The sequence below is a fragment of the Arachis ipaensis genome, chromosome B3, assembly GCF_059453495.1.
Source record: "Arachis ipaensis isolate K30076 ecotype BB chromosome B3, ASM5945349v1, whole genome shotgun sequence".
NCBI lineage: Eukaryota > Viridiplantae > Streptophyta > Magnoliopsida > Fabales > Fabaceae > Arachis > Arachis ipaensis.
Window position 1 is genome coordinate 47,569,418 of NC_142438.1, and position 72,089 is coordinate 47,641,506.

At 34.8% G+C, this 72,089-nt stretch overlaps 3 protein-coding genes, 2 non-coding genes and 1 pseudogene across 5 annotated transcripts; 3 read left to right on the forward strand and 3 right to left on the reverse strand.

Moving 5' to 3' along the window:
* Positions 1-4,870: 4,870 nt before the first annotated feature.
* On the forward strand, positions 4,871-9,950 carry LOC107634441 (uncharacterized). Its single transcript, XM_088509479.1, has 6 exons — positions 4,871-5,031; positions 6,176-6,246; positions 8,300-8,416; positions 8,666-8,792; positions 8,889-9,006; positions 9,621-9,950. Exons 2-6 carry the CDS (start codon positions 6,237-6,239, stop codon positions 9,681-9,683), a joined length of 435 nt encoding a protein of 144 aa, XP_088365605.1. The 5' UTR covers positions 4,871-5,031; positions 6,176-6,236; the 3' UTR covers positions 9,684-9,950.
* Positions 9,951-12,769: 2,819 nt separating this feature from the next.
* On the reverse strand, positions 12,770-14,380 carry LOC148570526 (uncharacterized). Its single transcript, XM_088507073.1, has 4 exons — positions 14,347-14,380; positions 14,010-14,196; positions 13,588-13,880; positions 12,770-12,882 (listed from the first exon to the last, which is right to left on the reverse strand). Exons 1-4 carry the CDS (start codon positions 14,378-14,380, stop codon positions 12,770-12,772), a joined length of 627 nt encoding a protein of 208 aa, XP_088363199.1.
* A 5,142-nt stretch (positions 14,381-19,522) lies between these two features.
* LOC148570527 (small nucleolar RNA R71) lies at positions 19,523-19,631 on the reverse strand. The gene has a single exon (XR_015908341.1). It is a non-coding gene; the product is annotated as a small nucleolar RNA R71 (small nucleolar RNA).
* Positions 19,632-41,629: 21,998 nt separating this feature from the next.
* LOC148570528 (small nucleolar RNA R71) lies at positions 41,630-41,737 on the forward strand. The gene has a single exon (XR_015908113.1). It is a non-coding gene; the product is annotated as a small nucleolar RNA R71 (small nucleolar RNA).
* Positions 41,738-54,651: 12,914 nt separating this feature from the next.
* Positions 54,652-55,341, forward strand: LOC148570529 (uncharacterized). The gene has a single exon (XM_088507075.1). It carries the CDS (start codon positions 54,652-54,654, stop codon positions 55,339-55,341), a length of 690 nt encoding a protein of 229 aa, XP_088363201.1.
* A 339-nt stretch (positions 55,342-55,680) lies between these two features.
* On the reverse strand, positions 55,681-56,578 carry LOC148570530 (uncharacterized; annotated as a pseudogene).
* Positions 56,579-72,089: the final 15,511 nt, after the last annotated feature.

Here is a 72,089-nt window from a genome sequence, read left to right on the forward strand (position 1 = left end):
GGGACCACGCGTCCGCAGTGATGAGCTCTACAAAGTCCAGTATATTATAAGGTAGGAAACCCGATTCTTAGTTTTAATTCTCTCTTCTCAAATCCGAAAATTTCATGGTTTTGGGGATGTTGAGAACTTGGTTAATTTGATGTTTTAGGATCAAATTGACTTGAGGGATTAGTGGGCTTTTGCTTAATTGTGGCACATCTAAGATAAGGATTATTAACCCTAGTCAATTCCTTGATTACATGTGTTAGGTATTGAATCTTGTATATTGATATGTGATGTTATGTATTAGGTGATATATGTATAAGAACTGAAGCATATTTGTGGAAGTTGGAGGCTTGGAAATTGGTATTGGTTGTTGGATTTTTGGTGTGAGGGCTTGCAATCTTGCCTAGTGGGTTGTCTTGGGTGATACGAGAAAATCTGTCAAGGTATGGTTTAGGTTTCTCGTATTTAATATATAATATTCTATGAAAACTTAGGCTAGATGACCATAGGATAGGTTGGAACGTATTAGTATATTTAATGATTAGCACCCTTGATGTTGTTTGCTATTTTTGATGATGGAATGTTAAGTGATTGGTTGATGATGATTGAGATAATGATATGAATGCATGTGTATGTATATATTGAATTGGTGAGTGATAATCTTGATGTTGTATTCGGGAAATTGATGAAAGGGATTGTTAAGATTGAGAAATGGTAGGGTGTGTAGGTTATTGTGATGATGAAAAAGATATATATATATATATATATATATATATATATATATATATATTGTGTTGATGAGTTTAGTGTATAGCATGTTGAGTTTGAGTTGGGTTTTAAAGAAAATTGAGGTTTTGAGATTTTGTGTAAAGTTGGTTTTTGGCCGAACTTCGGCAAGTCATAACTTAGGCTTCCGGATTCCCAAATGATTTCAAAATTATTTTATATGAAAATAAGTGAGGGTTCAAATATATTTTTATAAAATATTGAAGTTAAAAATAGAATATTAAAAAGCTCGTGATTTAGAAAGTAATTAATAAAAGTTTTAAAAATAAGGTTTTATAAACTAAGTTTTAAAAGGAGATTATAAATATTATTTTAAATACTTCTTTAAAATTACTCATTTATATTAAAATAAATCATTATTATAATTAGTATTTATCAAAGATATTATTTTGTAAGAATATTATAATGTGTAATATTAATGAGTAAGCAAGCAAGCAAAGTAATCCTAAAAGCTTTAGAGAACGCAGACTTAATTAAAGAACTTTATAATTCTTTTCTATAAGACACTTAGAGAGAGGCAAGTGAATAATGTGAAGATAATTTATATTATAGAATGATAGGAAAGAAAAGAAGAAGAAAGAAAGAAAAGAAAAGAAAAGAAAAGAAAAGAAAAATATTAAAGAAACCTCTGTCATAGAAGAGCAAAGAGCAAAGATTAAAAGAATCTAAAGAACCTCTGCCATAGGAGAGTAGAGAGTAGGAATAAAAGAAACAAAAGAAAGAACGAAACGAAAAGGGGATAAGTAGAAGTATTGTTTGGCCTTGAGAACGAGCTGAGATGATTATATACCTGCTGAAAACGAGCAGAGATATGGTGGTGAGCCCACCGAGATTTGCTTCCAGAGATACATCGGTCAATCCAGGGGATGGTCGCACCTGTAAGACAGAGGTTGCTCATAGAGGTTATTAATACATACATTGGCCAGAGAGAGCCTCACCTGTAAGACCGAGGTTGCTTACAGAGGTTATGTTTGCATATATCGGCTCAAGAGAGTCGCACCTGTAAGACAGAGGTTGCTCACAGAGGTTATGGCACTGGAAACCAAACTCAGACAAAGGTTAATGAGTTGCGTCAGGCGCAGGTCGAAACTGACAGATGAGCTCATTACTTGCACTAGGGATAGACATGCATCATAATTATTTGTGCATAATTGTTTGTGAGTGTATTTTCTGTGATTGTGGGTGTGCTATTCCTTTGTTTGAATTCTGTATTCTTTAATTGTTGAACTAGATGGTACCTTGTTGATTGTTATTGCTGACCAAGTATATATAAAATGAACTTAACTTCTAACCCCGACCCTACTAAGAACTCTCCAGTTCTTACCCCCTATTTCCACCTCCTTTCAGCTACAGGTGCGAAGGTTTAGTCCGGAGCTACAGGAGCATAGAAGATTGTATTCACGAGTTGAGTTGTTAGAATTTATTTTCTCCCCGTCGGCTATTATTTTGGTTTTTAGAGGGGTAAGACTTGTAATTGAAATTATTTGAATAAGTCTATGTATATATTGCTATGTGAATATATATGTATTTTGTGATTAAGAGGTTTAAGTAAATACCCTTTTGTTTTCTTGATTAAAGTTTCGGTTCGTGTTCGCGAAGGCTCAATATTAAATAAAGATAGTATATAATTAAAAAGGTTTAGAGGTAAGTAGCACTCGAACTTTTAGTACGATCATGAGGTGCTAAAAGTTAGGGTGTCACACCATTCGATTCCTCCCTCCAATAGATGTGCTTCCAATGCTTCGATCACTGCTAATGCTTTTCCTTCTCTAGCACTTGGAGTTGACAAGCTTTCAACGGTTGCCATTCTATAATTTGGGGGAGGAAAGCAGTTCAATGTAAAGAGTTAGGGTTATGGGAAAGACGACCAAAATTTGGGGGAATATGACGTCGTTTTTGTACAAAAGAGATCAGAAACCATTTTGTCTTTTTTATCCACATGGCACTAATTGTGTGACGTAACAAGTTAACGTAATACGTAAGATATTTTCGGCTAGACTTGACGAAACAAATTGGAGTAGGAACTTAAGTGATTGACAAAATTAAATATTGGATACTAACCAAATAATTAATTTTTGTTGAGAACTAAAATGTCTAATTCAAAATTTTTTAAAACCTAAATGGGTAAATACTAAAAAATTTAATTGTCTTCTGATTTAAATTAGAAGGCATGCTCAAAATGATGGAGTTATGATTTATTCTTTTTAGCTTATTATCTTTATAAATATTGTAACATCCTAACTAATAAATTCAATATATTCGAGTTGTAATAAATTATTATTGAGAACATTACTGTATTTTTAAATATGCGACTCAACAACAACAACAATAATAATAATAATTTCTCATCCTCATCAGAAAACTTCCCTTTAAATTATTGGTCGTATTTGTATAAATTTCAATATATTATATTTCATGGATGAAATAAGTTTTGTTGTAAAGGGATGTTAGAAAGCACAAAACATCAAAGTTAATAAAATCAATTTATCTCCTACCCTTAATGATACACGATTATTATATAAATAATAGAAAACATTGTAAGAGAAAAAGAATGAACAAAATGACACACTATCTAAATTCTGTCATAAGAAACAATGGCATCAACGGACAATGCAGTATATGATGATGTCATATTATTGTTGTCTGTTTACTTTATTATAGATTATTAGGCACTAAGATGTTTGTTAGTTTTATTTAATAATAATAATAGTATGATTAGTTAAAATGATAAGTAGTTTGTTCTTTTAATAATAATAATAATAATAATAATAATAATAATAATATTATTATTATTATTATTATTATGAGTTGAAATTTTAAAAATAACAAAAAAGATTACATATATAAATTAGGCAAGACGGTTTAAGCCGTTTGTTTTAGTAGTTGTATATAAGGAATAACTTACACGGTAAGAAAGTATGATTTACCATATTATAATTAGTGAATTCAGAAAATTTAAAATTGAAAACTCTCTTGTTCTTGTCCATTCATTTTAATTTGCTGCAAGTTTCTCACATGGTAAAAGTGGCATAGGCAGATGATTTGGAGGTAGATAAAAGGCTATACTCCAAGTTGTGCTCATGAAAATGTCTCTGAAAAATGGTGACTCTTGGATCATTGATAAGTTCCACTATATCCATATAACCCATTCTCTAGTTGCATTTCATAAAGCCAATAAAAATAAAATTGCCTAATAAACAAGTTGTCGTTGCATCCATATTGGGACAAAATAATTATCTCAAAATACTTATGTCTCACAATTGTCTTATACTTCACAATGAGTGGGTGCATTTGATTGTCAATTTGGTTGTGAGATGCAGGACTTCCAAACTCCGAGAGAAAGTCCTCGACAAAATGGGATAATAGAGAGAAATATAGTCTTCTAAGGGAGTATTTCTATGAGTGTGTCTCAAAATGTAGTCTTCTATGAGGATCATTTGCCTTTTAATACAACAGTTCATGTCTTCAATTCTATATTCCCAAATTCTGTTGCTGCATCAAATCATATCTAATCATTTATATGAGAACTTGTTACATGCATATAAGGTGTTTTTCTTGGTTGTCTCTTCCATCACTGAACCCAAACACTATGATGAAGCTATTAGTCACTCTTGTTGGAGAGATGTCATTTGAGTCGAATTAAAGACTTGGGAGATGAACAAGACTTGGCAAATCATGTAATTTACTAGCTGATAGGAATTTGTTAAGAGATATCTATCATAGTTATTTCTATCAAGAGAAGATAGTTAGCAGCATGTTGTATATAAGAAATAACTTGCATTGTAAGAAAGCGTGATTTACCATATTAGTGAATTCAAAAAACTCAAAATCTCTCTCTTCTTTCTAGTAAGTTGTAACTGCTGAGACCAACCAAAAGGCAACTTAGTTTCTATGATTATTCATTCCCACGCAACTTTATATATTAAAAAAAGAAACTAAAGAGTATAATGGTTTTCACAGTTTCATTTTAAGACAACAAGAAGAGACAGAACAGAGTCAACTCTGTTTAGCTTCAGTTGTATAATGTTAAAATGAAGGTCAAGCACCAATTCAATGAAGAAACATAAATTGAACTTTTAGCCCAGTTTTTTATTTTTTTGGGTACAATACCTACCATTCAATACAAACTCTCTCTCTCTCTCTCTCTCTCTCTCTCTCTCTCTCTCTCTCTCTCTCTCTCTCTCTCTCTCTCTCTCTCTCTCTCTCTCTCTCTCTCTCTCTCTCCTGATCAGTGGAACTTCTTGTTATTGCTATTTCAAGGCGAGTTTTTCTTCTGATTTTGATCAGTTTTCTCATGTTTTGTTTTCTGTTTTAGCTTTTCTATAATTGGTAACTAATTTTCCTTCTTCTGAAGTTCTGATTCATAGTTCATAGAAATTTCTTTGTGTGTATGTTGCCCTAATTAATAAACTTTGATTCTTCCGACCATTATTTTCTGCAATTCTTGTTACTTCTTTATATAACTTAAATTCATCCATGTTTGTTTGCTCAAGTAATAGAATATCTATGAAAATTTGAGAGGTGTTCTTGCTAGTCTTATGCACATGTTCTTGACCTTTTTTGCTTTAGCATCTGATTCTTCTTTTTCTTAGGTGCCATGATTATTAGAGTTTTAGATGATCAACTACTTTTGGTCTCATGAATATCAAAATCTTAAAAGTCACATATTTCTCACCCTAAATGTTCATTCTTGGATCTCTTTGAATATTTCATTAATTCTCTTAAAGATTTTCTGAGTTCTATATGTTAGATATTAATATTATGGATTTACAATTATGCTACGTGTACACACAAATCAATCACCAAAGTCAATCACCAGTATAAAATACATGTTGGAATACAAATACACATTGAAAATAAATTAAACTACATGTATTTATACACAAATAGCATTTTTAAAGACTTAATACTAGGAATTTGAAATAACGAATGGAAGATAACTATATATATACTTCTGGAATTTCATGAGCCAAGTAGTTGGGGGATAATATTTGTGAGGATTCGGTACTTGACAACACACATCCTGTCGAATCTCTTTAGAGGTGGCAAGTAATGAATCCCTTAGCAAATTAGATAAAAGGGTGAATTTTTTACTTATAACATGTATATATAATGATCAGGTCTTAACCATAAAAAACTTAGATTACAAGAGATCCCAATAATACATGACATTTAAAACCTAAAATGGATCACTCCATCATTTTATAACTTACAAGAATATTAGGTTTAAGCATTTAAACTGTTTTTATAAAGTCAAAAGCCAACTATCAATAGAAGAAAATTCTAACATCATAGTCTCGGGGAATTTGATATGCAATATCTTGCAACTGTTGTGTATTCTTCTGCCATGCTGGACTCTCAACTTATGATTTTGTCTAACATTACATTGGATTGTGTCAAACAGGGATTTCCAGCAGTTGTTTGAACAGCTAAAAGGCTGAGTTTGCCAACTAGCTCCGATTTCTATGGATAAAGGTACTCAACACTTTCTAAAAGATTATTTAATGCATTAAAAACTTAAAAACGCAATGCTTTTTGCACTTAGAAGAAAAACCCTTAATATCATTAAGCAGATAACTCCTCTAAATAAATTGCATAAACATAGTTGGTAGGTTCTAATGAGAAAACAAATCATCAATTTGATGTAGTATTGACTGGTCTAACTCTGAGAATTATAAACAGTTTCTGATCCTAATTTTCCACACATAGTATTCATCCTTATCTGGATAATTTAATTAATAAATTATGCTATAATTTTCGAATGTTGCAATTTGAATAAGTGTGACTATTACAGTAGAGTCTTGATATACTAAAAAACCAAACTGCCAAAAGCATGAAAGAGTTTTGCTGTTATTTCACCAAGGGCGAAAAAATACGATTAGTTTCTTAGAGTAAAAAAAGTAGTTGTGTAAAAATTTTAAGTGAAAAAGACAAATAGGTCCTTAATCTTTTGTCTCACGGATATTTTGGTCTTTGAAAATTAGAAAATACATTTATATCTCCGACCTCCTCAAAATTAAGACATTTAGATCCTTCCTTCCAAGTATTAGAATATTTTTTTGGGAAGTATTTTTCGTATCATAAATTTATAATTATGTAATTATGGGAAGGATTTATTTTTTAAATCACGTTTTTAAATTAATTGGCTTCCAATATTAAAAAGATTGTCCTATTTTTAAATTGTTCATTCATTTTGTTTTATATATTATTATAATTTTTAAAAACTTTTATTGTAATTATTCATTTTATAACCAGGACAACTAAAATTTTAATAACAATTTTAAAGTAAGCATTTTTATAAAATTTTAAAATTTTTTATTGTAAATATTTTTTGTAATTATTGTAAATGACTTAGAAGATGTTATGAGTACTATAAAAATTTGTAATGTACTTGATTTACTTGTTCGTGTATCAAAATACAGTAAATCGAATTAAGTGGTTTTGATTCGAAACCAATGTATTTGATTTACTTTGAACATGGTTAGACTTTTAGTCATAGTTGTCAGAACCGAACCGGTGATCGAACCGGTCAGGTCACTGGATCACTGGATCACTGGTTCAACCGTTGGGTTACTGGTTGAACCGGTTGACTCGGTCTTATATAAATAAAAAATAAAAAATAAAAGTTTAAAATTAAAATTTAAAATACATATTTTTACTAACATTTTAAAATATCAAGTTATTTTAAAACAATATGGAACATGAACAATAAATATTTTATTATTTTTACTTTATCATAAATATTTTTATTTTGTTTTTATATTAAAATAACTATTATTTTTAAATTTTAATAATTTATTAATTAGTTTATATCTTTTATACTATTATATACTACAAGTATTTATTAAAAAATAATATTAATAGATATTATAAAATTATAAAAAAAAAGTGAGTTTATAATTAAAATTAAAATAAATTAAATAAAAGTAAACTATTTGATAGAAGATATCTATATGTATTATAATTTGCATAAATTTTAACAGAAATTATAATGGCCTGGTGGTTGTGGAGCTTTTTGGTTTCCTTGAGGGCAGGGATTCAAACCCTACTTCAAGCATTTTGGAAATATTTTCTTCCAAGTGGTTCGGTCAGACCACCTCACCGGTTCGCACCGGTTCAATTTCTTGTGCGGTTCAAACACTGGACCGGACCGATATAGGGTCCGGTTTTCCGGTCGAACCGGCCGGTCCGGTCCGATTTTTACAACTAAAAAAAACTAATTTCAGAACATGCATGTAACGTAGAACCATTAAGGACATTTAAGAAATATTATACTCCATTAGATTTCTTTTATGTCATTTACCCAAAATTTGATGTACAATTATGTAACATCTTTATTATTGGTGCACCTAAGTTAGATGCATAGCACTGTTCAAATATAGTACACTTGCACTAGCAGGTTTGGATTGCTGTATAGTGTTCACTACTTTTCACTGTAAAGCATTCATTTATAGGGAATTTAGAACTATGAAGAAATAACTTGATCCAACACACTTACCATGAATTGTGATTCACTTTGATGTCACAGGTCTTGCTAATGAAGAGACTGTTAATTTGCGAAACGGAGTCGAATTGGCCACATCAGTCTCTGATAAACATGTTAATCTTTTGAGGCCAAGTGTACCAAGTTATCCAATTTTTAGAGGTAATTCATTTCCATTTATTTGTATTCTATTTAGAGATATTGATCTGATAATGTACCAACTACCAAACAAAAAGTAAAGAGAGATGCTAGAAGCATTTGTAAGCATGATACTTGTGTATAAAAAATCAACTACTAAATCAATATAAAATATGTGTTAAAATACAAAATACACAAACATATAGTAGTTGATTTTTAGTATACAAACTCTTTGATCAAGTTCTTCTAAAACACTGTCAATTGTCGTGGCAGCTCAAGCGCCAGATGACACAGAGCAAGAAAAGGGAAAATATTATTTGATTAGAGATCCAGAGGACTTGCAAATTGGACTTTATGACAAACCCCTTCCATGTTTTGGCTGCGGAATTGGATGGTTCTCGTAAGTATTTTACATATCAATTTATAAATTCCTTTCTTCACTTTGTTCTTCTTGTTCTTGTCTTAGGCCTCTCATGACTTTTGCTTGTTATTTCAGATTCCTTTTAGGATTTGTATGTCCACCTCTGTGGTACTTTGCAACAATTCTCTATTTCAGAAATTACTATCGAAAGGATCCTAGGGAAAGGGCTGGTCTTGGAGCCTCCGCAATTACAGTAACTTCTTTCCCTCTATACATATATTTAACAATGTTACAACGAAATTTATGTCTTATTAGAACAATCAACAAATGTGTGTCCATCGTGTTTATGTCACTTGGTAACAATGTGCAAGTAAATCCTGAAAATCTAATCGGTTATTGGTTTAACCAAATTTTAATCAGAGTTGAATTAGATATAATAAAATAATATATTTATATATAAATATATAATTTCAAAAATAAAATATTATTTATTATTTTAAATCAGTTAATTACAAAAAAATCACATTATTCAACCAATTTTACCAATCTTTTCGATTTTTAATTGATTCGTTGTCAAAAGATTTTTACTTTGAACTAGATCGATCTGATGGCTGATTCGATCCCGTTCTCAAAACCGCAGTGTAACTATCTCTACGCGTTTAAATAGCCTAAAGGTACACTAAGATGTTTAGTGAAGCTATTAAAATCCATGCTTCCATTCTTGTTTTTTTCAACAGAGATAAAGTTTCATGGAAGACTTGAACCATTCATCACACAATCACATAGATAATAGTGTAGTTTTTGTCACTTAATTGCAACTCACTCTATCACTTCATAAATGCCAATGTGGTGTTGATCAACTTGCAGGCATTATTGTGCACCGTAGCATTGCTAATCATAGCAGCTATTCTTCTGTTGCGGTCCCTTTAATTCTTGGGCTGAAATTGAGAAGCAAAACAAGAAGTGGCATCACAAACAATTCCACTTGTATATATGAGTTTCCAAAAATCTGAAATGAAAATCACATCCTTATTATTAATCACATTTATGTATTAAATATCAAAGCATGTACATCAGAAATCACACGGTAACAGGGTGCATTTGAAAGCTAAATACCAGGATAGGAATGTTCGGAGTCAAATTCTGAAATGTATCACACATTATTAATCACAATTCTCTCTTATTCCTTTTGGACCACTGTTTTGATCTGACTTAGTTAGGAAATACTTTTGCAAAATAAAAATTTATGCTACTTTTTTGTACCAAACATGGTATCTCTTTTTTTCTTATAGTTATTTTTGTATTTATTCGGAGTTAAATTTTATTCTTTAATTATTGAATTATATTAATTAGCTGAATAGTCTTTGTCTTTTATTGGCCTTCTGTTATGAAATCATGGACTACTACACTACTGCTAAGAGGCTCTCAAAGAAATCTAGCGTCAGAGACCTCTGTTCGTACTTTTAGTTGTGGTTACAAGTTTATGAGATTAGGAGATCGGAGATCTTAATTTGAGTGACGTTAAAATTAGATTGGGAAGACTACCTGCAAGACACTTCGATACCTAAGTCAGAAATATTTATAGATGTTAGTATTTGTTAAAGTTTATCTGATGAGTTCCCTTTCTCTTTATTCATTTTTCCTAAGGTAATGATTTTCTAGGTATTTACCATCTTTAATGTCTGTTTTAATGTCATAGTTTGTTAGTTTTATGAGATCACGACTTTATTAGTCTTAATAATATACCCGTTAATTAGTAACATAATATTCTCATTTAACTATGATTTTGAACGGCTGATCTTGTCTAGAACAGTGCCCCAACTAACTCGGATTTCTCGATTTAATGATCTTGTCGAGGGTACCTAAGTTTACAAGAGCAGACTTAAATGATTTTTTCATTTATTAAATTTTAAGTGCGAAAAATCTTTGAAAAGCTTTTCACTTTCATGCTTGTTGTAACTTTTTTCGGTTTACGAACCGTGAGGTTATTACAACTTTTTTCTCCATCAATCAATGTCACATTAAGTTTTAATTAAATAACTCCATTTTAACTTTCACTTTTCATTTTCTCAAAATATTTTCTCTCTCCAAAGAACTTCCCCAAGGTTTCCCTCATCTTTTTTCTTGTTTTTTCTTCTCTGCTTCTATTTCAGTGCAGAGAGGCTAGCTTTTCGTGATCACCAACAATCAAATTATTCAATAATCTTCAAAAATCAAGTAAGGTTTTTTCCTTTTACTTTTTATCATTCAATCCATCAGTATTTGTATTTTATGTAAATTTTTTTCACTTTGCAACCTTCATTTTTCTTCATTGTCACATGCATTTCTTCCATGACTCTCGTTTTCATTTTCACAGATTAGGCTAACGTAGTAGGAGTACCACTATTTTAGTTTTTCCTAATTCTAGTAGTGTTGACTTAGGTTTTATTTATCCCATTTAATTTCTAGGTTTTCTCGCACCTTTCTGAGTATTCTAGAATTTGGTGGGTTTTTTTTGAATTTTCTAGGTAGATTTCGAAGTTTTCTCTTTGTAACATAGTGGTGGTACCCCTATAGATTTTTTCCTAAGATGCTGAGAAAAAAGGTTGTTGTAACTCGTGAGCGTGCTGGCACTTCCAAACTCCCGAGGACCCGACCTATTCCCGTGCCTCCAACCAATCCAGGTAGTGAGCTCGAGGTGTATATCTACTCTTGGATTTCTGAGTAAGTGAAATCGACACCTTCTTTCATTACCCAAGAGGAATTAGATAACTTACAAGAATCCGGGACCATCTTTAACTCTGACTTAGGTAATTTATATGTACTGTTGGTTCTGGGTCCAATGAACACTTATGCCATATAAATGAACATGCCGAAACGCCTCCGAAATGGCTGTGGATGTATGAGACCCTGTTTTTTCGATTTGGAGTCCGACTTCCATTTTCTGACTTTCAAATGAACGTTTTGAAGCACACTGGATGTGCTCCTTCTCAACTTCACCCGAATAGCTGGGCTATCATTCGCAGCTTTGAATTATTATGTTCATTCTTAGATCTCAAATTTTCTATTAGAGTCTTTTTTTATTTTTTATTTTTTACTTTAACCATGCCTTTTAGTTTCTAAGGCCACAGGTTTATCTCTTTCCGAGGTAATCCCAATAGAAGAATATTTAATTTTTTTCAGGAATCCTACAACGGATTTAAAGAAAAAAATTTTCAAAATTGAAAGGGTGGAGGGTACAACACCTTTTTTCATGACTTTAGAGGAATAAAAAAGGTAAAACCTCTATTAGAATTTTAATGCCTCATCCTCGAAGATCCGAGTTCATGGCATTACTGCTTCCAAACTCGTGAGCATTAACATGCTCATTAGTCTATGGAACGAATGCCCCCTTAGCTTGAGAGATATTATAGTTGATGAGCATGCTGCTCGAAACAACATTAGCAAATTTTATGTTCTCAGCGCTTGTTTTCGAAATTTTGAATTCCTTTCTTCCAACTTTATGAACTTATAAAAATCTTTTTCTTTGGCAGTCCCCATGGTTGAAGGAATTGTAGCTATTGCTGCTATGAAGAAGAGGTTACAATCTCAATCCAACCTCCCGATTAACCCTAGTGGCAACAGGGTGTCTTTGTCGACCACAATGAGCAATCTGCCACTGCCTCCCAGGTTTGAAGGAAGCAGAGAAAGACAGGGTTTTGAAGACCATAATTTGGAAGAAGATTTTCCTGCCAACTCTCTAGAGAAGCAGAGGCCAAAGAAAAAAAGTAAAGAGCCTTCTGATTTCCTTTCTTCGACTTCATTTGGTTGTGTGCTGGAGAAAGAATTTTGGGCTCTTGACTTTGTGGACATACTCCTGCTGACTGAGGATACCCGATTGGGACTTGCTAAGATGCCCTTGGAGGACACCTTTCCTCAAGTTTAGATGTTGCTCCTTTGCTCAGATGCCTATGTCTGAGACGCCGAGGTGGAGATCTTGAACTTTTGTGCTGAGTTTGCGGTGAAGGATAGAGAAACTTCCAATGTCAACTCGTAAGTTAAGAGCCTAAACACTTCATTTGCCATCCATCAAGAGGAGCAAACCACCCTTCAAGGTGATGTAACAAACTTGAAGGAGGCAAAGTCTTCTTTAGATTTGAAGGTGAAAAATCTGAAGAAACAAGTTTTTAAGCTTATGACTCAAATTGAAACCCTTGACACATTAGATAAGCGAGCTGAGCGCGTTGTTGTAGACAGGATATTTGATGCCGAGCAGAATATCCTTGACCAAATCAGACTCTTAGCTCCCGACTTGGACGTTTCCGAGGTTAGTGTTTTCAAAAAAATGGTAGATGAAAAAGATGTAGAAATTTTATAATTCCTTTTTTTGAAATTTGAAGTGTTTTGAACTAGGCAATTCGTATTACCTTTTATGGACAAACATTTTCTTGTTTATTCGGGACATCGTTATCTCTTCTGTAAACTTTTAAACAAAATTTGATTAGGTTAAGTCGTTACCACCTTTATTGCCTTTTAAATTTTGTGACTTGTGCTTTTACTGCTTTCTGATACTAGCATTTAATGCGCCTATTCATCGATGCTTTTTGATAAATGCGTTACTACTTGGCCGTTTGGCTTCAACATTCAATTAAGGATAGGTATTTGATATACCATTGTACCATTATTAACACTTACACATGAAAAATGAAATAACAACAAAATGCACGCAATTTAAATGACAATCATTCAAAAATTAGATCACGTTGTATTATTAATGAATTTTTTTAAAAAAAGTGATCAGGCCTCTTTGAAAACCTAAGGTATAGAAAAAGAGTTCATTTATTTTATTACAGGATGCTCCTAAGAATAATAATACCTTTCAAGTGAACAGCATTCCAACTTCTTGGGACGTTGGAACCATCTAGGTTCCCCTTTGCCCAGATTCTCTTTAACCCTAAAGGAACCTTCCTAGTTAGAGCCAACTTTCCCTGGGATGCCGAGGTCCTGGCATCAACTTGCTTCAATACCAAGGCTCCTGCTTGGAAGTTCTTTGATTTCACCTTGGTATTATACCTTTTAGCAACTCTTTGCTTCAAGGCTTGTTCTGCTAGGTTGGTTGCTGCCTTTACCTCGTCAATTAGGTCAAGACCTTCATGCTGTATCAAACTCCTAAGAAGAATTCATGGACTGGGCTCTCCAATGTCTACTAGGATCACTGCTTCTTCCCCATAGGTAAGTCAGAATAGTGTTTTTCCAGTAGAGAACTGAGTTGTAATACGATAGAACCATATCACTGACCATAGCTCATCAGCCCATGATCTTGGAATGTCGTCTAATCGCTTCTTCAACCCTTTTAGAATTACCTTGTTTGCAGTTTTAGTCTGTCCATTTTCTTGAGGGTACTCTACTGAGGCAAAGATTTGCTGAATTCCCAGTCTACTGAATAGTTCACAAAATTTGGAGTCCGTGAACTGCGTCCCGTTATCTATGACGATTGCCTTAGAAATTCCAAACCTAGCGAGAACTTCTCCCCAGACAAACTTCTGACATTAGTTTGAGGTGATGCTCGCTAGCGGCATATCTTCAATCCACTTTGTGAAATAGTCTATGGCCACTATTAGGTACTTTACTTTACCAGGCCCTTGAGGGAATAGACCTAATAAATCCATTTCCCACTTTGCAAATGGTCGTGTCAAAATTATAGAGATGAGTTTATAAGGTGGGGCTTGATGATAATTGCCATGGAGTTGGCACTTTTGACAGTTCTTTACATACTCCATAACATCTTTAATAATAGTGAGCCAATAATATTAAGCTCTAATGACCTTCTAACCTAATGATTTTCCGCCCAAGTGATGTCCATAACACCCTTTGTGGATCTCCTACAATATGTAAACCCCGTAAAAATCAGTGAATAGTTAATCAATAAATTAGTTTTTAATAAAAAAAATTAGAAATATGAATTTTATAGTTTAATGAGGTAGAGCTAATTAAAATAATAATTTTTGACACTAATTTTAAAAAATTTGGCCCAAGATTGGGCCGCACGGGCCAAACCAGACCCGTATTGGGCCAAAGGCCCAACCCACACTCCACTAACACCATGAGCTCAGCTCATTCCTTCCCAAACTCATGAGAAACACGCTGCTGAGGAAAGAACAAGGGAAGGAGAACAAAACCTTTGGCTTTGATTCAAACCACCATATCTTCTCACTTTAAGCTCCAATCGCCCTACCGGTTGTAGCCACGCGTCTGCAGCGTTGAGCTCTACAAAGCCCAGTGCCTAATTTGGTAAGAAAGTCTTAGTTTTAATCTCAGTTATTCCTTCTCCAAATTTTGAAATTGTATAAGTGGGTGTTGAGATTTTGATTTTTTTCTGTTATAGAATCTGATTAGCTTGAGAAAAATACTTAATCTTGCTTTATTGGTGCTTGAGTAAGGTGAGAATTTTAGAACCCTAGCTAATTCCTTGATTAAGTGTGTTGGGTATTGAATTTTGGATATTTATATGTGATAATATGTGTTAGGTGCGTATATATGTAAATTGGAGCTTAATTGTGGATGTTGAATGCTTGGTGAAAACTATGGAGGCTGGATTTTGGAAGTTGAACTTGTGGCTTGCTTAGTGGGTTGTCTTTGGGTTATAAGAGGAAATCGGCCAAGGTATGGTTTTGCTTTCTCGTATTTAATATATAATGTCTTGTGAAAACTTAGGTTAGATGACCATAGGATAGGTGGAAATGCATGAGTATGTGAATTGCTTAGTGCCTTGATGGTATTTGTTGAACTAGGTTGAGTATTGGTTTGTTATTTGATATTGAGAATGGAAATAGAATGATAAATGATGATTTAATGATCATTGGCAAGTTGATAATAATGAATATGTATAGATGATGGATTGTTGATAATTTTGTTGGTATAATTGTGAAGTTCATGTATGAGAATTATTTAAAATTGAGGTAGGATGGGTGATGGATGGGTGTAGAGTTGTGTTGCTATGATATTGTATGTGTTAATGCTGATTTTTGAGCATAGAAAGTTGATATTGAATGGTGAATTAATGAAAATAGAGGTTTGAGGATTTTTGTGAAAATTTGATTTTTGGCCAAACTTCAGCGAGCCATAACTCGGCTTCCGGACCCCAAATTATTTCAAATTTATTTCATATGAAAAGTGAAGTTTATGTCGTTCAAAGAACGAATGAAAAATATTTTAAAACAAAAAAGTTATACACGTTGGAAGTTCGGAGTGCAAAATTGAAATTCTGCAGCATTCAACATTTTTGCCACTCTGCATATCTTGCGTACACGACCACTGCACACGACATGACCAACCCTTCCGGGTTGGGCATCTCGCGTACACGAGCAAGAAAAAATGCGTATCCACGCATACGCGTGGGCCACGCGTACGCGGGACCCTTGTTTTCAGCAAAGTTAATTTGTGTTTTAAAACCTAATTTAGAACCTCTAAACCTCTATTTTTACTCTTTTAGCCCTATATTTTAGTAGTATGCCTAGTAATTAGATGAAGTTAGAAAAAAGTGATAACTTGGGGGTAAAGTAAAGTTGAAAATTGATGAATTATGTATGAAAAGTACAAAGAAGTAGAGTATATGTGATGCCATGACTATAATGAATGATTGTGTAATGATTATGAATGATTATAAATGTTTATGTGGCTTATGCACTCAATCTTATCTGAGTATGAGTTTCCTTGGGTAAAGAACAGTGGCTTGCCACCACGTGTTCCAGGTTGAGACTCGATACTCTGTTGACCCTACGTTGTAAGGGTGACCGAGCACGTATAAATCCCCGGGAAGGATACCCCCAATGAGAAAATTTTATATATGAGAAAAAGCTATGCATAGACTCTTGGGGATGCGCGATGGGGGACAGTCCAGGATTTAGCAGCCGGACTTGTCGGGTTGGCTTTATATATAAATATTCTCCGGCCAGCCTTAGCTTCGCAGGCTGAGTTAGCAGCTTGTTATTATGTACTCTTGACCTTCTAATCTTGCTTTCTATATATTTTTGTTTATGAACCTTAGCTTTCTTCATACGCAATTAATCCTTATTTCTAAGTGTTGCACTTTTAATTTTACGATTTTGTTTTACCTACTGATGAGTGGATATTTTATATGCTTTTTGACATCATTTTCATATAGTTTTTAGCATGTTTTGTTTAAGTTTTATTATGTTTTATGGATTAATAAAAGTACTACTGTTCTATTTCAATTCGTGTTTGATTCTCTTCTAAGATGTATCTTCGTTCTTCAACCTTATGAATGAGTTGAACCGTCACAAGTTATCTCTATTCTACATGGGTTCAGCGAGCGTCTTTCATCGGATATCAATGAATCACTAGCTTGATTATACATCTCTTAGACGGCTAATCCACGACTTCGTTGGGGACTTCTCGAGACATCAGTTCAGCCGAGGTATGGGGAGATTAGGATCTTTGTGGTAAAGGCTAGAACCAAGGCGCAATATTCTCTGATCCGGAAGATTCGACCTTGTCTGTGGCGTTTTGAGTAGGATCACCAAGGGAATGAACTGCAGGAGCTTTATCCTCATTCAGACTGGATGCGCACTAAACCTGGTGTTCAGCCTAGAGGAAGATTGGCAGCCTCTCAACCAGCATTGATCACATACGGCCTGTTATAGAAGAAATCATTCACAGTTGGAGTAGACAGTAAGAATGTATTGATCCAGAAGAACAAAGCATCTCCGAAGCCTTAACTATCTTCTTATCATTGAATTCACAACCACTGAGTAACGTTATCTTTATTTTACTTTTATGCGCTTAAACAACTACACAACTTTTTCTGTTTTCCTGACTAAGATTTACAAGATAACCACTTTTTGATCCAAGCCGACAATCCTCGTGGGATCGACCCTGACTCACCTCAGATATTACTTGGACGACCCAGTGCACTTGCTGGTTCAGTTGTGCAAAGTTAAATTCCACGCACCAAGTTTTTGGCGCCGTTGCCGGGGATTGTTCGAGTTTGAACAAACTAACGGATTATCTTGTTGCTTAGATTAGGTATTGTTTTTAATTTTGTTTGAGTCTTTTATTTTCTTTTTCGAAAAAAATAAAAAAATTTTCAAAACCTTTTCTTTTCTTTATTAATCTTTATCTTTTGTTTGAGTCTTTTGTTCTTGTTCTTGTTAGAGTTCGAACTTTCTTGAGTCTTTTTCAAAAAAAAAATTCAAAAATAGTATCTTTTGTTTGAGTCTAGTGTCAAATCTTATGTTTGGTGTCCATTGTATGTTCTTTAATTGCTTTGAATCTTTCGAGTTTGTTCTTGTTGTTCTTATTTTTCTTCTTGTTTTGATCTTTAAAAATTTTTAAGTTTGGTGTCTTTAGGTGATTTTCTTTAAAATTTTCGAAACTTAGTGTCTTTAGATCTAAAAATTTTAAGTTTGGTATCATTTAGTTGTTTTTCTCTTTCTTCATTAATTAAAAAATATCTTTTCTTTTATCTTAATTTTCAAACATTTCAAAAATATTTCAAATTTTAATTTCAAAATCATTATCTTATCTTATCTTAAAAATCAAATCTTTTCAAAAATCATATCTTTTTCAAATTACTATTTTATCTTTTTATCTTTCTTTAAATTTCAAAAATCTTATCTTATCTTATTTCAAATTCAATTTTTAAAACTCAATTTCAAAATTTCAAATCTTATCTCTTTCAAATCTTTTTCAAATCTTTTCAAATTCTTATCTTATCTTTTCTAATTTCAAATTTTAAAATCAAATCTTTTTCAACTCTTTTCAACTTCTATCTTATCTTTTCTAATTTTAAATTTTAAATTCAAATCTTTTTCTAATTTTCTATCTTATCTTAATTTCAAATCTTTCTTAATTAGTTACTTGTTTTCTCTTTCTTTTTTTTCAAAACCTCCTAACTAATTCCTTTCTCTTCTATTTTCGAAAAATTCCCTTCTATTTCTCTCTCTTCTTTTTCGAAAATCACACTTTAATTTTTAAATCTTTTTAATTAATTAGTTATATTAACTCTTAATTTGTTTCTTGTTTTCAAGTTTTAAGTAATAAACAAAAAGAGAAACTACAATTAAAATATCTTTGTTTCCTATTTCTCTTTCTACTTCTTAATTTTCGAAATCTCTACTCCTCATAGCCGAATTCTTCTTCTCCTTCTTCTATCATCATTCTTCTTTCTTCTTCACATCTCACAAGGAATTCTCTATACTGTGACATAGAGACTTCTTTTCTTTCTTTCTTTGCTTTCTTTTCTTGTTTATGAGCAGGAACAAAGATAAAGAACCTCTCTTTAATCTTGATCCTGAACCTGAGAGGACCTTAAGAAGTGTCTGCAATAAGCTAAAGCACAACACTCTGAAGGAAATCTCACAAAGATTTTCGAACAAGAAGCTGAAAGCATGGCAGCTGAGCCTAACAATGAAGGAGATGCAAGAAAGGTTCTTGGTGACTACACCATACCAACTTCTAATTTCTATAGAAGAAGTATCTCCATACCTGCCATTAGAGCAAATAACTTTGAGCTTAAGCCTCAGTTAGTCTCTCTTATGCAACAGAATTGCAAGTTCCATGGACTTCCACTGGAAGATCCACATCAGTTCTTATCTAAATTCTTACAAATCTATGACACTGTTAAGACTAATAGAGTAGATCTTGAGGTCTACAGACTTATGCTCTTTCCCTTTGCGATTAGAGACAGAGCTAGGATATGGTTGGACTCTTAACCTAAAGAAAGCCTAGAGTCTTGGAAAAAGTTGGTCAATGGTTTCTTGGCCAAGTTCATTCTAGATCAGAAGATGAGCAAAATTAGAGTGGAAGTTCAAACCTTTAGACAAAAAGAAGGTGAATCCCTCTATGAAGCTTGGGAAAGATACAAGCAACTGATCAGGAGATGTCCTCCTGACATGCTCTCAGAATGGTCTATCCTAGGTATATTCTATGATGGTTTGTCTGAGATGTCCAAAATATCATTGGACAGCTCTGCAGGTGGATCACTCCACTTGAAAAAAATGCTTGAAGAGGCAAAAGAACTCATTGAGATGGTTGTAAACAACCAATTCAGAAGAAAGGAGTTCTTAAAGTAGACACTCTGATTGCCATATTGGCTCAAAAAAGGAGGACAAGCCCATCACTAAAAGAAGGATGGAGCATACTAGAGAGCCGGCACATGAACCACAACATGAGCATGTGGAACCGCCTCAACATGAGATCCCTAAGATGTCTCAAGGGATGTATTTTTTTCCTCAAAGCTATTAGAATCAATGGCATACTTCTATGGGAGAATTAAGCTCTAACATGAATCAGCTGAGGATGGAGCATCAAGAGCATTCCACCATCCTCAATGAAATTAGAGAAGATCAAAGAGTTATGTGGGAAGAACAAGTTTAAGCACAACTTAAACTGAATAAACCTAACAAAAATTGAAAATTCAACTTATTACCAATATAAATAAAAGAGAAAATAGGAAGAATTTACCATGGTGGGGTGTCTCCCACCTAGCACTTTTAGTTAAAATCCTTAAGTTGGACATTTGGTGAGCTCCTTGTCATGATGGCTTGTGCTTGAACTCATCTTGAAAATTCCACCAACGCTTGGACTTCCAATAAGCTCCAACATTTTCAAGTGAATTCACCAAGCCTTGATGAAGTTCTTCACAAGCTTTGAGCTCCCAAAGTTGATCCTCTTGTATGCCGGGATCCCAAATCTTGTTTCTACACCCATCTTTAAGTTGATCATCATTGTTCCAACTGGGTGGCAAGCAATCCAAATTCTCAATGAAGTACCAAACTCTTCTCTTAGATCCAACCAATTGATTACTAGTCCAACCATTGCATCTAGCTCTTGAAATCTCAACCTTGATGAGTCTTGATTTACAACTCCAACCACTAAACATCCTTCTCTTATGCTTCATTCCGCAAAGCCTCCTAAGTTAGCCATTCATTTCAAGAATACCATACTCAAGTGGGACAATAAAGTTAAGAGAGATAAGTTTTGCCCACTCAATTGAAGGAGTAGACGACAACCTAGGTAGAGAAGTCTCCAACGATCTTGACAAAGCATATTCAACTCCCGTCCTTCCTTTTTGAAGGACGTCTACCTCTACATCATTCTTAAACTCAATCAGAAAAGGTTCTTCATACTCAAGGAGTTCACTTGTGGATGCAAATTCAGAACTAGGATGGCTTGATTCATGATTATCATCACCAAAAAAACTTGCCTCTTGATCTATTTCGTCCAATTCTTCATAGGGAACATGCCTTGGAGGTTGTGCACTATCCTCCTCAACATCAATTTCAAGCTTCTTGAAGGAATACTCTACAACTCTAGATTCCCATGGAGGTTCAGCATCTCCTAAGTCTTCAACCACTTCTTCCTCTTTAATAATTACGGCTTCCTCCAATTGTTCCAATACAAAGTCACATTTCTCATTTTCTACCAAAGTTTCTAATCTCTCCTTCATGCTATGCTCCTCATTAGATTCTCCACATGCGGCTATGGGGTACTTTGAGTGTCGAAGCGCAGGTAGGCTAAATTATCTACTACCTCGGTCAAGGTAGCTATGAACTCTAGTGTCGTCCATTGCATCTCTCTTTGCCCTTGAAGAACAAGACCAAGGGTGTCATCCATTGGAGAGTGGAGTGGATATGAGGGTTCATTTCTTGGGAGGAAGGGTTCATGATAGGAAGGTGGTTCATCTTGATAAGCATATGGAGATAGTGTATAGTGAGGTGGTTCTTGGGAGTAATTGTGTTGGAATTGGGGTGGTTCTATGTATGGTTCACATGGCTCATAAGGTGGTTGGTGTGGTGGATATGGGTTAGGGTCATACGGAAGTGTTTGATTGTAGGGGGCTTGTGAGTATGATGGTTCAAAACTATGTTGAAGAGGGGGTTCATAGGCATATGGTGGTGGTTGTTGGTAGTCACAAGGAGGTCCACCATATCCATTGTCTTGGTATGCATCATGGAATGGCTCTTGCTCGTAGTACATTGGAGAGAGTTGTTGCCATGGAGCTTGTCCATAAGCTTGAGGCTCCTCCCACCTTTGATTGTCCCATCCTTGATGCATGTTCTCATTGTAGCTTTCGTTCCCTATAACATAGTTTGAACCAAACTCATAGCCAAAAGGGTGAGAATTCATAGTAACAAGAGAAAATAAAAACAAAAACCAATAAGAAATAAGCAAACAAAGTCCTAAAACTAGCAAAAACTAACAAAGAAGTAAAAAGCAAACATATTCACAATATTCACAATAACCAATAATAAGGCACACATTTGTAATTCCCGGGCAACGGTGCCAAAAACTTGACGGAGGAAAATTGCTGGTAAAGAATTTCACAAAAATGTCGCGTTGCAAGTATAGTTCTAAACCAACAAATTATCCTCGGTTAACGTTTAAATTGTTTGTCACTTAAGCAAACCCAATAAAATTAACTGAAGTATTTAAACCTCGGGTCATCTCTCAAGGAATTTGCAGGGAAGTGTATTTATTATTGGTTATGAAAAAGCATATTTTTGGGTTTTGTAATAAGAAACAAGAAAGTAAAATGGCGAGAAAATAAATTAATAACTAAGAAAGCTCTTAGCAAGGAAAGAGAATTAGAAGTCCTATCTTCATTATCATCATCAATTGTGATGGTAAATGTGAATTGCCTTCACTTAGTTAACCTCTAGCCAATGGAGGAAGGTCAAGTACATACAATCAACTTGAGTTCACAAGTCCTAGTCAACTCAGAGTAAGAGACTAGCTTTGGTGAAGTTCAAGCTAACCGGCAATCATCAATCACCAATCAACAAAAGACTTTTGATAACTCAAGAGTCTCTAAATAATCAATCCAAGTCAAGAACATAAAAATCTAAATTAAAATCCAGCCAAGCATTTTATCAAACACTTGGAAGGCATTAAATAAAAGCAAAGAAAAGTAATAAGAGAACGTAAAATCTTAGACTAACAATTGCAAGGAATCAATAACAACAAATGAAGAAAGAAGCAATAAACATGAAATACCTCAAATTGCATTAAAAGAAAATTGAATCTAACAAAAAGAGTTCATAAACTAAATTGGAAAAATAAAGAAATCAACAGGATAAAATAAACTAAGATGCCAGAACAATAAAAGGTAGAGGAAAAACTAAATTAAAGAAAAATGGAGATCTGAATTTGAGAAGAAATAAAACTAAAAACCCTAAAACCTATAGAGAGGAAAGAGCCTCTCTCTCTCTAGAAATCTACATCTAAAATCTCAAATTGAATGAATGAAAAGTGTATTGAAATCCCTGATTCGTCCCACTCTGCAGCCTCTAATCTTCATTTTTGGTCTTCAAACAGGGCCAAAAATAGTCCAGAAATCGTCCCCAGTGTTTTCTGTTAATTGCAGCATGTGACGCTTGTTACACGTACGCGTCAACCACGCATATGCGTCGTTGAACCTTGCCTCTGGCCACGCGTAGGCGTCAGCCACGCGTGCGCATCACCACCAACTTCTCAAATCTTCAAATTCTTGTGTTCCTTCCACTTTTGCATGCTTCTTTTCCATCCTCTAAGCCATTTCTGCCCTATAAACCTTGAAAACACTTAACAAACATATCACGACATCAAATGGTAATAAGAGAGGATTAAAATTAGCAAATTTAAGGCCAAAGAAGCATGTTTTCAATCATAGCACAAAATTAGGAAGAAAACTTAAAAACATACAATTTATATGGATAAGTGTGAGAATAGTTGATAAAATCCACTCAATTCAGTACAAAATAAACCATAAAATAGTGGCTCATCACACTCCAATTGAGGAGGACAAGCCCATCACTAAAAGAAGGATGGAGCATACTAAAGAGCTGGCACATGAACCACAACATGAGCATGTGGAACCGCCTCAACATGAGATCCCTGAGATGCCTCAAGGGATGTATTTTTCTCCTCAAAGCTATTGGGATCAATGGCATACTTCTATGGGAGAATTAATCTCTAACATGAATAAGCTGAGGATGGAGCATCAGGAGCATTCCACCATCCTCAATGAAATTAGAGAAGATCAAAGATCTATGAGGGAAGAACAACAGAGACAAGGGCGTGACATTGAAGATATCAAGTGCTCTATTGGATTCTCTAGAGGAAGTGGTAGCCGTCGTCACTAAGGTGGTCCCGTTCCATCACCCCCTTGCTTTTATGTCATTTTTGTGTTTTACATTATGTTTTATTGTCTGTTCTCGTGTTCTTACTGCATGATCATTTTTATCTATGTCTTAAAGTTATAAAATATTCTATATATCCCTTACCTTGCTTAAAAGAAAATTTTATTTGAAAAAGAATTGAGAGATACATAAATTTTCGAGTTATATAATAAGAATAGTCAATTATGTTGATGTGGTGGCATTGCCTTTGTTTTCTGAATGTATGAATGAACAGTGCATATTAAAATTGGAATTAAGAATGTTGGCTTTTGAAAAAATGATGAAAAAGGAGAAGTATTATTGGTAATATGAAAAATCCAAAATTGATTCTTGAAGCAAGAAAAAGCAGCAAAAAGCAAGATGCAATAAAAAGAAAAACAAATGCATGCGAAAAAAAAGAGGCAAAAGCAAAAAGCCAGTAGCTCTTTAAATCAAAAGGCAAGAGCATGGGTCCAAGGCTTTGAGCATCAATGGTTAGGAGGGCCTAAAAGATGAAAAATCTTGGCCTAAGCACTCCAAAGGAACAGTGTCCCTAACTATATGCTTGTGGTGTGAAGGTGTCAAGTAAAAAACTTGAGACTGAGCAGTTAAAGTCATGATCCAAAGCAAAAGAGTGTGCTTAAGAACTCTGGACACCTCTATCTGGGGATCCTAGAAAAGTTGAATCACAATCCAAAGGGGTTCACCCAGTTAAGTGTCTGTGGCATTTATGTATCCGATGGTAACATTGAAAAACAAAGTGCTTAGGGCCACGGCCAATACTCTAAAATTTGTGTTCAAGAATCAAAAAGAACTAAACTAGAAGAGTCAATAATATCATCTGGATTCTAAGTTCCTAAGAATGCCAACACTTCTGAGCTTCCATGGATAGTGAGATGCCAAAACTGTTTAGAAACAAAAAGCTACTAATAAGTCCCGCTCATCTAATTAAAACTGAGCTTCATTGAAAACTCTAAGATTTATTGTATCTTACTCTTCTTTTTATCCTACTTTGTTTTTAGTTGCTTGGGGACAAGCAACAGTTTAAGTTTGGTGTTGTGATGAGCGGATATTTTATACGCTTTTTGACATCATTTTCATATAGTTTTTAGCATGTTTTGTTTAAGTTTTATTATGTTTTCATAGGTTTTAGTGTAAAATTCATATTTTTGGATTCTACTATGAGTTGTTGTATTTTATGGTGATTTTAGATATTTCCTGGCTGAAATCTGAGAGTTTTGACAAAATCTGATTCAAAGGCAAGGAAAGCATAGCAGATGCTGTCAGGATCTGACTTCCGTGCACTCAAGCAAGCATTTATGGAGCTACAGATATTCAAATGGAGTGTTATTAATAGATATGGAAAGCTAACATCTAGATCTTTCCAGAAATATATAATAGTCCATACTTGTCTTTAGAGATGAAGGCCCAAAACTAGCGTTCAACGCCAGCCATTTACCCCCTTTCTGGCGTTGGATGCCCAAAAAGGAGCAGCTGGCGCCCAATGCTCAAAAAGGTGTCCTAAGTAGGCGTTCAATTTCCAAGGAGCCTACCAGCATGTGGAGACACCCTTAGCTCATCCTAAACACTCATGAAGTGGGCCCTGGAAGTGGATTTTCGCACTACAAGCCTAAGCCTATCATATTTCTGTAATCCTTAGTTATTAGATTAGTATATATATGAGAAGATCACCCTTGTTTTAGATCTTCAACAACCATAGAACATTTTTCATATTTTCGAGTTTCATTGTACAGTATGAGCCACTAAACCTCCTAGGTTAAGGTTAGGAGCTCTGCTGAGTTTTATGGATTAATAAAAGTACTACTGTTCTATTTCAATTCGTGTTTGATTCTCTCCTAAGATGTATCTTCATTCTTCAACCTTATGAATGAGTTGAACCATCATAAGTTATCTCTATTCTACATGGGTTCAGCGAGTGTCTTTCATCGGATATCAATAAACCACTAGCTTGATTATACATCTCTTAGACGGCTAATTCACGACTTCGTTGGGGACTTCTCGAGACATCAGTTCAACCGAAGTATGGGGAGATTAGGGTCTTGTGGTAAAGGTTAGAACCAAGGCACAGTATTCTCTGATCCGAAAGATTCGACCTTGTCTGTGGCATTTTGAGTAGGATCACCAAGGGAATGAACTACAGGAGCTTCACCCTCATTCAGATTGGATGCACACTAAACCTGGTGTTCAGCCTAGAGGAAGATTGGAGGCTTCTCAACCGGCGTTGATCACATACAGCTTGCTATAGAAGAAATCATTCACAGTTGAAGTAGACAGTAAGAATGTATTGATCCAAAAGCACAAAGCATCTCCGAAACCTTAACCATCTTCTTATCATTGAATTCACAACCACTGAGTGACGTTATCTTTATTTTACTTTTATGCGCTTAAACAACTACACAACTTTTCTATCCGCCTAACTAAGATTTACAAGATAACCACTATTTGATCCAAGCCGACAATCCTCGTGGGATCGACCCTAACTCACCTCAAGTATTACTTGGATGACCCAGTGCACCTGCTGGTTCAATTGTGTGAAGTTAAATTCTGCGCACCACCTACTCTTTAAGGCTCCTAGTATACTACGTTCTTTCAATTATTATACATTTATATATTTTATTTTAGAGGTCGTAATACCACACCACCTCTGTTTTACAACTTAAGCGTAAAGCTTTGTTGGTAGGGTGTTACACAATACATGCACTGTTCGTTGAGGATTCAAACAATTCAGTAAGGGATGTGAGACCCCTTTTTTATATAACTGTCTATTTATTATGGTGTATTTAGTTGGTTTTAATCGCAACTTTTAGCTTCCTTAACATCACTAGGCGAAATTCCCTATTCAAAATACATGTATATAGGGTCCATCTAACTACTAAAGTCACTAGAATGTGAGATTGTAACTTTAGAAATACTAACAAAAGGCTCTGTGAGAACATCTTGTATTAAGCTTTGATTCCCACCTCTAGGTTTAGTACTTGCTAATTTGGATAATACATCAGCTCATGTGTTTTGTTCCCTTGGCACATTTTTAATGGAAAAGGAATCAAAGAATTGTAGCTCCTCTTGTACCCTTTTCAAGTATTGTTGTAACAGCAGATCTCTTACTTGATATTCACCATTAACCTAGGACGTTACAATCTGTGAATCACTAAATAGTGATTTCGTTGCTCCGACATCCCGAGCTAACAGTAAACTTACAAGCAAAGCTTCAGACTCAGCTTGATTGTTAGAAATAGGAAATTCAAATTTTATCACCATGTCATCCCCTTTAGTTAAGATAAGACCGGTACCTCCATTTTTTACATTAGAAACTCCATCCACATGAACTTCCCATTTCAGTACCTCAGAAACTGGGTGAGTCATCTCAGCTAAAAAAGCAACCATTGCCTAAACCTTAATGCAGAGCACGACTCGTATTGTACATCAAATTTAGATAGCTCTATAGACTAACTTATCATTCAACTTGCCAAGTTGGGTTTTGCAAAAAAAATTTAATCGATCGGTCAATTTGTACTATGATTAGGTAACTTTGAAAGTACTGACACAACTGACGTGCCGATGTTAGTAATGCAAAAGCCATCGTTTCTAATTTTGAGTATCTTAGTTCAGGACCTTGAAGAACCTTACTAACAAAATACAAGTCATTGTCGTTTACACTCATCCTCTAGTACTAAGGCTGAAGTCATAGTTTCCACAATTACGAATAAGTACAAATATAGAGGATTTTTAGGTTCTGATTTTGCTAGAACAGGGGGAGATGATAATAAATTTTTAAAGTGTTTGAAAGCTATCTCACACTTCTCTGTCTATGCAAAATCCACACCTTTCCTCATTAAATTAAAAAACGTCCTCGCTTTTTCAGCTGAAGATCCTAAAAATCTTGACAATGCAGCTAACCGACCTATGAGCCTTTGCACCTTTTTAAGCTTCTGAGGACTCATCATGTCTAGTAGTATAGCTTGACATTTCTCGGGATTAGCTTCTATTCCCGTTTGGGTTACTATAAAGCCTAAAAATTTATTTCCCCAAACTCTAAAATCACATTTTTACTGGATTCAACCTCATTTGATGAAGTCGGAGGTAGTTGAAAATCTCCTGCAGATCAGCAATCAAGTTAGTTTTTATCGATATATCATCAATGTAGACTTCCATATTTTTTTTATTTGCTGCTTAAATACTTTGGCCATCAACCTGGATAAGTGGCCCCTGTATTTTTCAAACCAAAAGGCATTACAGTATAATAATAAATCCCTTCAAGGGTAGTAAAAGCAGTTTTATCTTCATCGAGCTTATGCATAGGTATTTGATTATACCCACTATAAGATCTAAGAAACTCAGAACCTGATATCCTGAGGCCAAATGAATCATGTTATCAATGTTGGGTAAAGAAAAGCAATTTTTCGGGCAGGCTTTTATTCAAATTTTTGCAATCCACACACATACGTCACTTCCCATTAGATTTTTTCACCATTACAATATTAGATAGCCATGTCAAATATGTTAGCTCTCTAATGAACCCAGCATCCAATAATCGTTGAACTTGCTTTTTTATCTCGGTAGTTCGATCGGGTGACATCTTTCGACGTCACTACGCAATCGGCTTAAAGGTGGGGTCAATAGCAAGTTAGTGAGATACGAACATAGGGTTAATTCCATGCATATCAGAAGGTTTCCAAGCAAATGAATCTACATTATCTCTTAAGAAGTCCAAAAGTTCTGACTTCAGGGGGTAAGGCAGATCCTTGTTGTTCGTAGTATATTTTCGCAACATCGCCAATTTGGAATCTTTCTAAATTTTCATTAGGCTTTGGTCTTAGTTTCTCTTGAACTCGGGAATCCAAGTCGACCAAGAACACTCCAGTAGAATCTTTGGCTTTATCCCTCAAAGTCAAACTTGCGTTGTTGCACTTCAGAGAAGCTACCCTATCTCCACCGATAGTAGCTATCCGACCTTCAGAGGTCAAGAATTTCATAACTGAGAATTTAATTCATATGAATGCACAGAGGTCATTGATTGTCTTCCTTCCAATGATCACATTATAAGCTGTTGAATCCTTTAGGACAACAAACTCAACTTGTACCACTCGAATATCAGCACCTTCTCCCACTGTAAATAGGAGATCAACAGCCCCATCAAGCTTGATGTAGTGACCCCCGAACCGACTACTCCAAAAAGATGTGGTTTTAGGTGTTGATCCTTTAGCCCCAATGCATCAAAAGCATTCTTGAAAAGCAAATTTGAATATTTTCCAGTATCAATCAAGATTTCTTCACAATCCCATTCTCCAACCTTGCAGTGCTCACCAAAGGTTCATCATCCGATGTGATATGTTGGAAATCATCTACTGTAAATTGCACAGCTAGGATACTTGTCACTTTTCAGAACTTCTGAGTTTGCAACTTTAACATCTTTTTTATGGCGTTTCTGAACTTTGGAAATCCATTTTTATCCACAACCACGTTCACAACGACTTGAGTGATAACAGCTACTTGTGAAAGTTAATATCTCATATCAGTAGCTGACGTTAATGAGTAACAAAGAATCTTATTAATAACTACATTGGCTAACAAAAGTGAATATTAAAAATTATATTGTATATTAAATTTTTAAAATCTAAAATATCTACCTTTAAAATTTAAAAAATTGATTTTGGATAATTAGTCTCTATATTATTTCCCAAATTCGCTAACATACATACAAATACTCACATAATAACAAAGATAATTGTTACAAATCAACCGTGATAGAAACTTAAAAAAGAAATGCCAATTAAATACTTAAAAGCCGGAAATAAAAGAATCAACTTTATAAAACTAGAGTATATGATTAATATTTTTTCTTGCCCTACCATATTTAATTTTCATTGTATTTAGACTAGATTTGACTTTATCTATGGTATTGAAGGATAGGTAGTAGATTATTACTCCGAAATAAAAACTAAACCAATGATGTTCTTTCCTTATCTTTGATGAAAATACAAGGCAGTTCCTTAATCTTGGAATCTCCTCTAAGGAATTTATGTCTATGTAGAAAAGTTTCAAAAATCTATATTCTTTGTTCCGGGGGCCACAATGTGCACATATTTACTATAGCTTCTTAGTTCAGCTAAAAATTGGTGTAACTGAGAATATATATACACACTTAATTAATAAGTCAATATTTTTCAACTAATATCACCTAATTTTTCCAAAATTATTTTTTAAATTTTAAATTCTTTCAAAAAAATGAATAAAAAAGTAATTTTACAATAATAAATTAAAATAAATTGACTAATATTAAGTACTAACTAATTAAAAATTAATTTTCAATACTTAATATTATTTTATATATATATAGGTTGAGATTCTTGCAAGTAATTATAATGAGATCAATAATTAAGCTAGTAATAGCTATTAGCTAGCAATATAGTTTTCCATATGAAGAAGACAGGCTGTGTGGTGTGGAAGACTTGGACTGGCAAGTACTTGAGAGGGGTCACTTAATCACTTTGTTGGTACTTTGCCTGTAGGTGTAGCCATGCTTTCCCTTCTTCTATATTCCCCAACCTGTCCCTTTCTCTCTGCAATTTGAAATCCCACCTAAAAAGATAGATCAGAATGCCCCACCAGAACGCTTTCTTAGAAGCACAAAACTAGATGTGTTTGTATATATATATAGATGTAGATTTGTTCCACTCATCTTTGGTTGATTTTTCCACGTACTCAATTGAACCAATGAATGACTAATTTAGCTTGTACCAGGAAACTTGAAAATGGATGATTTTATGTCAAAAAATATTGCTGTAATTTGATTATGGATTTGAATCCTAAAAATACAATTCTTTCATTTGAATTAAATTGAGTTAATTCATTTTCTTATGATGAGATTTGAATATATATTGATAGTTCAATTGAAATAAAAAAGAATTTAGTGTTACATAATACATATTATTCATAATCATCATATTACATAAATACTAAAAGTCAATCATTCTATCAGTGATTCATATAAGATATATATTAAAATATAAAATATATATTAAAAATAAATTAAATAGTATAAATATAGTTTAATTATTCTATTGGTCCTTATAATTTTGCAAAATTTTTAATTAGGTCTCTATACTTTTTTTCCTTTTAATTAGGTCCCTACACCAAATTTTTTTTTCAATTGAGTCCCTACATTTTTTTTTCCTTTTGTTTGAGTCCCTCCACTAATTTGTTTTTTGGTTGAGTTCTTATACAATTAAACCAATTACTACCAAGAGGGACCTAATTGAAAAAAAATTTGGTGCAGAAACCCAATTAAAAGAAAAAAAGTATAGGGACCTAATTAAAAATTTCGTAAAAATATAGAGACCAACAGAGTAATTAAACTTATAAATATATAATACTTAGTTTAATGTCTGATTTTTTTTTTCTACAGGTAACATTTATTTATGAAAAAGTATAAGGAACCAATACTTTTATTAAAATTTGGTTAGTATTTAATTAATAAAAAAATGAATAATTTTATACTATTAGATATAATTTTATACCATTAAAAATACTAATAATAATTAATTAATAACTACAAATTATAAAATTTATTAGCTCCCAACACTCTCTTCTTTTATTCCTAATCAAGCAATATGAAAAATTCTCATTAGAGCAACTCCAATGGTAGAAGAATTTAGAGTCTCATTTACTGTGTGTCGGTAAAAGATGAGGACCTACCATTGAAGTAAATCAAAAGCAATAGAAGCCCTGTTTAGAGGGATTCTCTTTCTTTCAAAAAAATGATATTTTATTAATAAAATTAATACTTTATATACATAATACATATGTGAGTTGACCGTTAATGTATTAACGTTATATATATTATACTTTACATATATAATTAATTATTATAATTATTAAAAAAATAAAGTATGATTTAATTATTTTATATAATTATATATAAATAATTATATTAAATAATTAAATCATATTTAATTTATTAATAATTATAATAATTAATTAATTAAATGATTAAATTTTTATTTAATTAATGATTTATGTTATTATATATATTAGTTAGCCGTTGTAAAACTAGCCGTTGCAAAATTAGCCGTTGGAAACTAGTCGTTATTATGTTACCGTTATTATTAATAAATTAATATTTTGTTACTCTATGTATACCACTTAGATACATTTCTATTCTCACACTTTCTACTACTCTTCTTCATTTTCTTTCAAGTTTACGAAATCAAAGTTCTGCTAATATTATTTTTTGTTTGGAAAAATGGATCCAAACCAACTCAACTCTTTCTTCAATTTCTTACAAAACTTTTCTCAAATTCCAAATACCCAACAATCTCAAACCTCAAACTCTCAAGTCCCAAATCAAAACTTCACATTACCGAATACATTTCAAAATCCAAATCCATAAAATCTTTCTAATTTCAATTTTCAAACTCCTTATAATAATCAATTTCCTATATTCCAACCGCAAAATCAAAATTCACAAACACCACATTTTCCATTTTCATCTATATTTAACCCCGCTATCGGAAATGTTACTCCAACTTCTTTGCCGTTTCCAACTCAATTCAGTGCATCAAGACATAACTCATATGGTGTTGGTAGCTCTTCTAACCCATCCTCTCATACTCCTATACAATCTAGTCCAAATTCGCAATATTTAAATTTTGCCAACCCTCGTGAATTAGATGCTATCGACCTCAATGATGATGATATTGAAGATCGGAGGCAATATAGTATTCAACACTGGCATTGGGAAGAGGATGAGATGTTGATCAGTGCATGTTTAAATGTTTCAACTGACCCTATAGTTGGTACCGATCAAAAGGGGAAAACATTTTGGAATCGAATTCATAGCTACTGTGTAGAATTTTACTCCGACATGATAGGGGGTAATTGCATGTAAGAAACGATGGTATAAGTTCAACAAGGCTGTTGCACAATTTGCTGGTTGCTACGATCAAACTAGTCGAAACATAAGGAGTGGTTCGAACGCTGATGATATAAAGGAGTTGGCCTATAAACTTTATTCCACAAATTATCGTCAAAAATTCACTTTTGAGAGGCATTGGAACATGCTTAGGTTGGAGCAAAAATGGAGAAACCAACTACTTACACAGAGTGGCGGCTCAAAAAGAACCAAGGTTAGTGCAACTGGAGCATACTCATTCTTATCAAACTCAGAAACACCATTGCAGACACACTTATAAATATCAACTATCAATGACTCTGCAACTCCACTTCAACTCTTGTTTCTCACCTCGAAAAAAAATTAAAAATTACATTATTAAAAAAAATTAATTACATTAATTTCAGGTATTTTAATTAATTAATTAAGTGGGATAATAGTAGGGACCAAAGTTAGTTCCTCCTAATAGAAAAAAGAGAGATGCTTTAAGTTTTTATTTATTGTTTATGACGTAAAAATTGATATGAAATTATTTTTTATTGACAAATAGATCATAAATAAAAATTGGGATGAGTTTCCTGTCGGAGATGGTTTAAGAGCGGATGCACACTTTTCTTAATGGATTCAAAGAATGCTTTAATAATTTGAGGATGACTTGCTGGTGCTGCCTACAGTAGTAGTTGCATACATGATGAGGTCATGTGGTCTTCCCCAATCCCCTGTATATATATCGCGCACATAGGAATAGTGATTTTTTATTTTTGCTCTCAAGGCCCCAACAACGACATGGATAAAAGCTTTTGCTTCAATCAAACCTTAAAGCTAAGGTTGGCCGAAAAAACACTATTTATTTATAGTCTAATTTTATTATGATATTTGGTGCTACCTGCCATCATGTGTTAGAATTTTATTCTATTTATAGTCTAATTTATTAATATAGATATTAATTTGAATGATATTATAATTATTAAAAAATTTTATTCGTTAATTGTATTGACAATTAGTTTGTTCTTTAATAGAGAGAATATAACTGTTTACAAAAAATATAATTTAAATCTCGATTTTAATTATCATGATAGATATTTTAGTTTCATCCAAAATTAGTGGTTCAAGAAATTTTTTTTTTAAATTGAATTAAGAATATATATGACAATAGATAGAAATATGTAAATTAGTAGATTTATAAAATAACTACCATGTGGTATAAGTGAAAAAAATTTTCTGTCTAATCACTATTATCTGAAGAAGCACGAACAGTTTTTAAATCTCAAAAAGAAAATTCAAATTTGTTACTAAATTTTAAAATTACTTAATATCGTTAAGACAACTTATACTTATTTTAGAATTGTGAGTATTTAACATTTCTAATGCAAAAATAATTTTGAAATCTAATTAAGAAATTCAAATAAAGAGAAAAGAGAATAATGGTAAATATCCCTAAAAGACTTTCTCGAACTATTATGACTTGAATGTCGCCGATTTATTTCATTGGTAGTGTGGAGTAAGGGCTAGTCATAGCCTTGGCTTCCATTTTGCATTAATTCAAAAAAAGAAAAAGAAGAATAAGGTTGTATTATGTTTGGCCGATTTCTCTTTTTTGTTTTTAACTGGATTTCTGTTTTAAATATTGTTATTCATTTGTTTGAATTCAAAATTGCTACAAAATTACAAATTTTGTTTTGAGTGAGGGTTGAACTTGGATATTCTATTTTTTTAATAAAAAAGTTTAGCCTTTGGAACATATTCAATCTTAATACATTATTTGTTGCTATATCTATTTATGGGTAATAATGATTATATTTGCATGTAATATAAATTCTTTCAATCATATTGTAATTAATATATAATTTATTAAAGAGTAGTCATAACATTCTTGATAATAATTGTATTTAAAAAAATCACATAAAAATTAATATAGAGAATTTATTCACGAAAATTTATTATGTTATTCACATATAATTAGGTCAAAATAGAAAATAATTTTTACTTTTTAATTAACCCACAAGTATTAAGTATTATTTTATTTTTTAGTTTCAACATTTTAGTCAATATAGTGAATATTATGTGTTAAAATTTTTTTTCACAGGTAGGTTTTAAAGACACTGTGGTTTATATTTATGTTGATATAACTTGCATTGGTATGTATTATCATATGTTATAGATTTTGATGTGCTTATTTAAAGTTGAGTAATGTTAGCATAATTTATTATTTTCAGCAGTAATGATATTTGAAATTGTATCTGAAATTCATTTGTTAAGTGGTGACAATTATAATGAGTGGAAAGATAAGGTTTCTGTCACTTAGGGTATGCAGATCTTGACTATGTTTTTTGTAGGGAAGAGCCTGGTGCACGAAATTGTGATGTCCAGGCTCGAACAATCCCTGGTAATGGCTCCAAAGCTTGGTGCTTTGATCTTAATTCATAATTGTCACAACTTCGATACAACTAACCAGCAAGTGCACTGGGTCGTCCAAGTAATACCTTACGTGAGTAAGGGTCGAATCCCACGGAGATTGTTGGTATGAAGCAAGCTATGGTCACCTTGTAAATCTCAGTTAGGCAGATATAAAGTGATAATGTTGTTTTCGAATATTATATAATAAAATAGGGATAGAGATACTTATGTAAATCATTGGTAGGAATTTCAGATAAGCGAATGGAGATGCTTTTCGTTCCTCTGAACCTCTGCTTTCCTGCTATCTTCATCCAATCAGTCTTACTCCTTTCCATGGCTGGCTTTATGCAAGGGCATCACCGTTGTCAGTGGCTACATCCCCTCCTCTCAGTGAATAATATGCTCACGCACCCTATCACGGCACGGCTATTCATCTGTCGGTTCCCGATCATGCTGGAATAGGATTCACCCTCCTTTTGCGTCTGTCACTAACGCCCAGCACTCGCGAGTTTGAAGCTCGTCACAGTCATTCAATCATTGAATCCTACTCAGAATACCACAGACAAGGTTTAGACCTTCCGGATTCTCTTGAATGCCGCCATCATTCTAGCTTACGCCACGAAGATTTTGGTTAGGAGATCTAAGAGATACTCATTCTAGCTTAATTCATGTAGAACGGAAGTGTTTGTCAGGCACGTGTTCATAGGGGAGATGGTGATGAGCGTCACACATAATCATCACCTTCATCACGTTCTTGGGTGCGAATGGATATCTTAGAAGCGAAATAAGATGAATTGAATAGAAAACAGTAGTACTTGCATTAATCTTTGAGGAACAGCAGAGCTCCACACCTTAATCTATGGAGTGTAGAAACTCTACCGTTAAAAATACATAAGTGAAGGTCCAGGCATGGACGAGATGGCCAGCCCCTATGGTCTAAGAACAATGTGTTCCAAGATGGTCAAAAAGACGCCTAATACACTAGTAAGAGGTCCTATTTATAATAAACTAGCTACTAGGGTTTACATGAGTAAGTAATTGATGCATAAATCCACTTCCTGGGCCCACTTGGTGTGTGTTTGGGCTGAGCCTGAGTGTTGCACGTGCAAAGGCCATTTGTGGAGTTGAACGCCAGTTTCTGTGCCAGTTTGGGCGTTCAACTCTGGTTTTGGATCCTTTTCTGGCGCTGGACGCCAGATTTGGGCAGAAGGCTGGCATTGAACGCCATTTTACGTCGTCAATTCTTGGCCAAAGTATGGACTATTATATATTTCTGGAAAGCCCTGGATGTCTACTTTCCAACGCAATTAAAAGCGCTCCATTTTGAGTTCTGTAGCTCCAGAAAATCCACTTTAAGTGCAGGGAGGTCAGAATCTAACAGCATCAGCAGTCCTTTTTCAACCTCTGAATCTAATTTCTGCTCAAGTCCCTCAATTTCAGCCAGAAAATACCTGAAATCACAGAAAAATACACAAACTCATAGTAAAGTCCAAAAATGTGAATTTAACATAAAAACTAATAAAAACATCCCTAAAAGTAACTAGATCCTACTAAAAACATACTAAAAACAATGCCAAAAAGCGTATAAATTATCCGCTCATCACAACACCAAACTTAAATTGTTGCTTGTCCCCAAGCAACTAAAAATCAAATAGGATAAAAAGAAGAGAATATACTATAAATTCCAAACTATCAATGAAACATAGTTTCAATCATATGAGCGGGACTTATAGCTTTTTGCCTCTTGAATAGTTTTGGCATCTCACTTTATCCATTGAGGTTCAGAATGATTGGCATCTATAGGAACTCAGAGTTCAGATAGTGTTATTGATTCTCCTAGTTCAGTATGATGATTCTTGAACACAGCTATTTTATGAGTCTTGGCCGTGGCCCTAAGCACTTTGTTTTCCAGTATTACTACCGGATACATAAATGCCACAGACACATAATTGGGTAAACCTTTTCAGATTGTGACTCAGCTTTGCTAAAGTCCCTAATTAGAGGTGTCCAGGGTTCTTAAGCACACTCTTCTTTTACTTTGGACCTTGACTTTAACCGCTCAGTCTCAAGTTTTCACTTGACACCTACACGCCACAAGCACATGGTTAGGGACAGCTTGGGTTAGCCGCTTAGACCAGGATTTTATTCCTTTAGGTCCTCCTATCCACTGATGCTCAAAGCCTTGGGATCCTTTTTATTTGCCCTTGCCTTTTGGTTTTAAGGGTTATTGGCTTTTTCTGCTTGCTTTTTCTTTTTCTTTCTATTTTTTTCTATTTTTTTTTTCGCCCTTTTTTTTTTCTGCAAGCTTTGTTCTTTGCTGCTTTTTCTTGCTTCAAGAATCATTTTTATGATTTTTTAGATTATCGAATAACATGTCTCCTAGTCATCATTCTTTCAAGAGCCAACATATTTAACATTCTTAAACAACAACTTCAAAAGACATATGCACTGTTCAAGCATACATTCAGAAAACAAGAAGCATTGTCACCACATCAATATAATTAAGCTAAGTTCAAGGATAAATTCGAAACTCATGTACTTCTTGTTCTTTTGAATTAAAACATTTTTTCATTTAAGAGAGGTGATGGATTCATAGGACATTCATATCTTTAAGACAAAGTTACTAACTACTAATGATCATGTAATGAAGGCACAAACATAGATAAGCACATAATATAGAAAACGAAAAACAGAGAAAGCAAGAACAAGGAATGAATCCACCTTAGTGATGGTGGCGTTTCCTTCTTGAGGAACCAATGATGTCCTTGAGCTCTTCTATGTCTCTTCCTTGTCTTTGTTGCTCCTCCCTCATTGCTTTTTGATCTTCTCTTATTTCATGGAGCATGATGGAGTGCTCTTGATGTTCCACCCTTAGTTGTCCCATATTGGAACTCAATTCTCCTAGGGAGGTGTTGATTTGCTCCCAATAATTTTGTGGAGGAAAGTGCATTTGAGGCATCTCCGGGATCTCATGGAAATGAGGTTCTTGCGCCTCTTGAGCTCCATGATTGGGCTCTCTTGCTTGCTCCATCTTTTTCTTAGTGATGGGCTTGTCCTCTTTAATGAGGATATCTCCCTCTATGTCAATCCCAGCTGAATTGCATAGGTGGCAAATGAGGTGAGGAAAGGCTAACCTTGCCATGGTGGAGGACTTGTCAGCCACCTTGTAGAGTTCTTGAGGTATAATCTCATGAACTTCCACCTCTTCTCCAATCATGATGCTATGGATCATGATGGCCCGGTCTATAGTAACTTCAGACCGGTTGCTAGTGGGAATGATTGAGCATTGAATAAACTCCAATCATCCTCTAGCACTAGGCTTGAGGTCCAATCTTCTTAGTTGAACTGGCTTGCCTTTGGAGTCAATCTTCCATTGAGCTCCTTCTACACATATGTCCATAAGGACTTGGTCCAACCTTTGATCAAAGTTGACTCTCCTTGTGTAGGGGCGTGCGTTCTCTTCCATGTATGGCAAGTTGAACGCCAACCTCACATTCTCCGGACTAAAATCTAAGTATTTCCCCCGAACCATTGTAACATAGTTCTTTGGATCCGGGTTCTTACTTTGATCATGGTTCTTGGTGATCCATGCATTGGCATAGAACTCTTGAACCATTAGGATGCCGACTTGTTGGATGGGATTTGTTAGAACTTCCCAACCTCTTCTTTGAATTTCATGTCGGATCTCCGGATACTCATTTCTTTTGAGTTTAAAAGGGACCTCAGGGATCACCTTTTTCTTGGCCACAACATCATAGAAGTGGTCTTGATGGGCTTTGGAGATGAACCTTTCCATCTCCCATGACTCGGATGTGGAAGCTTTTATCTTCCCTTTCCCTCTTCTAGAGGATTCTCCGGTCTTAGATGCCATCAATGGTAATGGAAAAACAAAAAAAGCTATGCTTTTACCACACCAAACTTAGAATATTGCTCGCCCTCGAGCAATAAACAAAAGAAATAGAAGAAGAAGAAGAAGAAATATGGAGAGGGAGAGGGAGATGTGGTTTCGGCCAAGAGGAGTGTAGAGGGGTGTGTTGTGTGAATTTGATGAAGAATGGAGGTCTTTATATAGGGAAGGGAGGGGGGTAAAGGTTCGGCCATATGGGTGGGTTTGGGTGGGAAATTGGTTTTGAATTTTGATGGTAGGTGGAGTTTATGAGGTAGGTTTATGGGGAAGAGTGGGTGGATGTGAGTGGTGAAGGGTTAGTGGGGAAGAGAGATTGAGGTGATTGGTGAGGGGTTTTTAGGGAAGAGTGTTTGTGGGGTTGTGTGAAAGAGAGTGGTGAGAAGAAGTGAGTGGAGGTAGGTGGGGATCCTGTGGGGTCCACAGATCCTGAGTGGATCCTGTGGGGTCCACAGATCCTGAGTGGATCCTGTGGGGTCCACAGATCCTGAGGTGTTCAAGGATTTACATCCCTGCACCCATTAGGCATGTAAAAATGCCTTTGTACCCAACTCTGGGCGTTCAGCGCCAGGTTGGTGGCCATTTTGGGCGTTCAACGCCCATTTGTGTGCCATTTCTGGCGTTGAACGCCAGAACCATGCCTGTTCTGGCGTTCAGCGCCCAGAAGCTGCCCATTTTGGGCGTTCAGTGCCAGAACCATGCTCTGTTCTGGCGCTGAACGCCAGACAGATGCTCCTCCAGGGTGTGATTTTTCTTCTGCTGTTTTTGATTCCGTTTTCAATTTTTCTATTTATTTTGTGACTCCACATGATCATGAACCTAAGAAAACATGAAAAACAATAAAAATAAGAATTAGATAAACATTGGGTTGCCTCCCAACAAGCGCTTCTTTAATGTCAATAGCTTGACAGTGGGCTCTCATGGAGCCTCACAGATGTGCAGGGCTTTGTTGAGACTCTCCAACACCAAACTTAGAGTTTGACTGTGGGGGCTCTGGTTGACTCTGCTTTGAGAGAAGCTTTTCAAGCTTCCTCTCCATGGTTGCAGAGGGAGATCCTTGAGTTTTGAATACAAGGGAGTTCTCATTCCATTGAAGGAATATCTCACCTCTGTCAACATCAATCACAGCTCTTGATGTGGCCAGGAAAGGTCTTCCTAGGATGATAGATTCATCCTCTTCCTTTCCAGTGTCCAGGACTATGAAATCAGTAGGTATGTAAAGGCCCTCAACCTTTACTAATACATCTTCTACTTGTCCATAAGCCTGTCTTCTTGAGCTGTCTGCCATCTCCAGTGAGATTTTAGCAGCTTGCACCCCATAGATTCCCAGTTTCTCTATTACAGAGAGGGGCATGAGGTTTATCCCTGAACCAAGGTCACACAGAGCCTTAAAGATCATGGTGCCTATGGTACAAGGGATTATGAACTTTCCAGGATCCTGTCTCTTCTGAGGCAATGTCAGTTGATCCAGATCACTTAGTTCATTGATGAACAAGGGAGGTTCAACTTCCCAAGTATCAATGCCAAACAATTTGGCATTCAGCTTCATGATTGCACCAAGAAACTTGGCAGTTTGCTCTTCAGTAACATCCTCATTCTCTTCAGAAGAGGAATACTCATCAGAGCTCATGAAGGGCATAAGGAGGTTCAATGGAATCTCTATGGTCTCTAGATGAGTCTCAGATTCCTTTGGTTCCTCAGAGGGAAGCTCCTTATTAACCACTGGACGTCCCAGGAGGTCTTCCTCCTTGGGATTCATGTCCTCTCCTCTCCTCACAGGTTCGGCCATGGCGCTTATGTCAATGGCCTTGCACTCTCCTTTTGGGTTCTCTTCTGTATTGCTTGGGAGAGTACTAGGAGGGATTTCAGTGATCCTTTTACTCTGCTGGCCCACTTGTGCTTCCAAATTTCTAATGGAAGACCTTGTTTCATTCATGAAACTTACAGTGGCTTTAGATAGATCAGAGACTAGATTTGCTAAATTAGAAGCATTTTGTTCAGAGTTCTCTGTCTGTTGCTGAGTTGATGATGGAAAAGGTTTATTATTGTTAAACCTGTTTCTTCCACCATTATTAAAGCCTTGTTGAGGCTTTTGATCCTTCCATGAGAAATTTGGATGATTTCTCCATGTTGAGTTATAGGTGTTTCCATAAGGTTCACCTAAGTAATTTACCTCTGCTATTGAAGGGTTCTCAGGATCATAAGCTTCTTCTTCAGAAGATGCCTCTTGAGTACTGTTGGATGCAGCTTGCATTCCATGCAGACTCTGAGAGATCATATTGACTTGCTGAGTCAATATTTTGTTCTGAGCCAATATGGCATTCAGAGTATCAACTTCAAGAACTCCCTTCTTCATAGGCGTCCCATTATTCACAGGATTCCTTTCAGAAGTGTACATGAACTGGTTATTAGCAACCATGTCAATGAGTTCTTGAGCTTCTGCAGGCGTTTTCTTTAGGTGAATGGATCCACCTGCAGAGGTGTCCAGTGACATCTTTGATAGCTCAGATAAACCATCATAGAATATATCCAGGATGGTCCATTCTGAAAGCATGTCAGAAGGACACTTTTTGGTCAACTGTTTGTATCTTTCCCAAGCTTCATAGAGGGATTCACCTTCTTTCTGTCTGAAGGTTTGAACATCAGCTCTAAGCTTGCTCAGCTTTTGAGGAGGAAAGTACTTGGCTAAGAAAGCCGTGACCAGCTTATCCCAAGAGTTCAGGCTGTCTTTGGGTTGAGAATCCAACCATAATCTAGCTCTGTCTCTTACAGCAAAAGGGAAAAGCATGAGCCTGTAGACTTCAGGATCTACTCCATTAGTCTTAACAGTATCACATATCTGCAAGAATTCAGTTAAGAACTGAAAAGGATCTTCAGATGGAAGTCCATGAAACTTGCAGTTCTGCTGCATCAGAGAAACTAATTGAGGTTTCAGCTCAAAGTTGTTTGCTCCAATGGCAGGAATGGAGATGCTTCTTCCATGTAAATTGGAATTTGGTGCAGTAAAGTCACCAAGCATCTTCCTTACATTATCATTATTTTCGGCTGCCATCTCCTCTGCCTGTTCGAAAATTTCTGAAAGGTTATCTCTGGATTGTTGTATTTTAGCTTCTCTTAATTTTCTCTTCAGAGTCCTTTCAGGTTCTGGATCTGCTTCCACAAGAATGTTTTGGTCCTTGCTCCTGCTCATATGACAAAGAAGAAAGCACAAAAAAATAATAATAATAATAATAGAGATCCTTTATACCACAGTATAGGGATCCCTTTGTGAGTGGAAGAAAAGAGGGGGAGACAAAGAATGTGATGTAAAGGAAGAAACACAACTGTACGAATGGAAGAGATGTGAGATGAGATGTTAGGATATGAATGAATAAATAGAATGAGATGGGGGAGGGATAATTTTCGAAAATTATTTTGAAAAAGAGTTAGTGATTTTTGAAAAATGGTTTTTGAAAAAATGTTAGTAATTTTCGAAAATTTTTGAAATAAAAAATAAAAGATAAAAATAATTAGTTAATTAAAAAGAAATATTTGAAAAAGAGGGAAGATATTTTCGAAAATGAGAGAGAGAGAGAGTTAGTTAGGTAGTTTTGAAAAAGTTAAGAAACAAACAAAAAGTTAGTTAGTTAGTTGAAACAATTTTTGAAAAGATAGGAAGTTAGGAAGTTAGAGAAGATATTTTGAAATCACATTTTTGAAAAAGATAAGATAAGAAGATATTTTTGAAAAGATATGATAGAAATTAGTTTTTGAAAAAGATTTGATTTTTAAAATCTCAATTAATGACTTGATTCATAAGAAATCACAAGATATGATTCTAGAACTTAAAGTTTGAATCTTTCTTAACAAGCAAGTAACAAACTTCAAATTTTTGAATCAAAACATTAATTGATTATGTTATTTTCGAAAATTTGATTTAAAAATAAGAAAAACATTTTTGAAAAACATTTTTGGAATTTTCGAAAATAACTAAGAATTTTGAAAAAGATTTGATTTTTGAAAAAGATTTTGAAAAAGATAAAATTTTCAAATTGAAAATTTGATTTGACTTATGAGAAACAATTTGATTTTAAAATTTTTTGAAAAAGTCAATCCAAATTTTCGAATATGATGAGAGAAAAAAAAAGGGAAAGATAATTTTTTTTTATTTTTGAAATTTTTATGAAAAACATGAAAATTATGCAATGCATGAAATTTTTAGATCAAAACATGTAATGCATGCAAGAATACTATGAATGTCAAGATGAACACCAAGAACACCTTGAATGCCATGATGAACATCAAGAACATATTTTTGAAAAATTTTTAATGCAAAGAAAACATGCAAGACACCAAACTTAGAATTCTTTAATGCTTAGGCACTAAGAATTCAAGAATGCATATGATAAACATGAAAAGACACAAAACAAAAAATCATCAAGATCAAACAAGAAGACTTACCAAGAACAACTTGAAGATCATGAAGAACACCATGAATGCATGAAATTTTCGAAAAATGCAAGATGCACATGCAATTGAAATATTTTTTATTTTTGTGATTTTCTAAATTTTTTTGGATTTTTATTTTATATTTTTCGAAAAAATTTTTTGAAAAAGAAAAATAAGGATTCCAAAATTTTTAATATGAATTCCAGGAATCTTGCCATGTTAGTCTAAAGCTTCAGTCTAGGAATTAGACATGGCTCACTAGCCAGCCAAGCTTTCAAAGAAAGCTCCAGTCCAAAACACTAGACATGACCAATGGCCAGCCAAGCTTCAGCAGGTGATCATGGATCAGCAGCAGGTGGATGAGCAACAACTAAGTTGCTCTTGATAACAAATTGCAAGCCTCAGTCCAAATGAATTTAGACATGGCTTTACAGCCAGCCAGGCTTCACATGCTTCATGAAACACTAGAATTCATTCTTAAAAATTTTGAATAAATTTTTGAAAACATTTTTATTTTTTTTTTCGAAAACAAAAGAGAAATTTTTTTTTGAAAATATTTTTGAAAGATCTTTGAAAAGAAAACGAAAAAGAAAGTTACCCAATCTGAGCAACAAGATGAACCGTCAGTTGTCCAAACTCAAACAATCCCCGGCAACGGCGCCAAAAACTTGGTGCTGTTGCCGGATCAAAAGGGAATCTGGCACTGATGTTACCGGACCAAAAGCTTGCCGAAAACTCAAACAATCCCCGGCAACGGCGCCAAAAACTTGGTGTACGAAATTGTGATGTCCAGGCTCGAACAATCCCTGGTAATGGCTCCAAAGCTTGGTGCTTTGATCTTAATTCATAATTGTCACAACTTCGATACAACTAACCAGCAAGTGCACTGGGTCGTCCAAGTAATACCTTACGTGAGTAAGGGTCGAATCCCACGGAGATTGTTGGTATGAAGCAAGCTATGGTCACCTTGTAAATCTCAGTCAGGCAGATATAAAGTGATAATGTTGTTTTCGAATATTATATAATAAAATAGGGATAGAGATACTTACGTAAATCATTGGTAGGAATTTCAGATAAGCGAATGGAGATGCTTTTCGTTCCTCTGAACCTCTGCTTTCCTGCTATCTTCATCCAATCAGTCTTACTCCTTTCCATGGCTGGCTTTATGCAAGGGCATCACCGTTGTCAGTGGCTACATCCCCTCCTCTCAGTGAATAATATGCTCACGCACCCTGTCACGGCACGGCTATTCATCTGTCGGTTCCCGATCATGCTGGAATAGGATTCACCCTCCTTTTGCGTCTGTCACTAACGCCCAGCACTCGCGAGTTTGAAGCTCGTCACAGTCATTCAATCATTGAATCCTACTCAGAATACCACAGACAAGGTTTAGACCTTCCGGATTCTCTTGAATGCCGCCATCATTCTAGCTTACGCCACGAAGATTCTGGTTAGGAGATCTAAGAGATACTCATTCTAGCTTAATTCATGTAGAACGGAAGTGTTTGTCAGGCACGTGTTCATAGGGGAGATGGTGATGAGCGTCACACATAATCATCACCTTCATCACGTTCTTGGGTGCGAATGGATATCTTAGAAGCGAAATAAGATGAATTGAATAGAAAACAGTAGTACTTGCATTAATCTTTGAGGAACAGCAGAGCTCCACACCTTAATCTATGGAGTGTAGAAACTCTACCGTTAAAAATACATAAGTGAAGGTCCAGGCATGGACGAGATGGCCAGCCCCTATGGTCTAAGAACAATGTGTTCCAAGATGGTCAAAAAGACGCCTAATACACTAGTAAGAGGTCCTATTTATAATAAACTAGCTACTAGGGTTTACATGAGTAAGTAATTGATGCATAAATCCACTTCCTGGGCCCACTTGGTGTGTGTTTGGGCTGAGCCTGAGTGTTGCACGTGCAGAGGCCATTTGTGGAGTTGAACGCCAGTTTCTGTGCCAGTTTGGGCGTTCAACTCTGGTTTTGGATCCTTTTCTGGCGCTGGACGCCAGATTTGGGCAGAAGGCTGGCGTTGAACGCCAGTTTACATCGTCAATTCTGGGCCAAAGTATGGACTATTATATATTGCTAGAAAGCTCTGGATGTCTACTTTCCAACGCAATTGGAAGCGCTCCATTTCGAGTTCTGTAGCTCCAGAAAATCCACTTTAAGTGCAGGGAGGTCAGAATCTAACAGCATCAGCAGTCCTTTTTCAACCTCTGAATCTGATTTCTGCTCAAGTCCCTTAATTTCAGCCAGAAAATACCTGAAATCACAGAAAAACACACAAACTCATAGTAAAGTCCAGAAATGTGAATTTAACATAAAAACTAATGAAAACATCCCTAAAAGTAACTAGATCCTACTAAAAACATACTAAAAACAATGCCAAAAAGCGTATAAATTATCCGCTCATCAGAGCCTCCGACACCTATTGATGCTAGTACTCAAACCGAGGTAGTATTATACAAATGGTGGAAAAAATCTAACCATTTAAGTATCATGTTCATTATATTTCGTATCTCAGCTAGTATCTTTGGTTCAATTCCTGATTGCGAGAATGTCAAGAATTATATAAAGGCTATTGATGAACAATTTGATTCTTTTAGGGTGAAAGTATCATTTTTGTCCCTAACGTTTCAATCGTCTTATTTAAGTTCTTAACGTTTCAAAATTGACTCAATGTTGTCCTGTCGTTAGGGATCCGTTAACAGAATTGACGGCGGGACAAAATTGAGACGATTTTGAAACATTAGGGACTTAAATAGGACGAAAACGTTGGGGACAAAAACGATACATAGAAATAAATTTTAATTTTATCTTTCAATAATATCAATTTTTTACTGTACATAGTATTCAATTATTTTTTAATTACATCTAAATAAATTACACTTAATCACATTACTTTTCTTATAAATAAATTTATTTTTTTATAATTTGACACTTAAAGTAATGTAATCTTTTTATAAATAAATAAATTTTACACTTTCATTCTAAATAAATAATGTAATGATTAGAATGAAAGTGTAAAATTATAAAAAAAAATTATAAGTAATGTGATTAAGTAATGAAAGTAAAATTACATTATTTAGATTATAATAAAAGTATAAAATTTATTTATTTATAAAAAAATTATATTACTTTAAGTGTAAAATAATAAAAAATTAATTTATTTAGAATGAAAGTATAAAATTATAAAAAAATATAAGTAGTGTGATTAAGTAATGAAAGTAAAATTACATTATTTAGAATGAAAGTGTAAAAGTTATTTATTTATAAAAAAATACATTACTTTAAGGTAAAATTATAAAAAAATTAATTTATTTAGAATGAAAGTAATGTGATTAACTGTAATTTACTTAGATGTGATTAAAAAATAATTGAATACTATGTACAGTAAAAAATTGATATTATTGAAGGATAAAATAAAAATTTATTTCTATGTATCATTTTTGTCCCCAATGTTTTTGTCCTATTTAAGTCCCTAACGTTTTAAAATCGTCTCAATTTTGTCCCGCCGTCAATTCTGTTAACGGATCCCTAACGGTAGGACAATATTGAGTCAATTTTGAAACGTTAGGGACTTAAATAGGACATTGAAACGTTAGGGACAACTTTAGGACTTAACCCGAATGTTGGGGACAAAAACGATACTTTACTCTTCTTTTAGTAAGGCACTTTCAAGCACCTTAATGGCACAATTGTCATCCATGAAGTTTACCGACGTAAGGGGTGTGCGTGAGCATATCATGAGGTTGAGAAACATAGCAACACAACTAAAGACTTTATAGGTTGAGATCTTTGACTCATTTCTAATGCATCTTATTCTGAATTCTCTTCTTATCTAGTACGCACTTTTTAAGATTTCTTATAACACACATAGAGAAAAGTAGTCCATCAATGAATTAATGGTAATGTGTGTACAAGAGACAGGAAGGCTAGTTCAAGAACTTGGTGAAAGTGCACTGTTGGTAACAAATGAGAATGGTAAGAAGCAAGCTCATAAGAAAAAAGGAAAGGGTATTGCATCCTATCTTATGAAGAAAGAAGGTGCATGATGTTTCTTTTGAAAAAAGAAAGGACACGTGAAAAAGGAGTACCCAAAGTTTAAGGCTTGGCTTGAGAAGAAAGATACTAACTTTTGTGATCTTATTCCTTCAGTGTGTTTTGAATCTAATTTTGTAAAAATATGTCATGACACTTGGTGGATTGATTCTGGTGCTGAAATTTAAATTTCAAATACCATGGAAGTTTCATAAGGAAAAGAAAACTGATAGAAAGTGAATTGAGCATCTATATGAACAATCGAATGCATTCACATGTGGAAGCTGTTGGAATATTTCGGCTTATAGTAAGTAATGGTTGTATTTTAGATTTAGAAAGAACTTTTTATATTTCAGATATCTCTAAGAATTTGATTTCTTTATCTAAACTTGTAAAACAAAAATTCTGTATAATTTTTATTGATGATACTGATGATATTATTAAAAATTCTAATATTATTGAATGTGGTACTTTAATTGGTGATTTATTTAAAGTCCATTTAGCTAATAATATTTCATCAGGTTTAATGATTATATATGGCAATGTTATGAATTAAAAATCCTCCATGTTATGATACTGTAGGTTAGGGACACATCTTCATTGGAAGAATAAAGAAATTAGTAAGTAATGGAGTTCTTAAACCTCTAAACTTTACTGATGTTGATATTTGTGTAGATTGTATTAAGGGCAAGAAAACCAAAAAGTGTCAAAAAGGTACTAAGAGGAGTTCTGACATATTAGAAATAATTTACACTGACATATGTTGTCCTGATATGTCCTCAAGTGGTTAGAAATACTTCATCTCCTTTATTGATGATTATTGATGATATATGTGTCTCTATATGCTTCATAATAAATATGAGGCATTAGATGCTTTTGAAGTTTATAAAGTTGAAGTAAACAAATAATATGAAAAGCAAATTAAGATCATGAGATCAGATAGAGATGGAGAATTCTACGGGAGATATACTAAAAATGGACAAGTACCTAGTCCATTTGCAAAGTATTTTCAAGATCATGGTATTGTGACACAATACATCATGTTTGGCACACCAAATCAAAATAGTGTAGCTAAAAGAAGATATCAAACTTTGCTTGATATGGTGATTAACAACTCCAATCTTCCTTTATCCTTATAGAATCAAGCCCTTAAGACTGCATATATATTAAATAGAGTTCCAACCAAGGCAGTTGCTAAAACGCCATTTAAACTATGGAAATGTTGAAAACCTAGTTTGAATCATATACGCATTTGGGGTTGTCTTGCTGAAGTTTGGATTTATAATCTACAAGAAAAGAAGTTGGACCTAAGGACGATAAGTACCTATTTTTTATAGGTTATGCAGAAAAGTCTAAGGGTTACAGGTTTTATTGTCCCTCCCACTCAAGTAAACTAATTAAATCTAAAAATACAATATTTTTAGAGCATGATGTGGAAAGTGGGAGAAATCGTTCTCTTAATGTTGTTGAGAAAACTTCTCTATGTACAAGAGTGATTATTCAATATAATGCCCATACAGATAGGGTCAATGTAGAACAACCTATTACTGATGTTCCACATCATGAAGATAATATAGAACAACTTATTATAATATTTTATATCATGAAGATAATATTCTAGTATATCATATGGTGGAGGATCAAACTCTTCATAATGAAAGTATTGTTTAAGAACATATTGTTCAAGAGAAATCTCAAGAAGAGGGAGAACCTATTATGCCACTACTTTTACAAAAGGTCGATGATGCAACATTAAGAAGATCAACTAGAATAAAAAAACCTACAACTTCTAGTGACTATGTAGTGTATCTTACTGAGTTTGACTATGATGTTTGTGATGAAAAAGACTCAACGACGTTTTCACAAGCAATTGAAGGTCGTAATTTTAATTTATGGCTAGATGCTATGAAGAATGAAATGCATTCTATGGCAAATAACCAAGTTTGAGATCTTGTAGAATTGCCTGATGGAGAAAAGGCTATTGGCTGTAAATGGGTCTTTAAGACTAAGAAAGATTCATCAAACAATATTGAATGATACAAGGCTCGACTTGTTGTCAAAGAATTTACTCAAAAGGAAGGAGTTAACTACAGGAAAATCTTTCCTCTTATTTCAAAGAAAGACTATTTCTGCATCATTATGGTATTGGTAGCGCACATGAAATTGCATCAAATAGATGTAAAAATTGCTTTTCTTAATGGAGATTTGGAAGAAGATGTCTATATGAGACAACCCATAGGATTTATCTCAAGTGTTGGTAAGCAGTTGGTTTACAAGCTTAAGAGAGTAATGTATGGTCTTAAGCAGGCTTTTCGATAATGGTATTTGAAGTTTCATAATGTGACTTCATTTGGATTCATTGAAAATATTTTTCATCAAAGTATATACCACAAGGTTAGTGAGAGTAAGATCATATTTCTTATCTTATATATGGATGACATTTTGCTTGCAACAAATGACTTAGGATTGTTACATGAGGTGAAATAATTTTTTCTAGACATTTTAATATGAAAGATATGGATAATGCATCTTATTCATTGGCATAAAGATTCATAGAGATAAACTTAAAGAAATTTTAGGGTTATTTCAGGAAACCTATATTAATAAAGTTCTTGAGAGGTTTAAAATGCAAAATTGTTCACCAAGTGTTGCACCTGTTGTAAAAGGTGACAAGTTTTGCTTAGATCAATGTCCCAAAAAAGAACTTGAAAAGGAACAAATGTAAAATATTCCTTATGTTTCAGTCATTTGAAGTCTAATGTATGTCTAGGTCTGTACAAGACCTAACATTACTTTTGCTGTTGGCATGTTAGAAAGATATCAAAGTAATTCAGGTATTATCCATTGGAGAGCTGCAAAGAAGGTTTTAAGGTATCTTCAAGGGACCAAGGACTTCATGCTTACATATAGAAGAACCGACAATTTGAAAATTGTTGGATACTCAAACTCATACTTTGCAGATGTGTTGATTCTAAGAAATCATCTTCAGGATATATCTTTATGCTTGCTGATGGAGCAGTTTCTTAGAAGTGTGCAAAACAGTTACTTGTAGCCACTTCTACCATGGAAGTCGAGTTTATTGCTTGTTTTGAGGCTACATCATAATGTGTTTGGTTGAAGAATTTCATCTCTGTGCTTAAGATTATGGATTGTATCTCTAGGACATTGAGATATATTGTGAGAATTCAGCTGCTATATTTATGGCTAAGAATAATAGAAGTAGAAGTCGAAGTAAGCACATCGACATTAAATATTTAGCCATTAAAGACCAAATTAGGTCTAATGCAGTGCAGATAGCGCATATTATTACTAAACAGATGATAGCTGATCCTTTAACAAAAGGCATGTCGCCAAGATTGTTTAAGGATCATGTTAGTAGTATGAGTTTATATTCAGCAACGTCACTTATATGACTTAGCTTATGTTGTATTATATGACATATTTGGATATGAAATTATTATTATTATTATTTATTTTTCATTTGGTTAGTATATATGCACATATATGATTGAGAATGACAAATAAAATTTAGTGAAGGATCTAGAATAAGCATTGGGCATATTCATACAGAAATACCACATAAAGAGTTTATTCAATTAGGAGATGTTACATTGTAATACATGCAAGATAATACTCGATTAATGAGGACCTACCGCTATAATTTGTGTAATTTGTCTTAATTGTTTGAGCATAGTATGTAATTACTGACTAGATGTAACAAATATTGGACCAAGTGAAAGAATGTTAGAATTTTATTCTATTTGTAGTCTAATTTGTTAATATAGATATTATCTAATGATATTGTAATTATTAAAAAATTTTATCAGTTAACTCTATTGGCAGTTGGTTTGTTCTTTGATGGAGAGAACACGATTGTTCACAAAAGGTATAGTTTGGGTCTCTAATTCTAATCATCATGACAGACATTTTGGTTCCATCCAAAATTAGTGGTTCAAGAATTCGAAGTTTCAAATCGAATTAAGAATATATGGTAATAATTGGAGGTACGTAAATTACTAGTTTTGTAAAATAACTAACACCATGTCCATCTATGCATGATGAGGATATTTGGAACGCTTTCTCCAAATTACACTAGATATAGTAAAATTTAATTTTGATCAAAGGTATTTTATTGAAAATCATGTAGTACAGGATAAAGTTAGAAATTAAATTTTAAATAATTCTTAAAGTTAGTATAGTTAACCAAAACGATGGTTGCAATAACATATAAAGATATGGGATAATTTGTATGTTTGGTTGGAATAAGATATAAAGATATGGGTTAGTTGTTTTATAAAATTAATAAATTGTTAATGCTTGAATTTTGTAACTTGCAAAAAATCAAGAAACAGATATGTCTTGCACATAAGGAACAATTTAATGTCACAACTTACAAAATGTGTAACAACAACCACGTGTTATTTGTGGCAGAAAAAAGAGCTGACAAATATTTTTTGCAACCAACAAAAATCTCTAGAAAAGACATATGCCATGCATACTGTATGATTGGTGTACATTGAAATTTGATATTTGTACAAATAATTTAATACATTTTACATAACCATGTTATTTGCCTCGTCTCCATCCTCATTATATGAATTATTTGGTAGTTAGCTTCAAACTCCTTTTTGTTATCATTATTATTTTCATTCCAGTTTATTTCTCTATCTTTATGTTTATCAATATCAAACTCATCTTCAACTTCATTCGTAGCTAACTATAAAAACTTAAGGGTAAAAAACCCAAATGCGTCATGGGGAGTTGAAATTTACCCAAATCCGCCAAATGAAAATCTGAGACATCAATCCACCAAAGAAGACTTTTATATAATTCAAATCAATAAAATTTGAATTAGACTTACACATAATTCGAATTGATATAGTTCAAATTATTCCCAAGCATTATTCGAATGTAGTTCGAATCAATTAGCATCGAATTATGGATGCATGGTTCGAATTATATTAATTCGAATACTAAAATCACGTGGCTTAAGGGAGTTCGAATCATCTTGATTCGAATTACTCTCATTTGGTAATTCAAAGTAATTCGAATTGACTTAATTCGAATTACATATATATAGTGCGAATGGAGTTGATTCGAATTATTGTGAGGCATAGCTCTATATATATGAGGTGTACGTGAGTTGCTCTCAATAGAAGGGTCAGATGGCTGGTGAGGATAGGTTTCTAGTGTTGGTTCACCACAGAAGATCGATTAAGAGAAAAACTCGATCCGGTGTGAAGTTCACTGATAAGGATCCTCTCTGTATTATCGCAAGGCTTACGACGAGCTATGATGACCTTGTTAGCTCTGTATTGCTGAAACTTGGTCTGGAAGGTGTGAAAAGGGTTAAGAAGTTTTTCTATCGCATTCCAACCACGGTGCTCCAAGATACCGTGAAGTATGACTGTTTCACGACCGGGAGTGATGAGGACTTGCAGGTCATGTTTTATTGTCGCCGGCAGTTTCTCGAGGTGAGGACACCAAAGCTGTTGGCAAAGTTGGTTGATGTGGTTTCCAGTTCGGGGGGTTCGAACCGGAATACGCACGCTGTAGCCACGGTGGCCGGTTCTAGCTCGAGACCTGCCGTTGCTTCTTCCTCCGTCCCTACGTACGAGCCACTGATCCAGCCTGTTGCCTCCCCTTCGTTCGCTGTTGATCTCAGCGGCAATGTCGGCGACGAGGTTGGTACAGGAGAACATCTTCCGACCTCAGTACATTGTGCTACACCTGCTGGTGTTGGAGACGGATTATTTGATGATCCAGATGACGATGATGTTGAGCCGGATCTGATTGCCGATGACAGCGGCGATGATCTCGGAGCGAGTGACCCGAGAAGGGCTGCAGGTGGATCTAGTTCTGGGACACAGCAGTACCCACCCCATTTTTCATCATTGGACCTAGATGCCATGAGGCAGGATGGGCTTCCTGGGCAGGCTACTAGATTTGGTGCTAGAGATGTGGACGGGTCTGCTGGTATGACAGAGTTCCAGGTTGGTCAGCAGTTTTAGGATAAAGATGAGGCCCTATTGAGTGTGAAGACTTACAGCATCCGCCGAGGGGTACAGTACAAGGTAGTTGAGTCTGACTATCGCCGGTATGTGGGAAAGTGTTCTGAGTTTGGGAATGGGTGCACATGGTTGATTCGGTTGAGTCTCCGGCAGCGCAAGGGCATCTGGGAAGTGAAACGGTACAACGGACCGCATACGTGTCTCGCCACCTCTATCTCCAGCGACCATAGGAGTTTGGATTATCATGTGATAGCGACATTCATTATGCCAATGGTGAGGGCAGATGCATCCGTCAACATCAAGGTGCTCCTAAATGCCACGGCTGCACACTTTGGATTCAGGCCGACGTACAGGAGGGTCTAGATGGCGAAGCAGAAGGCTGTTGCCGTCATCTATGGTGACTGGGATGAGTCGTACAATGAGCTCCCTAGGTGGGTGTTAGGAGTCCAGTTGACCATGCCTGGTTTAGTAGCAGTCCTTCGGACATGCCCTGTTCGAGTTGGGGGCCAGTTGGACGAGTCTCATGCTTATTTTCATAGGCTGTTCTGGACGTTCCCACCTTGTATCGAGGTATTCCGTCATTGCAAGCCGTTGGTGAGTATTGACGGCACCCATCTATATGGTAAGTATGGGGGAACGTTGCTTGTTGCAATTGCACAGGACGGGAACTCCAACATACTCCCTGTGGCATTTGCACTAGTTGAGGGTGAGAATATTGATTCGTGGTCCTTCTTTCTCTCTCACCTCCGTCAGCACGTCACACCGTAGCCAGGTCTGCTAGTTATTTCGGACAGGTATAACGGCATCAAGGCCGCGCTTGAGGCTCCTGATGGGGATGGCTACCTCCAGCTGCATACCGAGCATTCTGCATTCGACACGTAGCAGCCAATTTCACCCTCACCTTCAAGGGCAAAGACGCTCGGAGGCTTCTTGTGAATGCCGCATATGCAAAGACCGAAGTGGAGTTCAATTACTGGTTTGATATTCTGCGCTCTGAGAATCCGGCGATGTGTGACTGGGTGAACAGGATTGAGTATTCGTTGTGGACATAGTATTGTGATGAGGGGCGCAGATTCGGACACATGATGATCAATATCTCTGAGTGTGTGAACTCAATCCTTAAGGGTGTTAGGAACCTCCCTGTGTGCTCGTTGGTGAAGGCAACATACGGCAGGTTGGCTGAACTATTCGTCCGCAAGGGGAGGGAGGCACAGGCCCAGCTGGGTACCGGACAACAATTCAGTCAATACCTGGTAAAGTGTATCGAGGCCAATCTGAAGATGTCTAGGTGCTTCACGGTGACTGTATACGACAGGGATAACTCAGAGTACACGGTGGCAGAGACGACTCCGACTAGTTCGTTCTCACTGGGAAGCTACAGGGTCTCAATGGGTTCTCAGACATGTGATTGTGGATACTTCCAGGCACTTCATTTCCCATGTCCGCACGCATTGGCATGCTGTGCCTACTCACGTGTTACTTGGCAGCCATACGTCCACCCGGTGTATCGACTTAGTTCGGTTTTCAGTGTACATCAGATGGGATTCACTCCTCCCATCCCGGAGGGTTTCTGGCCACCTTATGACGGACCGACCGTTATACCGGACCCGAATATGAGGCGTGCGAGGGAGGGTCGTCCGAGGTCCACTCGGATACGGACCAATATGGATGAGACAGATTCGAACCAGCCCAAGAGATGTGGCCTCTGTAGGCAACCCGGACACACTCACTGGAGTTGTCCACAGGCCGGAGGACCCAGTCATGCAGTGTGAAATGAATAGTTATGTCTGGATTTGTGTTCTACTTTGTATTAGTTTGATCATCTGTACTTTTTTTCTAGAAAAAGATGTACTTGGTTTCCTAACTAGTAAGTTTTCAGTGTTGAAAAATCCGTCTCGTAGAAGACATGTATGTTAGATGTGTTAACTATTATGGAAATAAAATACATAAGGAAAATACACATGTTTTTACCGTGACTAATACATAATAATGCAATGTTAAACTAACTTTTGCATGATCTGATGGACTAACAAAATAAAATACAACACCGATAACGAAACGATATAACATACAACAAAGATCAGGAAATAACATATACCACGATACACAAATCATCTAAAGAGGTGCGACCCCGTGCCACAACGGCGTGGAACTCGTGCCTATATGACCTCTCTGGATAAGGGGCTCTTCATCCTCGATCTCGTCCTCCTCGTCCTCCAGGGGTGGCTGGGCAGGCGCCCTAGACTGGACATGTATGGTTCTGGACAAGGATGGTCCGGTGACTGAATGTGACGCACCAATACGTGCGGATGCTGGGGTCCCACCCAAGGTGAAAGGCTGAACAGGGCCCACGGAGGGAGGCTCATTCAGATCGACATCTAACGCTGTTTGTGTCCCCGACGTCTGTCCCCGTCGACAGGCAGCCTCATCCTCCTTCATGATGGTGGTGATCTCATCTAGGAAATGTGATCCACCAAAATACGCGTCAATCCCATCACCGGCAAGAAACTCTGAAAACATGGATCCCGGAATCACCCATGGCGTAGTCTCCTGATGTGCCTGGTCATCAGCCGGAACACCAACGAAGTAATCTCCCAGAGGCCCCTCTCCAAGCCCGGTGTCAGCATGGCTCGATGGATCTCCCACATCGGATCCATACCACTCTCCACCAAGTCCGCCACGATCGGGCCTAACACCCCCCACTGCAGCCCCTCCTCCATCGGTATGATCAACACGATCAGGCATATCCTGCCTAGCAGGAGCCCCCCTCCTCCTGCCTCCACGCCCTCATCATCGACCACCGCCCCTCCTGGCCTCGTCACCTTCCTCCATAGCCTGGTCCAGCCATCTCCACTCACGCTGGCTACGACGTGTCCCGACTCGAGCTCTCCTCTCAACCCGATGCCTGTCAGGAACGTCATCAACTCGGTCCATATTTGGAACTCGGCCGGCACCCCTCTGCGTCGCCTCAACCGGAATAGGAATACCTCTCGGATCTCCCAGGTACATCTCAGGTGACAAGAACCTCTTTTTATGCTGATGCCACCAGGCCAAGAACTCATGTGAAGGTCCCGGGTCAGCAACAACGTCGAACCGTAACATGTGGTCCGCACGTATCTCCCAGTGAAGGTGCCAATGCTGTAAATGGGACGGGAACCAACGGTCACCACCTCTCTCGTCCTTCGACATCAAGAAGTCGATGTTCAGGGCGGGATGCGGGGGAGGCTGTACGCCGCCAAACTGCGGTAACACTCTATCAACCTGATGCCACTCAACCACCGCAAAATATATCAGGGACGTCACACACCGCCATAACATCATATGCCGAGGCTCCAAGACCTCCGGATGAACAACCTGGAGGACGTCGGGTGTGCTATAGGGCATCCATATAAACTGAAAAAAGCAAATCAAATCTATTTGGCGAATTTGTTAAACCATATAAACTGAAAGAAGCATTAACTATACATATGAGATTAGCGTACTTACATCCCGAGCCTATAACAAGTCTATCTTCAGTCGAGCCATCTGCACCCGAGGTCCCTTCTCGCTAATCCCAGGATTGTAACCTGACCACCTGCGTAGGAAATTAAACATGGTACTGCATTGATGAGTGATTCTAAAAGGCATAAAATTGCATGAGTAATTGACAATAAATCAAATAAAGATAAATAGTACAATACGATAGTGGTACCTGGAGGCAAGGGGCCAGCTAAATGCATCATACCCAGTAGGCCTAAAACCAGGAAAACGCTAAAAAATCCAAGACTGAAGTAACTGTAACGGCCCAGCTAACTTCACTACATGTCTGTTGGCCACTCGGCACATGCACCGGTACAACCATGCTAGTGCCGCCGACCCTAACTATAGCCACCCATCTCCTCAAGCCTAGCCACAAACGGTAACCATCTGATGTGAATACGATTGCCGGACTTGTCGGTAAACAGCGGGGTGCCCAACAACATCATGATATAGGCACGGGCATAGCGCCTGACCGTCTCCTCATCTGCCCCCTCGGGGCACTCTGCGAAAGTCTCCTGGAACCAGGTACAGTTCACTGTGAACTTTTGTATTTGGTTCGCGGGAGGTAACACACCAAGCAACTCATGGAACCACTGCCAAGCTGGCCTGCCACCCTCTATGTATATGTGGAAGTCTGTCAGGCAACCACTGACGTAATGTCCATCCACTGGCAACCCCAACTGGTACGCGACATCCTGAAGTGTGATGGTGCACTCGCCGAACGGCATGTGAAACGTGTGCGTCTCCGGACGCCACCGCTCCACGAATGCACTGACAAGGGGCTCGTCCAATTGGAACCATCTATCGTTCAGTCTCACAAGATGGTATAGTCCTGCCATCTGCAAGTATGGAACGTACCTCTCATCAAGTCGCATCCCCTGCTGCCGCCGCATGCTCGATATGCAACGCCGGGGCTGCGCATTACATGGACCGCATAATTAGAACAGTTTACAATACCACTAACGGATAAAATTCACGATGTAACCAAGTAACCAAAAAAAAATGCAATTGGAGATATATCAGTCCACTACGAAAATTGCAAACAAAACCCGCAAACATAGACCGCATCTAAATTCCACGTGCAAAAGTAACTTCTACTGAACCGCTAGCAAAACCGCAAGCAAAACCGCACACTCAAACCGAATCCAAAATATTAGAAAAATAAACCACATGCAAATCCACTTAATAAAACTACGGGCAAAACCACTCATTAAACCACTCATTAAACCACGGACAAATCCACTTACATAAACCGCATGCACTACAACTAACCAAAACCACTAACATAAACCGTCAATAAAACCGCTATCATAAACCAAATGAAATACCGATTTACAATACCACTAACATATACAAATATAATAAACCACCATTATAAACCACTAACCTTGTCGTTGATCACCCCGGCTATATGAGCGACTCCATCCAGTCGATACAGCCTTCCCGGATCATCCCCCATTCCTGGATCATCCCCCATCGCCTAAGTATGCCACTCCAGACTTTCTCGGGCCGGTTTTGGGTCGCTTTCTCTGGGATTTTGTGGGGTATGAGAATGAAAAACTGATTCGAATGAACTAGGTTCGAACTCCTTATATAGGGCATTCACTTGTAATTCGAATCAACGAGGTTTGAATTACCTTTTGTGCCAAAATGTGAGTAATTCGAATCAATTCGTTTCGAATTACAACTTGTTGCGATCTGTACATAATTCGAATCAATTCGATTCGAATTTCTTGATACAAACGTCTGCCTACTAATTCGAATTAATATAATTCGAACCATGCATACATAATTCGATGCTTATTGATTCGAACTACATTCGAATATTGCTTGAGAATAATTCAAATCTTATTGATTCGAATTATATAAAAGTGTTCTTTGGTGAATTGATGTATCAGAATTTTGTTTGGCTGATTTAGGTAAAATTTATCTACCATTGGCGCATTTTGGTTTTTTACCCAAAACTTAACATATAACTCTATCATTGACACTTAAGCTTAAGTTTGATGATAGGTCAAAAACAGTTCTTGTATAGTTACTTTATCAATAACAAGCATTTTATGAAACTATACTAACCTACCAAATGCTATAACTAGGTGCTTGTATAAATTACTGCTCACCTTCTTTGAAAAGTGGCTTTGTATATTTTGACAAAGAGCACTTGATATCTCTGCAAATATCATAGTGCAAGAAATAACCAAAAAAAAAAAAAAAAACTAGACTTTCACACTCAAATCTCACACCTTTATGTGTATGTGATATAATCTCATCGTTATAATACACTTATAAAGTCACACTAGCTTTTATTTCTTTTTCCTTTCATCTTACAAACCCACTATTTCCTTCTTCTATAAAACTATCTTCTTATTATAGTGAAACTTGGGGAAGCATCAGCATTTTAGTTAAATTTATATTCAAAAAGGTTTTTTGCAACCTACAAAATATAAAAAATAATAGAAAAAACAAAAATATTTTTTGCAACTTGCAAAATATTAAAGAAAGTAAATACTTTTTTGTCACAACTTGTAAAACGTGAAAAAAAAACACAAATTACTTTTTTCAATCTATACAATGTAATAAAAAAATCGTCCCCGACCTTTTTTCGTTATTAAAATCATCCTCAACGTTACAAAACATTATAAAATCATCATTTTGTCCATGAACAATATTTTTTGGATAATTTTATCCTTAAACAAAAAAAAAAACATGTAACCAAACACAGATCCCTTTTCTCTTCTTTTCTCATTCACAATAACAACCCTTCATCTTCTTCTTCTCATAACAACACTTCTTCTCATATCTTCTTTCTTCTCATCTTCTTCTTCTTCTTCTCATTCACAACAACAATAAACAGCTTAGGAACATATGTCACCTTCATATTGAACAACTCGTGCTAGAATCCTAGGAAAGGAATCTTCACCCACCTCCCATCTCACGGTAACCTTGATTTTGTATCATCTGCATGATAGAAATAAGAATCAAAGGTTAGATTTATCATAAACATGAATAAATAAATAATAAAGCTGCAAGAAATTGGAGCTTACCTTTGTTCAAAAAGGTCAAGATTATGAAACCTATGAATGTAAACAGCAACTTCATGAACAACATCTAACACAGGGACCTGGCTTGGCCTTTCAGGTCCAGGTTGATGCTCAACATTGCCCAACCTCTTTGTTGACAAATTCTTCTGATTCAGACCCACAAACCATCTCAGTCTCCGAAACATATATAGTCACTAGCAACAGCAACAGATACAGTAATGAGCTCAATTAAAAGACCGATGATCATTCATCCATTATCCTTCTAACCTTTCAATTGAACTGGATCAAAACTCCGCTACTGCAACAGAACCCAAAAAAGGATCTAACTTTCTCTCACCCACCTCGGTTTCAACCCAATCCACACCCATTTGAGCTACCCATCAATATGAATAATGTCAAAACTTTATGTGCTGGTTGAAGATTGAAAAAATTGGGGACCAAGATTGAAAAGAACAAAAGATCAATCTACCCTTCATCTTCTTCATCATCATCTTCTTCTTCATCTTCTTCATCTTTACTTCCATGCGGTGCAGAGAAGATCAAGCGCGTCCACTATCAGAGCGGCCATGGTCTAGGAGATCGGCGGTGAAGACGGCGTATCCCCAAGCGGCGAAGTTGATGTAGATCTTCTGGAAGAGCCAACCGGTGTCGGCGAATGGGAGGAAGAGCGCAACGGAGAAAGAGTCGGCGCCGAAGGAGAGAACGGGCTTGAGTCGGCACCGCAGGAGAACGTCAGCAATGACGCCCTTTATCACCGGCGGCGCCTTCTTCTTCATCTTCTCTTCTTTTTTCTCTTTGTTCTCCACCCTTCTCTCCTCTGTGTTTGTGTTGTTGAAGGAAAAAGAACAAATGAGGGTAAATGATGGATGAAGGGTATTTTTATCCAAAAATTAGAGAAATAACAATTTTATAATGTTTTGTAACATTGGGGATGATATTAATAACGAAAAAAGGTCGGGGACGATTTTGATTTTGATCTAAGACCTTGGGGACGAAAAAAGTACTTAACCCATATAAATACTATCTAGCTATGCTAGGAGTGTTCTGATTCGATGCATACGAGGTTAACAACACATGAATATAGTCTTGAATCTTATATATTGAGATGGTTGACTATATTACTGACGTTATATGCTTTACTTGCTAGACTTCTATAACTTTGTAATGTATATTTTTGTACTAATGACTTAACGCTTTTAAAATAATTAAAAATTAACCGTAAAACGACAACGTATTAATTATGATTAGACTCATTTAATAAATAATAGATAATAAATAAGAAGACAGGTTAGTAACACTCAATTTTTAATATTAATCTAGAGATATTGAAAATTAGACTGTTACATTCTTTATTCTCTACTACCTTCAATGCTTTTTTACAGTTAGTTTTCTCTGATGTTTAGGGACCATCTCCTTTTATTTCACATCTTGGTTTTAAATACTATGTAACTTTTATTGATGCATACTTTAGATACACTTATCTTTGCTTGTTATATACCAAATCTTAAGTTTTCTTAGCTTTTCAACAGTTCAAATTATACAAGGAGAACTTTGCCAACCATAAGATTAAAGAATTTCAATCCGATAATGGAAGGGAGTACATATCAAATCAATTTAAGTCTTGTCTTGCTCAAGTAGGTATTGTGTAAAGAATTTTTTGTCCCTATACTCTATAAATAGAATGTAGTAGAAAGAAAACATAGGCACCTCATAGAAATGAGTATTGCCATGTTATCTATTGCCTCCATAACTCTTACTTTTTGAGATGAATCTGTTTTAACAACTACTTTTTTAATAAATAGAATTTCTACTCCTATTCTTGGTAATAAATCTCCATGTGAGGTTTTATTTATTAGCACCAAACCTAACTACACCTCTTTTAGAGTATTTGGTAGCACTTGGTATCCCTTACTTAGACCTATAGTGATAATAAACTAGATGTTAAGTCTTAAAAGGGTATTTTATGGGCTATGCTACCAGTTCTAAGAGTTATAAATGTCTTTCTCCTTGTAGTAAAGTTTATACTACAAGACATGTTGTGTTTGAAGAGTATTCTTTTCCTTATAAAGAGTTATTTCTTAAATCCAAGTCTACTAACAACAATCACACACAACCTGATATACCTACTATAGGTTTTTTACTATGTAAGAAATCTCATCAGCAAAACTTTTCTAAGAGTGTTACTACTAAATCTAATAACTTAGACCTTAAGCTGAGAATTTTACTCATAATGACAAGAATACTAATCCTCAAATACATCACTCTAATAATAAGGATCATCCTAATGGTGTTGTTCCTATCACTAGGATTAAAATATGCCTCTTTTTTACAAATCCATCTAATTTAGATCCTCCGCCCTTTGCTGACTCTGTTACTAATAATCAAACTAATGCCTCTCTAGAAGGTAATAGGCACCCTATGTTAAGTAGGTCCAAGACTGACAATATCAAGACTAGAGTTCTAAATACCACTGTTAACACTACTAATAATTTAGAAGAAATACCAAAATTTATTGTTGTTGCTTTGCTTATTCCTCATTGGAAACAAGCAATGCAAGAAGAGTTCAAAACCTTGATGAGAACTCACACCTGGACTTTGGTTCCTAGACCTGGAAATGCTAAAATAATAGGGTGCAAATGGATTTTTATAATTAAAAGACTACTTGATGGTTCTATACAAGAACATAAAGCTAGATTGGCAGAAATGATTTAGAAACTTAATAATACCTTTACTTTGAAAGATCATAGTGTTTTGTCTTATTTCTTGGAATAGAGGTGCAAAGGATGAAATCTGGACAGCTTCATCTCTCACAAAAACAAAGTATATTAAGGATTTGTTGTCCAAGCTTGGCATGAGTAAGGCTAGTCCTATGCCTACTTCTATGATATCTTCACTGCAATTACTCTCTACTGGGTCAAAGAAATTTGATGATCCTAAGCTCTTTCGATTAGTTGTGGGAACCCTCCAATATGTTACTATCACTAGACCGGATTTAAGTTTTATAGTGAGGTAGGTTAGCTAATTCGTACATGATCCTCTTCTTTCTCGTTGGAAAGCTATGAAGAGGATCTTGAGGTATCTCCAACGAACGAAAGATCATAGTCACATCATGTATAATGCTCAAATTTCAGATTATATGGCTTTGCTGATGCAGATTGGGCATCCGATCTTGAAGATAGGAGGTCAGTTTTGGACTTTTGTGTTTATTTAGACATTAACTTAATTTTTTGGTCTTGTAGAAAACAAATTACTATCTCAAGGTCTTCTACAGAAGCAGAATTTTGACATTTAGCTGCTTGTATTGCTGAGATTGTTTGGATTAAGAATCTGCTTGCTGAATTGGATATCAAGGCTCCATCAATTTATTGTGACAATTTCAGCACAGTTCTTCTTACAGCCAATCCTGTTCTTTATGATCAAATAAAACACTTTTAATTAGACATTCAAATAATTAGAGAAAAGGTGAAAAATAATAATCTGCAAGTGATTCATATTCCTAAAATAGAACAAATTGTAGATATACTCACTAAGCCTTTGTCTAATAACACCATTTTCTTTGAGAGATTAAAATTTAAGCTCAGAGTTATGCCAAGACCCAACTTGAGCTTGAACGGGGGTATTAAGGATGATGTAATAATCATTAAAAGCCAAGATCAGGGTCAAGATAAAAAATTGGTTAGCAATTAGTTAATTATTGAAGTAGTTATGTTAGTAGGTGCTTTAGATCAGAGTTGGATAAGTCAGTAGCATATGTGTATAAATAGCTCTCTGTCTTCACTCTCAATAATCACTTCTTTTGTATCAACGTCATTCTACATTCAATAAGAGCTGAATAGCTTTCTGTTCAAGTAACTACTCTTGCTGTATTTCTTCTGTAGAATTCATAAGTTTTGCATCTGTTATATATTGTTCTTCGTTTTCTTCTAATTCAAGCAATCTGAGCTTGGAATTCTAGAAAATCTACTTATATAAATCAATTTAATGAAATCTCCTTTTCATATCCATATTTAAATTTCTTTTTCCCTAATAATACCAAAGAAATCACAAATTTGAGAAAAGAAACCCCACCACTTGTGCCAGAAAAGAGACCTTATCATCACATCGTTCCTCAATCCTCGTTCAACAAGAAAAAATATTATAATTATAATAAAGTGCTTGCATGCATGCCTCGTTTTGGCATAATTGCATGCTAATGAAAGTGCCCTTTCCGACTTGTTTAACTTTTTTATCAATTTGCTTCACATCTACCTTGGTTATTAAAGTAATTAAACTAAAAAGTAATTAAAAGTGTATTAATTATCTTCGGGCAACGTATGATTGGAAGACAAAACAAAGTTCCTCATTTGCTATAAATCACATCTTTTGTATATAAGCTGGGATATGTTAGACTATTTATAATAAGTTATTCTTTCCGTTTTAAAATATTTATCTCAAAAGTCAAAACAAGAAACACATATTAAAAAAAGTAATAAGCATGTTGTATATCCTAATAATATATAACATATATATATATATATATATATATAAATTGATAAGTTATCACCTAATGAATACATATTTTCAAATTTGCTTTTATATATATATAGAAGTATGTTTTTGTTCTACATCTATCATCTATATATGCCAAACTTTAACAAAAAAAGATATTAATAAAATATAGGGTAAAGTACTAAATTGTTCTCTACGTTTGGGTATAATCTTGTTTTGATCCTTAAGGTTTAAAGTGCCCTATTTGAATCCAAAAAAGTTTTTTTTTAATTTCAATATAGTCCTACTGTGAGGTCAAAGTTAAATAATTAACGGAATGTCCTACATGATAGTAGTACAAAAACAAGGTCGATAATCTGGCAAGTACAAGCTCCAGAGGCATAAAATCAACTGTAGATGCATTAATACATTTATTTATTATTTTTCTTACAATTTAAATAAAATATTTTCTATAGAATTAAGGAGAATGATAAATAAATGTATTGATTCATCCAAAGTTGATTTTGTGCCTTTAGAGCTTGTACTTATTTTTCAGATTATCGACATTTTTCTTGTACTGTTGTCATGTAGGACATTTCATTAATTATTTAACTTTGACCTCACGGTGAGATTACATTGAACCTAAATAAAATTTGTTAAATTTAAATAAGACACTTTAAATCTTAAAGACTAAAACATGATTACAATCCAGACTAATTTAGTAATTTACTCTAAAATATAAGAAAGGTTAAATTAAACATCCAAAGTATACAAATAGAGGCTAAAACAATTGATTGAAATTTAAGTGGCATGTCTGGGGTAGATATACATAGCAAGACCCAACGCTTTTGCAACAAATAGTCAAATGGTGAAAATTTTGAAAAAGAAAAAAGATAAGTTTGGTTGGGTTGGGTTTTGATGTTTTGACAAAGTGCAGCCCGCCCCGTAAAGCATGGATTAGTGTTGTTTTGTTGGAAAGGATTGTGAGTTTCAATCATTGCATCCACGCTGCTCCAATGATTCAGGGTAACTATAACTTGTAGTCTTGTACGAATACGAGTTTCTAAATTCTATAGTACTTGTTTAATTTGTCGTATCAACACGTGCCCCTTTATTCCTTTTAGTTTTGTTCCTACCGGTAGTTGAGAAAATTAAAATAATGAAAACGGAGAAAGAGCAAGAACATCTTGGATTAGATTAGGATTAGCTTAGCTTACACACACTCATATGAAGACAAACTAAGAGATTGTCCTTTTAAATAGTGAGATAATCATTCTTTGTTCAATTTTGTTTAGATTCTGTGTTTGAAGTAAAAATACATATATAAATGGAAGCAAATATTTTTATTTTTATTTTTAGAAAACTATATCTTTATCCATCTTTACAATTAAACAAGTGTCTATGTCTAGTGTATTTATTTCTCTCTTTCAAAAACAATATCTAAAGGCTCAATTATTTGAGAAGATGACAAAGACATGCATTGACGTTAAATACTTGTTGAACAATCTAGAATCGTTAAGTGTTGACATTGCTATAGGGTTGAGATGAGGAAAAAAAATAAATTAGTATAATTCTAATAGTAATTCATATTTGGTTGGTACACCTGAAAAAAAAATTATTGATACAAATAAATTTAATTTTCATGTGTATCAACAATATAAAGTGTTTTTCAAATACGCTCAATCATTATATATTATTATATTAACAAAAATAGTTATTTTCAGAACCACAACGTGAATAATCATTAAAAAAAATATATATGTAATTAAGTGACTACAAAAATAATTTCCGTGCACCAAAATTAACTTAATACAAAACATGTCTAAATAAAAAATTTAGAATTGTGCACTAGCTCTCCAAGATTCGTTCACATAAATAGTTTCTGTTCTTATATAGGCAGTTTAATTTGCTGCTTGATAATATACGGCACACACATGAATCATATATTCATATGGTCCATGATTGAACCAATATTTTATGGGGCTAATATAATATTCATCCGTATAGATAACAATTGGTGTCAAATAGATTTTAATTGACAACACTCTTTCAAAAATGTTGAAAAAGGAACTTAAATTTCAATATTATGTATGTTAATATTTATTAATGATCAATTCGTCAACACATCTGTCATTAATGTACGAAAAGATGTATTAGTTTATGTTTTTTTTTTTTTTAAAAGTCTATTGCTAATAAGTGTCCTAAAAACATTAATTAAAAATGTTATGCAAAAATAGTTTTGATAAAAAATACAGGTTAATTTTTAATTCTTTTTATATATCAAATATATTGAAAAAATTAAAATTGTTCTAAGATACACTTTAGCAAAATTCTTTAAATTAAAAAATCCGATTTTCGTTGGCTAATGTAAGAAGAGAGCGGCTGATTGGTGAGTGTTTCTTTTTTTCCCCCTTTTAATTTGTTCATAAGATTGGGGAGTGTTTGAGTTATATCACATCACTTGGATCAACTAAAAAAAATGGGAAATCACTTCTTATACTAAAAGAATTATAATAAGAGATACGTTATTACTTATATTTCCATTACTTTTCAGGTACATTTCAGTATATTTCACCCAAAGGCAAAGAAAAGATGCAATCAAGCATTTGAAAAGTTCAGGTAATTAAGTTATGGAAAAGTTTAGGGGTCAGCAACTTTGTTAAATTATGGCCAGCATGTAACCAACAAAGAAAAGTAAGTCATTGGATGAAATCTCACACCATTAAAATCATTATTGATGACTATTTGATAGTTACAAATCACAAAAGTTACTAACTCTTAGTATTTCTCTTTAAGTTAAAAAAGGAGAAAATAATAAAATATAGAGATCACTTAGAACATAAGTTAGGATTTTAAAACTCTCGTGTCCTAGACTGCTCCCAGTAGTGTCCCTTAGTCAAAATACATAAACACACTTCATGTCCTTAATTAACAAGCACTGGAATTTTAAAATGCATATGAAAAATAATTTTTTTTTTATTTTCCCTTTCTGTTAAACGGCTGAAAAATGAACTAACTTATGTAGAATTTTTTGTTTTTCGTGTGAGAGAAAGAAGAGTGTATTTCCCAATGATATGAAAAGAGAAGTGTTTAATTTTACTATGGGAGCTAGAAATAGGTGCCTCTGATTTGTTTTATTTTTTTTCCAAACAATCACAAATCGGACGGTCCAATTTGTGATTTCGCAAAAAAAAAAAATTTAATGTTAAAATCGGACCGTCCGATTTTTATTTTAAAAAATAAAAAGAATAAAAAATACAAAATAGACCATGCGATTTATAGTTTTTTTTTTTTCAAACAAATCGGACCCTCCGATTTGTAGTTTACTTTTTTCTTCAAACAAATCGGACCGTCTGATTTGAATAAAACACCATATAAAAAAAAACACCTAATCTTCCAATAATAATGTATTACACATATATTTAAACAATATAAAAAAAATTAGCCAACTTATGTATGTATCTTTCAACTTTGATTTAATTCTTATTAAGTTTCTCAATTCTTGAATTTTCTATAATAATAATAATTGTGTCATGTTGTTTGTTTTAAACTCGTTCTACTTTTATGTTAAAATTTTTTATTTTAAACTCGTTTTACTTGTGGGTTCTGAAATAGGTCTCTAATTTTTATTTATGTGAAAATAAGAACTACTGTTAAGTTAATATATAAATAAGTATTTAATTAATACGTATTCTAACAATATATGTTAAACTTATTAATTAAAAATTAAAAATATAAAATTTAAATTTTAACGTATTTATTAAAATAAAAAATTTTAAAATTTTTACTAATAATAGTCTTAATATATACTTTTTAAGGTGCATAAAAAGTAAATCTTAGAAATATATGTACTATGTAGACTTAAATAAGAAATATTGCCGGAGAACATCATTTTAATTTCAATTTCAATAATGGGCATTGACCGCAGTTAAAAATACTCATTATAGCAAATTAAATGGTCCAAAATTAGTGGTATATACATATAGATGATCATTGGCAGAGTACCCATGGGGTAAGTGGCTGATTCCTGATTATTAAGTGATCGAGCTACTTGTCGGCCATGGGCCATAGTATCCTATATTAAATTATGGTACATTTTAATATATCTATGTTACAATCATTACCGTCCTTATAATATTTATTTATTATTTAATAGTATTTATTTAATTCTTAAAAAATATTATCAAAACATAAAAATTTTAATTTTAATTTTAATGATATTTATATAGTTATTATAATCACTATATAAACATACTAGAATCATATATATAATAACTCTCTCGTAACAAGAACCAAATTCAACCAATTGAATCCAACGGATTAATCAAGATTTAACCACTTGTCAAATCTGGTTGTAACCTAAAAATCAACTATAAGAAATGGTAAAAACTAGTTAAACAAATTAAAAAAAAAAAAAGACTAGTAAATTAAACCTGTAACAATTTTTATAGGTTATCAAATATAAAAAATTGATAGATAAAACTAAATACTAAAAAATATATTTTAAACCTTGGTATATTTCATTTAGGGGGTCCAATTCGCCCGGAACACAAATTTTATTTTGTCGAATTTAAATTTATTATTTTTATCTAATGTAATTTTTAAACCATGCTTCAAGTAGGCTTGACTTAATTTGAAGCCATGTTCTATAAATAAGATGCATATTTTAAAACAAAATTAATAATAAAATATTATATTTTAATTAATATTATATAATATTTATTATATTAATTTTTAAAAATAAAATGTATTAATTTGTTGTATAAAATTTATAAAACTATATACCCTAATTAATTATACATAAAATCATCCAATTCAATTCGATTTATTTCAAATTAATTTATACTCAAATTTTTAAGATATATCCGATAAAATATTATCAAATCTGATCTAACACAATTGTACCCTTAATTTCATTGATGTCATGTAAACCGATGGGCACAATCTTACTTGCTCAACCAAGCATTTGAATATGACAAAGCAACACACAATATATTATTCTGCTTATAACTTATAATCTATACTTATTAATAATTCATACCTATTAATAATAAGATTTTTTTTTTTTTTACTGTGGTTCTCTTTTTTCCCAATTTTCGTAATTATATTATTATATAATGACTTCTTAAATTTATATCATGGACTCTAATTAAAAAAACCTATAAATAAAATTATCATATCAATATAATTGCTTTTCCTCTCATCACTGCACAACAACAACAACAAAGCCTTGTCCTACTAAGTGGGATCGGCTACATGAATCAAATGACGTTATTGTACTCTGTCATATATCATGTCTACAGAGAGACCGTTTACATGTGGATCTCGTTTGACCACCTCATGGATGGTCATTTTAGGTCTTCCTCTGCCTTTCGTCCCTTGTCCATCTTTCATCTCATCCACCCTCCTAACTGGATGTTCTATCGGTCTTCTTCTCACATGTCCAAACCACCTGAGATGCGATTCAACCATCTTTTCCACAATGGATGCTACTCCAACTCTCTCTCTTATATCTTCGTTCCTTATTTTATCCAATCGCGTATGACCACTCATCCATCTCAACATCTTCATCTCTGCCACACTCAGCTTATGTTCGTGCTCCCTTTTAGCCGCCCAACACTCTGTACCATAAAGCATAGCCGGTCTTATAACGGTGCGATAGAATTTACCTTTAAGTTTTAAAGGCACTTTTTTGTCGCATATAAAACCAGATGCACTCCTCCATTTTGACCAACCTGCTTGGATCCTATGATTTACATCCTGTTCAATCTCTCCATTATCCTGTATAATGCACCCAAGATACTTAAAACTTTTAACTTTTCGTAGGCTGTTTTCTCCAATCTTCACCTCTATATTAGGATTTTTCCTTCTCAGATTGAACTTACATTCCATATATTCTGTCTTGCTACGGCTTATGCACAGACCATACACTTCTAGAGCTTCTCTCCATAACTCCAACTTCTTATTTAGGTCTTCCCTTGACTCTCCCATAAGGACGATATCATCGGCAAAAAGCATGCACCATGGCACAGGCTCTTGGATGTGCTATGTGAGTACTTCCAAGACTAATATGAAAAGGTATGGACTTAAGGATGATCCCTGGTGTAATCTTATACCAATAGAAAATTCCTCTGTCACACCACCTTGAGTCTTCACACTTGTTGTGGCCCCCTTACTCTCTTCTTTTCTAAAACCTTCCATAAGACCTCCCTTAGTACTCTATCATACGCTTTTTCCAAATCAATAAACACCATATGTAGATCCCTTTTATTACTACGATACCTCTCAATCATCCTTCTTAAAAGATATATCGCTTCAATGGTAGATCTGTCTGGCATAAATCCAAATTGGTTCTCTGTTACTTGTGTCTCTTTTCTCAACCTCCGTTCTATCACCCTTTTCCATAACTTCATGGTATGACTCATAAGTTTGATCCCTCTATAGTTTTCGGAACTTTGTATATCCCCCTTATTCTTGTAGACAGGTACCAAGGTGCTCTTTCTCCACTCATTAGGCATATTTTTTTTACCTTAAAATCTCATTAAAAAGCTTGGTTAACCAGTTGATGCCTTTTTCTCCAAAACCCTTCCAAATCTCAATCAGGATATTATCAGGTCCTACTGCCCTGCCATTTTTCATCTGCTTTAGAGCCTCTTTTATCTCGAAGTCTCGAATCCTCCGATAGTAGTCAAAGTTTTGATCTTCTTCCCTTGTGCATAACCGACCAAGGCTCGGAAGAGTCTTCTGTCCCTCATTAAATAACTTGTAGAAGTAGCTCTTCCACTTTTCATTAATCTTCTCCTCTTGAGCCAACACCTCTCCATCCTTATTCTTTATGCACTTAACCTGATCCAAATCTCTCGTTCTTCTTTCACGGATTTTTGCGATTCTATATATACCTTTTTTCTCCTTCTTTCGTGCCCAAAGACTGGTAGAGACCCTCATATGCTCTTGTTCTTGCTTCGCTTACAGCCACTTTTGTCTCTTTCTTAGCCGCCTTATATTTTTCCCAGTTATTTGCGTTGCGGCATAGAGACCACTCTTTAAAGCACTCACTTTTTATCTTTATCTTATCTTGTACACTCGCATTCCACCACCAGGGCTCCTTGTCTCTTGGTCCTATTCCTTTAGATTCACCAAAGCTTTCTTTTGCTGTTCTTCTAATAACTTCTGTCATCTTCCTCCACATCTCTTCCGTGCTTCCATTCCCATCCCACTTTCCCTCTTCTCCTACCCGTCTTAGGAAGCTTCTTTGTTCCTCACCTTTCATCCGCCACCACCTCGTCCTTGAGTTCTTCGTATGATGTCTTTTTCTCAACTTTTGCTCAACGCGAAAATCCATGACGAGCACCCTATGTTGTGTTGTCAAACTCTCTCCCGGGATAATTTTACAATTAATGCAAAATTTTTGGTCGACTCTCCTCAACAAGAAGAAGTCAATTTGAGAGCTTGTCATGCCACTCTTATAGGTTATAAGATGTTCGTCTCTCTTT

Bases quoted from the DNA above. Each gene is read 5' to 3' on its own strand.
- LOC107634441 (XM_088509479.1), top strand. The intron at 8,793-8,888 runs GTAAGTATTTTA...TTGTTATTTCAG, and splicing joins TGCGGAATTGGATGGTTCTC to ATTCCTTTTAGGATTTGTAT. The intron at 9,007-9,620 runs GTAACTTCTTTC...ATCAACTTGCAG, and splicing joins TTGGAGCCTCCGCAATTACA to GCATTATTGTGCACCGTAGC.
- LOC148570526 (XM_088507073.1), bottom strand. From the start codon at position 14,380: ATGGATTTATTAGGTCTATTCCCTCAAGGGCCTG. The intron at 13,881-14,009 runs GTCAGTGATATG...AATTCTTCTTAG, and splicing joins TCATGGGCTGATGAGCTATG to GAGTTTGATACAGCATGAAG. The intron at 12,883-13,587 runs GTATTATTATTC...TTGTTTCTTCAG, and splicing joins GAATGCTGTTCACTTGAAAG to ATTTTTCACCTTCAAATCTA.
- LOC148570529 (XM_088507075.1), top strand. From the start codon at position 54,652: ATGATGATCAATATCTCTGAGTGTGTGAACTCAATCCTTAAGGGTGTT.